Here is a 72,089-nt window from a genome sequence, read left to right as displayed (position 1 = left end):
TTTTAGAACTCCCATGTTGTTACATTTTGACATCTCCCACATTAGATAAGATTTTAAGATGTTTAAGATGTCTTAGCATTACACTGAATTGGCAGTGTTTTTCTTATTGGTACATAATATAATGGAGTACTTAAAATCAATGATGTATCAAATTACAAATGTGAATGAACAAAATGTTAATAATTTGTACCAGAATTATACTAATGATTATTAATTGCACAGTATTTGGAAAAGGTAAGTATAGATTGTGTTCATTATGTGATAAAGAATTTGGGACCCAAATATAAAGATTTATCTTGCAAAACAAATGAATTCAAATGAATTCTTTATTTTACTTCTGCCCAATATTGCCTTCAATTTCTCTGTATTATTACTTATTATACAGAGAAATATAGTAAGTATATACAATGTATTCATGTATATAATATATAACTAATATATAAAATTGGTATATATATTATGTTTATATATTAATGTATACACACAAGATATATAAGTATACATATAACAAATTATTATTTGTATATATTATAGTATTAACATATAGATAGTATATACAGGTGAGGAATAAGCATAGTAATACCCTGGGCTTACACCAATGAGTTAACAAGGCAACAAGAATAGGGAGGTGCAAAAGCACCCAAGAATAGGTATATGAAATAAACAAGATTAGGTATTCAGGGCAGAAGCACCCCCCAATTTAGTACTATAGCAGAAAGCTGCTTTCACAGGAAGGAAAGATCAAATTAGGCAAACAGGTAAATAGGACTATAGACCCCTGTGCTGCTGTTGATGCTGCCCAGAGCAGAGATGATTAACAAAAGAAAGGTGCCTTGTTAACCCTGAGGTTACATGCTCTATCTGTCTTGTCCCCTAGGCTAGCTAAGTAAACCAGACATGGCACCTTCTGTCTGCTGTTAACAGCCAACTGCCCATCTGCCCGGCACCAGGATTTTGTTTTATATTGACCCAACCCCAAACACCGTATATCTTCAAAACTTCCCTTTGCTCATATCCCCAAGTTAATGTTCACCAATTCATTGTCTCTTTGTGCGTGCCCATCATGTTTGTAAGCCTTCTGATCTGGATAAATATGGGGAAGGACCCTTATTTAGGGCTCTTGTCTTTTCCAGGACATTAGCCATCTCTTGCTATTCATCCTGTGTCCCGCTCCCTTGCTAGACAAGAGAGGACTTTAGACTTAGAGTCTATGACACACACACACACACACACACACACACACACACACATATACCAGTATGTATAGTAGCATAAACAAATAGTATATGTTAGTAATAATACAATGACATATATACGAATGTATATATACCATATATACTATACATATATTAATTACAATATATATGCTGCAGATCATTATAATATTACTTATTGTATATATTACTTATGTATTATTTCTCTATGTTATAACTCTTGATTTCCATGGTTTTCCCCATTTTCATATACTTCAGTTACTAGTCAATCTGATTACATACTTTACATTCTTCCCTTCCTTAAAATTCTACTTCTGTTATCCTATATCCTAAATCAGTTATATTAAATTCTAATGTTGCGCTACCTTGGTGATGACATTTTTCAGCCCAGTTTCAGGTCTCCTTATAAGATAATCATATCAAAGCTTCAAATATTTTCTTTAATTTACAGCCTATTTTTAGAAGAGAGGAGGAGGGCATTTATATAGTTAGGAGTGGCATCTAGATTTATCCTGATTTCAGTCCAGTTTCTTTTTCTTTTTCTTTTTTGACTTTGAGTATATATTTGTATTTTCTTAATTTTTGATGTGTTTTTTAAAAGATTTTTTAAAATGTAATTTATTGTCACGTGGCTAACATACAGTGTATATACACTGTGCTGTTGGCTTCAGGAGTAGATTCCCATGATTTATCACTTACATACAACACCCAGTGCTCATCCCAACATGTGCCCTCCTTAATGCCCATCACCCATTTTCCCTTCTCTCCACCCCTCCATCAACCTTCAATTATTCTCGGCATTTAAGAGTCTCTTATGGTTTGGGGCGCCTAGGTGGCTCAGTAGGTTAAGAATCCGACTATGGCTCAAGTCATGATCTCACAGTTTGTGAGTTTGAGCCCCACATCGGGCTCTGTGCTGACAGCTCAGAGCCTGGAGCCTGCTTCAGATTCTGTGACTCCCTCTCTCTCTGTCCCCTCCCTGCTGATGCTGTCTCTGTCTCTCAAATAAATAAATGTTAAAAAGAAAAGAGGCTCTTATGGTTTGTTCCCCTCTCTGTTTGACACTATTTTTTCCCTTCCTTTCCCCCATGGTCTTCTGTTAAGTTTCTCAAATACCACATATGACTGAAAACATGATATCTGTCTTTGAGTGACTTATTTCACTTAGCAGTTCCATTCACATTGTTGTAAAAGGCAAGATTTCTTTCTTTCTCATTGCCAAGTAGTATTCCATTGTATAAATAAACTACATCTTCTTTATCCACTCATCAGTTGATGAACATTCGGGATCTTTCCATAATTTGGCTATTGTTGATACCACTGCTCTAAACTTTGGGGTACATGTGCCCCTGTGAATCAGCACCCCTGTATCTTTTGGATACATTCCTAGTAGTGCTACTGCTGAGTCATAGGGTAATTCTATTTTTAATTTTTTTTAATTTTTTAAATGTCTTTATTTATTTTTGAGACAGAGAGAGACAGAGCATGAGCAGGGGAGCGGCAGAGAGAGAGGGAGACACAGAATCCAAAGCAGGCTCCAGGCTCTGAGCTGTCAGCACAGAGCCTGATGTGGGGCTCGAACTCACGGACTGTGAGATCATGTCCTGAGCTGAAGACGGTTGCTCAACCGACTGAGCCACCCAGGCACCCCTCTATTTTTAATTTTTTGAAGAACCTCCATACTATTCTCCAGAGAAGCTGCACCAGTTTGCATTCCCACAAATAGTGCAAGAAGGATCCCCTTTCTCTGCATCTTCACCAACATCTGTTGTTTCCTGAGTTGTTAGTTTTAGCCATGCTGACCAGTGTGAGGTGGTAACTCAATATGGTTTTGATTTGTATTTCCCTGATGATGAGCTGTGTTGAGCATCTTTTCAGGTGTTTGTTGGCCACCTGTATGTCTTCTCTGGAAAGGTGTCTGTTCATGTCTTCTGCCAATTTCTTCAGTGGAGTATTTAATTTTTAGGTGTGGAGTTTGTTAAGTTCTTTATAAATTTTGGATACTAACCCTTTATCCAATATGTCGTTTGCCATATCTTTTCCCATTCCATCAGTTGCTTTTTAGTTTTGTTGATTGCTTCCTTTGCAGTGCATAAGCTTTTTACTTGATGAAGTCCCAGTAGTTCATTTTTGCTTTTAATTCCTTTGGTTCGGAGACGTGTCAAGCAAGAAATTGCTGCAGCTGAGGTCAAAGAGGTTATTGCCTGTTTTCTCCTCTGGGGTTTTGATGGTTTCCTGCCTCACATTTAGGTCTTTCATCCATTTTTGTGAAAGAAAGTGGTCCAGTTTCATTCTTTTGAATGTTGCTTTCCAGTTCTCCCAGCACTATCTTTTTTTCATTGGATGCTCTTTCCTGCTTTGTCATAGATTAGTTGGCCATACATTTGTGGGTCCAATTCTGGGTTCTTTATTTTATTCTTTTGTTTTTGTGCCAATATCATACTGTCTTGGTAGTAATGTAGGAGAGGCCAAAGTCCGGGATTGTGATGCCTCCTGCTTTGGTTTTCTTTTTCAACTTTACTTTGGCTATTCTGCATCTTTTGTGGTTCCGTACAAATTTTAGGATTGTTTGTTCTAGCTCTGAGAAGAATGTTGGTGCAATTTTGATTGGGATTGTACTGAATGTGTAGCTTGTTTGGGGTAGTGTTAACATTTTAACAATATGTGTTCTTCCGATCCATGAGCATGGAGTATTTTTCAATTTCTTTGTGTCTTCTTCAATTACTTTCATTAGTTTTCTAGAGTATTTAGCATAAAGATCTTTTACATCTTTAGTTAGGTTTTTTTCATAGGCATTTTATGGTTGTTGGTGCAATTGTAAATGGGATCCATTTCTTGGTTTCTCTTTCTGTTGCTTCATTATTGGTGTACAGCAACGTAACTGATTTCTGTGCATTGATTTTGTTTCCTGTGACTTTGCTGAATTCATGTTTTGGTTCTACTAGCTTTTTGGTGGAGTCGTGCAGGTTTTCCAGGTAGAGTATCATGTTGTCTGTGAAAAGTGAAAGTTTGACTTCTTTGCTGCTCTGGATGGTTTTATTTCATTTTCTTATCTAAATGCTGAGGCTAGAACTTCCAACACTGTTAAGCAACAGTTGTGAAAGTGAACATCCTGTCATAGTCCTGATCTCAGGGAGAAAGCTCTCAGTTTTTCCCCATTGAGGATGATATTAGCTGTGGGCTTTTTTATATATGGTTTTTATGATATTAAGGTATGTTCCTTCTACCCCAACTTTCCTGAGGGTAAGAAAGGATGCTGTATTTTGTCAAATGCTTTTTCTCCACCTATTGACAGAATCATATGGTCATTATCCTTTCTTCTATTAATATTATGTATCACATTGATTGATTTGCAAATGTTGAACCAGACTGGCAGCCCAGGAACGAATCACACTTGATCATGGTGAATAATTCTTTTGATATACTGTTGAATTTTATTTGCTAGTATCTTGTTGATAATTTTTGCATCCATGTTCATCAGGGATATTGGTCTATAATTCTCCTTTTTAGTGTGGTCTCTGTCTGCTTTGGGAATCAAGGTAATAATGCTGGTTGAATAGAAAGTGTCTGGAAGCTTTCCTTCCATTTCTATTTTTTGGAATAACTTAAGAATGGTAAGTATTAACTCATCTCTAAATGTCTGGTAGACTCCTCTTGGGAAGCCACATGGCCTAGGACTCTTACTTGTTAGGAGATTTTTGATAACTGATTCAATTTTTTCACTGGTCTAATGGTCTACTTGAATTTTCTGTTACTCCCCATTTGAGTTTTGGTTATGTGTGAGTGTCTAGGAATTTATTCAGTTCTTCCAGATTGTCCAGTTTGTTGACATATAATTTTTTCATGGTATTATCTAATAATTGTTTGTATTTCTGTTGTGTTGGTTGTGATCTCTCCTCTTTCATTCATAATTTTATTTATTTGGGTTCTCTCTCCTTTCTTTTTGAGAAGTCTGGCTAGGGATTTATCAATTTTGTTTATTTTTTTCAAAAAAACCCAGCTTTTACATTCATTTATCTGTTCTATTGTTTTTGTTTTTTGTCTTTTGGATTCTATGTTGTTTATTTCTGCTCTAATCTTTATTATTTCCCTTCTTCTGCTGACTTTAGGTTTTATTTGCTGCTACTTCTCCAGCTCCCTTATGTGCAAGTTTAGTTTGTATGTTTGGAAACTTTCTTGCTTCTTGAGATAGCCCTGATTTGCAATACGCTTTCCTCTTAGGACTTTGCTGCATCCCAAATGGTTTGGACTGTTGTGATTCATTTTCATTTGCTTCCATATATTTTTTAATTTCTTTTTTAATTGGCTGGTTGACCCATTCATTCTTTAGTAGGATGATCTTTAACCTCCATGCATTGGGAAGTTTTCTAAATTTTTTCTTGTGGTTGATTTCAAGTTTCACAGTGTTGTGATCTGAAAATATGCATGTATAATCTCAATTTTTTAAAAATATTTATTGAGGGCTGTTTTGTGACCCACTATGTGATCTATCTTGGAGAATGTTCCATGTGCACTTGAGAAGAATGTGTATTCTGCTGCTTTTGGATGAAAAGTTCTGAATATATCTGTCAAGTTCATCTGGTCTAGTGAATCATTCAAGGTCATTGTTTCTTTATTATTTTTTTGCCTAGATGATCTGTCCATTGTTGTAAGTGGAGTAGTAAAATCCCCTGCAATTACTGCATTTTTTGTCAGTAAGATTGCTTGTGTTTGTGATTGTTTATATATTTGGGTGTTTTCATGTTGGGGCATAAACATTTACAATTGTTATTTCTTCTTGATGGATAAACCCTGTAATTATTATATAATGCCTTCTTCATCTCTTGTTACAGTCTTTAGTTTAAAAGTCTAGTTAGTCTGATAGAAGTATGGCTACTCCAGCTTTCTTTTGACTTCTAGTAGCATGATAGATCGTTCTCCATCCCCTTACTTTCAATCTGAAGGTGTCTTCAGGTCTAAATGAGTATCTTGTAGGCAGCATATAGATGGATCTTTTTTTTTTTTTTAAATCTGTTCTGATACCCTATGTCTTTTGATTGGGGAATTTAGTCCATTTACATTCCGGGTATTATTGAAAGATATTTAGTTAGTGTCATTGTGTTATCTGTAGGTTTCATGCTTGTGGTGATGTCTCTGGTCCTTTGTAGTCTTTGCAGCATTCCACTTACAGAGTCCCCCTTAGGATCTCTTGTAGGGCTGGTTTAATGGTCATAAATTCCTTTAGTTTTTGTTTTTCTGGGAAAGTCTTTATCTCTCCTTATATTCTGAATAACAGGCTTGCTGGATAAAGGATGCTTGGCTGCAAATTTTGCCCTTTCATCACAATTGAATATTTCCTCCTGTTCCCTTCTGGAGCGTTTCAGGTTCCAGGTCTTCTACTACCCTTATGTGTCTACCCTTGTAGGTTAAGGTCTGTTTATCCCTAACTGCTTTCAGAATTATCTCTTTATCTTTGTATTTTGCCAGTTTCACTATGATATTCCATGGAGAAGACCATGGCATATCTTGTTAGCTATGAAGGGAATTCTCTGTACCTCCTGGATTTGAATGTCTGCTCCTTTCTCCAAACTGGGGAAGTTCTCAGTTATAATTTGTTCAAGTAAACGTACTGCCCCTTTCTCTTTATCCTCCTCCTCTGGAACTCCTATGATACAGATATTATTATGTTTCATTGAATCACTTAGTTCACCAATTCTATCCTCATGGTCTAGTATTATCATATCTTTCTTTTTCTCAGTTCCATCATTTCCCATAATTTTATATTCTATTTTACTTAATATTCCCTCTGCTTCCTCCATCTTTGCTGTTACTACATCTAGTTTATTTTGCACTCCATTTATAGCATTTCTTAATTCGTTGTAATTTTATCTTAGTTGATCTCTGCAGGAATAGATTCTCTGTTGTCTTCTATGCTGTTTTCAAGTCCAGCTATTAATCTTATGACTATTACACTAGTCAGATATATTGTTTATATCTGTTTTGAGCAATTCTCTAGCTGTTGTTTCTTCCTGAAATTTATTTTATGGACAATTCCTCTGTTTCATCATTTTGGCCAGTTTTCTGTCCTTTATCTGTTTTAATAGCTTGTCATGTGTCCTGAACTTGTGAGCATTATTATGTTAAAAAAGGGTCTTACATTCTCCAGGGCCTGGCCTATCAGGAGGTGTTTTTGGAGTGTGTTGCATTGTTATTGTGAATCTGGTTGCTTTATCTCCCTACTTGTAGTGGTGGTTTGGAGCTTCCAGCAGGTGTGCTTTGATTGGTTCATTGAAGTAACCCTGGAGAAAATTTAAAAAGGGGCTGGTGGTGGAAGAAGCATTATCCCATACAAAGAGAGAGAAATGACAGGGGCAGGGAAAAAGAAAAGAAGAAAATTTGACTAGGCAGAGAATTAGAGCAACCATATGGCTTAATCCAGAGAAAGAGGAAAATAAAGAATGAGATACAGAAGAGGTCTAAAAAGAATAAATTACAAATGTCTGCCTAAACATACCAACAACCAGAATAGAGAAGGGAAGAAACATATATACATATATATGTATATATAAATATATATAATATACAATATTTTATATTATATGTAATATTAATATTAATTAAATTTAATAAAATTAATAATAATATATAACTAACAATAACATATATGTTAAGCATAATATAATAAATATGATAAATATATCATATCATATTATAAAGAACTAACCAAAATCAAATCAGAAAATGCAAAATTGCTAGACTGATATCTGATGGTGCTTTGGAGTGGTGGCTGTGCTGGTCTGGAGGAGGGGCCCTCTGGTTCATCACTGTCAATCTTGCTCCCATAGATATTCACTTACCAGGCACTGATGGGTGTGGTTTGGTGTAAGCAGGTTCCACCTCCATTGTGGGCCTGCTGTTTTTTCCCTGAAGTCCCACCTTGTTGGTGATGGGGAGAAAAATGGAGATATGCCAGTCTCTCCTCCCTGGACTGGGTGTTCCAAACCAGTCTGTTAAAGCCATCCTTACAGTGCACTCTAGGCATGAGTGGGCCACTCCACAGTCTCCTGTGCCTCCAGTATTAAAACTAGCCCTGTATTTAAAGGATCCTGCTCTGCATGTCCTGGTTCCAGGGTATTGCCACTCAACCCGGTCTGCCAACAAAGGGTTTCTGTTTGGCAGCCATCTGCAGGGTCTTTTGTACTTGGAGGCTATATACCTTCTTCCCACAGCACTCAAGGGAGGGGACTGCTCTCTCTGACTGATCCTCTGAGCTGGCTACCACTTTGGGGCTGGCTTCCCTCCGCCCCACCAGGAGTGTGTACAGAGCAACAGGCCCCATTTGCAAAGAAAGTCCCACAACCCTGCATAGTGTTAGAAATTGGTTCTTTCTCTGTTTTTTCTGTTCCCTGGTCTGTGGTTTTTCTCTTGTCCAAATACAATCCTAAACTTCCCACAGCCTTTCTTTCTCCTCCTTTTGTCTACACGGAAGGGGATCCCTCCCCTCCACCCCATGTCACCCATTTTATCTCTCCCAATTCGCAATCACGTACCTGTTGCCCACTAAGTTGTTTCCCTGGCCCTTCCCTGGAGATGTTCTTGTCACTTTGTACTCAGATTCCTGGAATTCCAAGTCTTCTGGCCTCCACACTGCTGTGTTTGAGGGATGAGGGAACTTCAGGTCCTGCTACTTCTCTGCATTGTTGACTCCTCTCAGTCCAGTTTATTTTTCTAATTAGGACTCACTTTAGTGGACTTAAGGCTGCTAAACACAATTTTATTCATGAAACCTTAATATTTTCTTGCCTCTATGTATTTTTTATAAAACTATAAAATTTATTATGTATAAAAACAAAATAAAAAACTACAGAAAATGATAGGTAACTATCACTACAATTTTAGTTTCAAAAAAGCCTCTTCAGTTTAAACTTAGTGAGTTTATAACAAGAAATGATTGCCACATTTTACTATGATGAAATTTTTTACATTTTAAAAAAGATCATTAGACAATAAGGGTTTTGTTATCTGTTTCTTAAAAACTGAAATCATGAAGTTAGCATTATAATAAAAAGTGTAATTATAAACATGAATAAATTCACATGTCCTGATTTCAGAGGTGATTAATATGCAAATATTTATTGTTTCCAAAGTCTACTGTAGTTCTACACCTCAACCATGAACTATATAAAAATAATATTTTCCTTTACGGTTCTCTATAGCAAGTTTCCTTTCATTGTCCTCCTTTTCTTTCTACTATTATAGTTGCTTAAATACTTGGTATTTCTCATTTCTTTTGCATCTTAAAACTTCACTGAGCTTTTATCATAGAATTTTTTATATCACTATTCTATAAATATATTTTGTAATATTCAAGAAGTCTCTTTATCTTGAAAAAGTAATTTTTTTCACTTAACTACTGAAATGTGGATTTCAAATTAATTACCCAAGAAAGAATCCTTTAAGTACTTATAAATTAAATAGTCTTAGATTCAAAATATTTTTTTATTACTACTCAAAGAATTACACATAAATAATTAATAATTGCCATCTACTTTATCAGGATGTCTTTCATACTAAAAGATGTTGCAGATTATAAATCTAAAGGAAAATCCATAATACAAATGGGGGCTGTTCTATTGTCTATAAAAATGTAGAGGAAGAAGATGAAAAAAGATGAGGAAGAAAAAGAATAAAATGACATGTCTAGGTTATTACATGACTCTCACAGAGAAAATGCTAACTAGCCCTGTCTGATTCTGAGATATTATTCTTTTGAATTTACACACTTACACTGAATTATTATTATTCTGACCTAATTCCAAGTTTTACAAGTTAGTTATAGCTTTTAATAACATTGTGCATATTTTCAAACACATTTAAAAATAAAAACTACCTATGTGTTTTTTTAAAAAAAGAAAAACACGTAATTTGCTATTAATATAACAAATATTTCAAATGCTTTATGAATTTGTCTTAAGTATAAGACAGAGTTAATATGGTATTGCCTATCCTGACAGACACTGATACATTCAAGCCCTCTTCTTGTTCCTGTAGAATACAAAGGAAGGGAAAAGTTGCCATTGTCTAGACCATTTACAAATTAGCTCTGAAGCTTCTTTCCTTGTAAGATGAAATAGGTTTCTATAGCCATTAATTAAGTCATAACATAAAACAGTACTTTATATTTTGAGATTAAAATTTAATTTCTTTGGAAAATGAAGAGCAAACCCAAGTTACGTAAAAATGAATTTAAAACAATGTAATTTTAGATTGTAATACTTATAAGGTAAACTATTTTTGGTACAGAACATGGAAGTATTACTTTTTCTATCTAAATGAAATTTTTATTTAAATGAAATTTTATTTAAAAGCAACCATTTTATTTTTTAAGTTTTTATTTGAATTCTCTTCGTTAAACTACACTATAATATTAGTTTCATTCAGATGTACAATATAGTGATTCACTTCCATACATCACCTGGCGCTCATAAAACAAGTGCACTCCTTAATCTCTATCCCCTATTTAACCCATCACCCACCCACCTCCCCTCTCATAACCATCAGTTTGTTTTCTAGAGGTAGGATTCTGTTTCTTGGCTTGCCTCTCTCTCTCTCTGTCTCTCAATTTCTTTTTCTTCTTTTTTCTCCCCTCTTCATTTTTTTTCTTAAATTACACACTGAAACCAACTATTTTAAAGTGTACAAACCAGTGGCATTTTGTACATTCACAATGTTGTATACATTTATTTCCAAAACACTTTAATACTCTCAAAACAGACCCAGAATCCATTAAGCAATGCTCCTATTTCCTACTTCTCACTCTGTGCAAACATTTATCTGCTTTCCTTTTCAGTAAATTTACATATACTGGAAGCTTCACATATAAGGAATATGTGACATTTTATATCTGACTTCTTTCATTTAATGTTTTTGAGGGTTATTAGAGTTGTATCATGGTTCAGTACTTCATTTCTTTTATAGCTGATAATATTCCATTAAATGTTCAAGGAAAACTGTCCTGTTTCTATCTTTTAGCTATTATGAATTCATATGGGACTTTTTTTGAATATTTTCAATTCTTTTATATAGTTACTGATAACTAGAATTGTTGGGTCATATAGTGCTACTATATGGTTTCTTCTAAGGGTTTTATGTTTACAAGTCTTGCATTTAGCTCTCTAACCCATTATGAGTTAATTTTTGTATATACTGCAAAATATGGTCCTATTTCATTCTTTTGCATGTAGTAATCTAGTTTTCCCAAAAAATCTTTTTCTTGAAGAGACTTTTTTCCCATTCTTGCCTCCTTTGTTATGGACTAATTGGCCATATAATTGTGGGTTTATTTCTAGGATCTGTATTCTTTTCCATTGATATTTGTCTATTTTTGTGCCATTATCATACTGTTTTGATTACTACCTTGCAATATGTCATGATATCTGTGAGAGTGATGCTACAGCTTTGTTTATCTTCCTCAAGACTACTCTGACAATTCAGGATCATTTTTGGTTCCATGCAAGTTTGTAGGTACGTGGTATTTTGATATGCATTGCATTAAATCTATAGATTGCTTTGGATAGTGTCAAGATTTTAACAACATTTATTCTCCCAATCCATGAACATGGGACATCTTTCCATTTCCTTGTGTCATCTTCAATTTCTTTCATCAATGTTTTACAGTTTTCAAAGTATAGGTCTTTCACCTCTTTGGTTAACTTTATTCCAAGGTATTTTATTCTTTTTGATGAAATTGAAAATAGGATTGTTTTCTTAATTTCTCTATCTGCTACATCATTATTAGTGTATAATAAAATTACTTTCTTAAATTTATATTTTCATTGTCTATTCCAATTTTACAAAAGCACAACTGGCATTGGTGCATTGATTTTATATCCTGCAACTTTGCTGAATTTGTTTATAGCTCCAGATGGAAGTGGGTAGAAATTTGTCATGTATAGCTACAGTAGCAGCATTACTTTTTTGTTTTTTTGCTTAGAAGATTATAAGTCCTATAATATTTTTAAATACTATCTTAATTTTGATTTTAACAAAAATCACTGCCTAAAAATAACTTACTTGTGTTTGTAGGTTGATCATAGGAGAGGTATATTACACACAAAAAAATAGTAGACTTTAAGAAATAGGAAACAATAACTGGCCCACAGTCTTACACCATATACAAAATGAAATTCAACATGGATTAAAGACCTAAAAGTGAGACAGACAGACACACACACAATCTTGGAAGAAATCACAGGCATTAAGTTCTCTGACATCAACTGTTGCAGCCAGCAACTCCTGACACATGGGAAACAAAAGCAAAAATGAACTATTGGGACCTTATCAAGATAAAAGGCTTTGGCACAGTGAAGGAAACAATCAACAAAACTAAACAGCAACCTACAGAATAGAAGATATTTGCAAATGACATATCTCATAAAGATTTAGTACCCAAAATATATAAAGAACTCATCAAACTCAAGAGCCAATAACCAATAATCTAATTTAAAATGATCAGAAGACATGAGCAGACATTTTTCCAAAAAAGACATCCAGATGGCTAGTAGACACATCAAAAGATGCTCAACATCACTCATCACCAGGAAAATGCAAATCAAAATTACAATGAGATATCACCTCACACCTATCAGAATGGCTAAAATTAACAACTCAGGAAACAACAGGGAGTTAATGAGGATGCAGAGAAAGAGTGGAGAGAACACTTTTGCACTGCTGGTGGGAATGCAAACTGGTGCAGCTACTCTGAAAAACAGAATGGAGTTTCCTCAAAAATTTAAAGATAGAACTATCCTATGATTCAGCAATCACACTATTGGGTATTTACCCAAAGAATACAAAACTACAAATGTGAAGGAATACATGCTCCCCAAAGTTTATACCAGCACTATCAAAACTAGCCAAACTATGGAGAGAGCCCAAAGATGTGCCATATATACACAATGAAATATTTTTCATCCATAAAAAAAAAATAAAAGCTTGTCATTTGCAGTGATGTGGATGGAGCTAGAGTGTATAATGCTAAGTAAAATAGTCAGTCAGGGAAAGACACATACTATGTGATTGCATTCATAGAAACAAAACAAAAGAGAAAAGGGAAAAAAAGAGACAGACAAATTCAGAAAAAGAGTCTTAATTATAGTGAACCAGAGGGAGGTGGGAGGGAAGGTGGGTGAACTAGATGGTAGGTATTAAAAGTGCACTTGCTGCGGGCACCTGGATGGCTCAGTCAGTTGAAACTTAGGCTCAGGTCATGATCTCATGGCTTGTGAGTTCAAGCCCTGCATCAGGCTCTGTGCTGATAGCTCAGAGCCTGGAGCCTGCTTCAGATTCTGTGTCTCCCTCTCTCTCTGCCCCTCCCTTGCTTGTGCTCTCTCTTTCTCTCTCTCTCTTTCAAAAACAAATAAACATTAAAAAAAATTTTTAAAAGAGTGCACATGTTGTGATGAACACGAGGTGATGGATGTATGGAATTGTTTAATCATTATATTGTACAAGTGAAACTAATGTAACACTGTATGTAAACTACACTGGAATTAAAGAGTTTTTAAAAAAGGAATAGGAAATAATAGAAAGAGTATACAATTCAAATTTTATGGTCAACAAACACATGAAAAGATCATAGTCTTCAGCAATTCAAAAAATGCCAACCAAAGCAAAGTGAGATACTACATCATATACAGTAGGATGGCCATATCAATAAGACAACAATAGTGTTGTAAGGAGGTGGAAATCAGAATGTCTTACACACTTAGTGGGAAACAAGATGATAGAGGTAATTTGAAGACTAGTCTGGCAGTTCCTAAAGAGTTTAAACATAGAGTTATCAAACAGTCCAGGATTCTGTTTGCTTGTGTATATTCAAGAGAAATAAAACATACACATACCAAAACCCTACACACAAATGTTCACAGTAACATTACTGATAATAATTGAAAAGTAGAAACAACTCAATTGAAGAATAAACAAAATGTGTCATATTGATATGGAATAGTATTCTGCCATTAGTTATGAAATGTACACTTACAACTAGTTAAAATGGTAAGCTTGTGGTATTCTGATAACTGTTTACAACATGGGTAAACCTTAAATCATTTTGGTAAAGGAAAGAAGCCAGACACAAAAAAAGATGACAGACATATACTGCATGATTCCATTTTTAGGACTTATTCATATCTATGATAACAGAAAGTTGATTAGTGGTTGTGGAGATGTGAGAAGTGACTATTAATGAGTATGGGGCTTCTTGCTGAGGTGATGAAATGTTGTGAAATTTGGCAGAAGCCTGAATTACACAGCTCTGTAAATACACTAAAAACCATTGAATTTGTATACTTTAAAATGAAGAATATTACGCTGTGTGAATTATATTTCAATAAAGCTGTTTTAGAAAAAGCAATTCTAGAATCATGGGGAGAAGTAGATCTAATTATCTGAAAGATTAATATCAAAACATCAACCTACAGTAAATCTGGTTTTATGAAATATAAAGAAACATGCAGATAAAACTGCTACACAATGAAAACAAAAAATCTAAAGATAGGGGCACCTGTGTGGCTCAGTGGGTTGAGTGTCTGATGTCAGACCAGGACATGATCTTGCACATCATGGGTTTGAGCCCAATGTCCAGCTCTGTGCTGATGATCAGAGCCTGGAGCCTGCTTCAGATTCTGTGTCTCCCTCTCTCTCTGCCCCTCCCTCACTCTGTCTCTCTGTCTCCCAAAAATAAATAAACATTAAAAAAATTTTTTTTAATCCAAACATAAACATTTGAGCAGAAATGATATACTTAATGTAGCATAATAAATTAATGATGCTGATAACCCAGACCAAGTAGATAAACTTCTGGGGGAAAAATGTCAAGAATATTGTTAAATGAAACAGTATACAAATCAGATCAACAAACCTAAAAGCAAAGAATTCTCTTACACCGTCAAAATAACAATTAACCCTTGAGTGTAATTTTTAAAGGAACAAATGGGTACTTCTTTATTTTGCAATTCCTCAAACACATTCCGCTATGTGAATTTTATTAACATAAAATCAAACTCACAAACTGTGAGATCATGATCTGAGGTGAAATAAAGAGGTGTTTAACCCACTGAGCCACCACGCACCTTCTATTTGGCAATAATTTTTATGAAAGATTTTAGCTCCCACCCCCCTTTATATAGGTATGAAGAAACGCAATATCAAGTTTGTACAAATGCAGTAAGAGGGAAATGTGTGCATGGCAAGTCCATTGTTAAGTGAAACAGAGTACATAAATACAAACAATTTGTATTCTACTAATGGTTTTAGTATTCCAAAATTGCTATGCTAAGTACCTTTATTATAAAGCCAGGTGGGTAAAGGAACAGCCAGTAAGTTCTTAGACTTTGCTCATTTAGACGCGACTTAAAATGGTAAACGAAAGGAGGGCAGTTGGGCTTGCGGGTTCTGTAAACGTGTAACCTGATAAAAACAACACAACAGAATACAACAGAACACATCACCACACAACACAACAACGCCCACTTTACATACACTGATCTTTAAGCCATTCCGGTCTACTGCGCAGGCTTGACACGCGCAGCGGTCCCTTAAATAAAAAGATCCGGCACCTCTATTTGTAATTGTGCTCTTCCGTTCCGTTGAAGAACTATTTAGGATTAGTCGAGTGCCTGGTTTGTGGTGCTTGTTTTCTTGTGGTGAACTCCCTTCTGTGCCTTCAGATCTTACCTGCCCATATAGCACATCTTTCAGTTTTTGAGATAGCTCAGCACCTGAAGAATTGATCCGCGGAGTGACACGGAGTGTGAAGCAGCCGGAAAAGCTTGCTGGTCAAGATGGTGGTTGAAAACTGAGTGGTGTGAATAACTGCATGAATTAAACTGTTGAATTTGAAGGAAAATAAAGGCCTGCTGGGACTTAGGTTTTAGCTATCAACAAACTATACGCCACTGAAGAAAGAGGAAATCCTTTTACAGAATAGCATCGGAGCGCGACATGGAGACGGGAACAGACGACTTCCTACCGCCGCCAGAGTGCCCGGTGTTCGAGCCTACCTGGGCGGAATTCCGAGACCCGCTTGGCTACATCGCAAAAATCAGGCCCATTGCAGAGAAGTCCGGTATTTGCAAGATCCGCCCACCCGCGGTAAGCCTCTGAAGCCTCATTTGGGGATGGATTTGCGTTAAGACTGAGCGTTAGGGTGCTGTGCTGGTAAACAAGGCCTTAACCCTTTTGTTAACTGCTGTTAATTAAATTCTGTAACTAAGTGTAATTGCTCATTTTGTAAGTGACTATAATGGGTTGGCATCAAAAAGTTCGTATCTAATCGCCACACGCAGTGCAGTTCTAAAAATCTGTTTTAGGAATGAAAAGCTTTGATTCGAAATTGGTTCTACCCTGTACGACTACTTAGGCGTGTGTAGTAGAGGGATATTTATCTCTTAAACTTACGTTGAAGGAAGTTTTAATGTATTTATCATACTTGATAGCGAAACAAAGGAACGTATAAATTGTCTTACTAGGCGCTGGGCTTGGAATGGCTTAAATTTGTTACATGACCCGTGGTATAAGAAATACAGAGAATAGAATCCTTACCACCAATTAAATTGGAATTACTTCGTGTACAGGTCTCTCCTCTGGGTTTGCTTTACTCAAAACTGCTAACTCAGTTCTTATGTTTGAATTAAGAATGCAAACTAAATTGCTTGTCGGGTATGGGTTTAATTTATATGCGCATCAAAGGGGTGTCCTCTAACTGCAGTGTATTGCTCATTTATGCGATACTCAATCTGACTACATATCTTCTATTTGGGTGGGTATACTTTTTAAAAAAGTATTACTAGTTACATACTACTATTCTTAACAGGATGTGGGTGGGAATAAATAATACTCTAGTTTTCAAAATCAGTTTCTCATCGTATTAGATTTTTCTTCACTTCATTAAGAATCTTCCTCATTTTTGGAGGAGACACACCAAGGATAATTCTTTGTGTTTTGTTTGTTTTTTGGGGGTTTGCCCTTGGTTTTCAGTTATATGATTTTTAAAAGACAACCATTTGAACCTTCAAGAGCAAAATATAGCAACCAAAAGTCTTAAAAAGAAGGACTATTAAACTGGAGACAAATCATTCTACTTCTCAACATCTTCATCCTTTGCTATACCATAATAAATTCATTTACTTTCTTCTAGGACTGGCAGCCTCCCTTTGCAGTAGAAGTTGAAAACTTCAGATTCACGCCCCGAATTCAGAGGCTAAATGAACTAGAGGTAAAATTGGAAGCCACCCTTTTATGCTGGAATTTGAGCTCTGATCTTATTTCACTGGTAGTTTTATAACAATGTAGTTAAGCATATAAGTTTTAAAGCAGATATATTTTGATCCTAATACCAGTTCCATTTTTTTCCCAGAATAATGATTTTGGAGAAAGTCCTCTGCAAAAGGCAAGGACATGAAGGCTTGCTTGCTTGCTTGCTTGCTTGCTTTATTTATTTATTTATTTATTTATTTATTTATTTATTTATGGATTTTTTTTCCCTCTCCATACCTACATAATTTATCATTTTTTATTTTTGCTGATTTCTTTCATAGAAGCAAAGTTCAGAGCATGGTCATACATGGTCAGCTTCTCTATTTTTTTTAGTTGTGTATAGAGTACAAGTGCTGTCTTAAAGGAAGATATTAGATTGAGCCTTGCTTATCATTTGTTAAGTGCAAGAATAGCGCTTTAGATTTAGAGATGAAAGATTCTGACTTTGAGTCATCGCTCTTAAAGCTCCCTTTTAAGACTGAGGAATCTGCTTATTTGAGCTTTTCATAGACACTGGTGGTGAGATAGACAATGAAATCTAGACTGTAGCCTAGGAGAGCACCATAATTAATGGACTAAAGTTGAAAGAGTAAGCCAATTTCATAGGACTGTCTCTTCCCCAGGCTCAGACCAGAGTAAAATTAAACTATTTGGACCAGATTGCAAAATTCTGGGAAATCCAAGGTTCTTCATTAAAAATTCCCAATGTAGAACGGAGGATTTTGGATCTCTACAGCCTTAGTAAGGTAAGAGTACTTCTGCTTTAAGAAGGAAAAATAAATAAAAAGCCTTGGCTTTTTAGGAAACCTTCTGTGGTTGAACTTTGTGTTTCTAGGCAAGAAAGGAGAGAACAGAGATCCTGCCAAGATTTTTTGACACCATCTTTGAGTCCTGGAACAGTTGGCATTGGCGGGAGTGCACCGTCCTCATATTTAACCCTAACTGCTGTTTTTCAGGTTTCTTAGTCTGCTCACAGTTAATCTATATAACTTTCATTATCCTTGCAGATTGTGATGGAGGAAGGTGGCTATGAAGCCATCTGCAAGGACCGTCGTTGGGTCCGAATTGCCCAGCGCCTCAACTACCCACCAGGCAAAAACATTGGTTCGCTGCTACGATCTCACTATGAGCGCATCATTTACCCCTATGAAATGTTTCAGTCTGGGGCCAACCTTGTGGTGAGGTGTCTTAACTGGTTTGGGGCCTGATTTGATTTTGTTCTTTGTGGTCTTTCTTTTTCTGGGTTGAGCTTTCTTAGTATCCTAAGTACATTTCTAGCATTAGAAATTCTAGGAATTGGGTCTGAAAATAATTCTCAGCCTATAAAAAAAGTATACAGTATATTTTTAAAGCAGTTGTACCTAGTAGGCTAGCTAAATGAGAATTAGAATATCTTTTTTTTCTATCTTTCTCTCTGAAGTGTTGGTGTTTACTAGGATCTTTTTATGGATAAGATAATAGAATATAAGTTAGAGAAAAGCAGTTCCTATTTTAGGCCTTCCTCCTTGAACAATATAATTTCTTAAGAAATTACTATATTTCCTGAGGATAGTTTAGATACAGAGAATTACAGGATAAATTTTTGGTAATTGGACTTAATTCAAAAAGGAGTGGGAACTAATTTGACCATTTATCTTAAATAATGTTTTTAGGTTTTATTATTTCCAGAGCATTTTATAAAATTATGTGAATAGCCATAAATGGATATAGGTTTATAATATAGGTTTGATACTTATATTGTTTTTTAGACAATATTTATAATTGTTAGGTTTGATACTTATATTGCCCATTTTTCAGACAAAAATTGGAACAGAGAGCTCAGGCATAGAAAGTAAGGATAAAATCCTAAGTTCACATCTGGCAGTCTAGTTCCAAAGACTGTTCCTCACTATGTTTTACTGGTTATATATAAGCAAAGTTGTAGAAGAATTCTCATCATATTGTTCTATTAGTGCAGAGAATAAAAGTGTCATTTGGAAAGAAATACAGCTTTCATTGTTAGAGATTTAAGATGAAGGAATCACTTGATTATTTGTTAATTTTAAATGTGACTCAGTTTCTCATTTGTTTTCTTATGTTCCCAGCAGTGTAACACTCACCCATTTGACTATGAAGAAAAAGACAAGGAATACAAACCTCATGGCATTCCCCTAAGACAGTCTGTGCAGCCTTCCAAGTTCAGTAGCTATAGTCGGCGGGCAAAAAGACTACAGCCTGATGTGAGTGCCTCTTTTTTTTTTTTTTTTTCCTGTAAACTTCCAGAATTTGTCTAGGACTTGTTCAGTCCATTTCTATAGGACACTACAGCTGGTTCAAATTGAATTAATTGAAAATGAATGAGTTATTTTGTTTTATATGTATCATTTGCAGTGTTTGTGTTTACCTACTTTTGCTTTTACATATTTTGAAAGCAAACATCTATCTTTAATATTTAAGAATATAAAATATAGGGGTGAGTTTTTTAAATCTTGGGATAGTTTTTAGAAAGCTTTCAGTTGTTTGGTTTTTTAATTGTGAGTTTTTGTTCTGTGTTCTTTTATCACATGGAGAGTCAGCCACAAGAGAAGCTCAGGAAAATAGAGCTATACTCAGAAAGCTCAGCTTGTCACACAGAAGCATGGGTGAGGTTGTAGAAATGTCAGGAGCAGGGAAGATCCTAGGTCATGGCCTTATTTGGGTTTTCCAGTAAGGGCAAGGCAAGGTAGGGTAATTGTTTAGGATTGGCTAGTCTGAACAGTTTTCATGGGCTCTAAAAAACAAAGAGTGTTTCTCATTTGCCTGGCATCTGGCCCTGGGATGATTAAGGCAAGGAATGAAGAAGACTAATGGGAGGTATGGCCCTTTTGTTTTGCATATCAAAGGCATGCGCTTTGCTGGGTACTTTGCTATCTCAGATATTGGATAGCCTCAGAGGAGCAGTCTCTCCCCAGTCCGTAGGATTTTCAACATGTCGAACAATATAATGTTTGAAAATTAAAAATATAAACAATACAGACTTGTAATTTCTCTTCTTGCTAATAAACCTGTATTGTGTGTCTATGTATGTTCTCATAGAATTTTGGATGTTTCTGTTTCTGAAATACATTCAACCAGGAAAACATTCTATATCCTTAGATGTATAGTGAATAATCCTAACAGACTTTATTTTAGTATTTGGATGTAGAGGGAAGAAATGAGAAATGGTGACCTAGTTTAAATTATTGAAATTCAGATGGATTCTGCATTGATGATTTAGTTCTTCAGGTAGTATCTGAGAATTATCTGAATAAGAATTTTTCTGAATAAGAAAAATGAGCCATCTAATGATTTGGAAATCAGTAAAATTTGTTTGAAAGTGGTAAGTAGCAGCTAAGGTTACAACGGTTTTTCAAATCAAATCTTTAGACACTTTATTCCTGAGAATGAGATTCTTCACTTTCCTGGGAAGGTTTTAAAGATTCTTGAAAACTGTGAGGTTACCCAAACCAGAAAGATGTTGTGTTTCCAGAACCTTAGGAGGAAAAAAGTTGCATGTTCTACATGAAGCAGAAAAGAAGTAAATGAAGTAGCAGAGAAATTAGGACTAACATCATTTTTTTTCTAATTTGGACATTGGTGTTTGTAACATAAGAATGAATAGTGAGATGTCTGAAAGGTTAAGAATAATACTGTCTTATTTCATATTTAAAAGCAAGCATTAGCTCTTTTAGAAGGTGTTTGCTTTGTTAGAAACTATCTATATTCCAAAGTAAAATGTTAAGTATAATGTATGCAGCGTGACTAATACACAGTGTAAAATTGTAAATACGGTGTATGTGGCAACTAGGAGCCCCATGCCTGCAAAGTTGTGGAATCTTTCACAGCCCATTTTCAATCTGTGTCTTCTATTAAACTCTCCTGAATGATAAGTCAGAAGTGCTTAATCTCAGTTATAAGTTGAAATTGTAGAATAATTATGTATTTCTTTATATGTAACCAGTTGGCAAATCTAAATGTATAAAAGATGCGCAACCAAGCCTCTTTTAAGCTATTAAAATTTCAAAGGTGCATACCCTCCTGATTTGACTTCTGTTAATTAATGTTTTAGAATAGTATGCAGCAAATATATGGGTGTTTGTTCAGGTCTTAATTTGTAAAAGTGACTGGCTATGTGGAGAGTTCAGGGCCACCACAAGAAAAGTTTTAAAGTTACATTTCCATTAGAAACAAGAGACATAGCATATCACACAGGGCCACAAGATGAAGCATCAAAGTTACTAAGGATCAGAAAGCAAGGGGAACTCTTAGGCCACAGCCTTTATTAGAGACTCCTTGGGAAAACTGAGGTAGTATAGGATAAACATTTTAGGATTAAATAGTTTGAATTATACCAACAAACATTGAAGCATAGGAATTTTTCTTTCCTTTCCTTTCCTTTTCTCTTTTCTCTTCTTTCTTCTCCCTCCCTCCCTCCCTTCCTTCCCTTTCTTCCTTCCTTCTTTTCTTGTCTTCCTTCCTCCCTCCCTCCCTCCCGCCCTCCTCCCTCCCTCCCTCCCTCCCTCCCTCCCTCCCTCCCTTCCTTCCTAATCCTTCCTAGTCCTTCCTTCCTTCCTTTCTGCCTCCCTCTTCCTCTCTCTCTCCCCTCTCCCCCCTCCCCCCTCCCCCTCTTCCTCTCTCTCTCCCTTCCTTTTCTCTTCTCTTTCTCTTTCTCTTTCTCTTTCTCTTTCTCTTTCTCTTTCTCTTTCTCCTTCTCTTTCTCTTCTCTTCTTTTTTCTCTTTTCTTTTCTTTTTTTTTTCTTTTCTTTTCTCTTTTCTTCTTTGTTTCTTTCTTCCTTTTTTAAATTCAAGTTAGTTACCATATAGCATAGCATACTGTTAGTTTCAGGAATAGAACCGAGTGATTATCTGTTGCATGTGACACCTAGTGTTCATCCCAACAAGTGCCCTCCTTAATGCACATCATTAAGGATGTGCATTTAGCCCATCTGCCCACCTACCTCACCTCAAGCAATCCTCAAGTTTGCTTCTCTGTATTTAAGAGTCTTATGGTTTGTCTCCCTCCCTTTTTTATGTTATTTTTCCTTCCCTTCCCTTATATTCATTCTTTTTGAATTTAAATTCCACATGTGAGTGAAGTTGTAGGATATTCATCTTTCTATGACCGACTTATTTTGCTTAGTATAATACATCTAGTTCCACCCATCTTGTTACAGACCGCAAGATTTTATTCGTTTTCATTGTTGAGTGATATTCCATTCCATATATATATATACCACATCTTTTTTATACATTCATCAGTTGGTGAACATTTGGTCTCTTTCCAAAATTTGGCTATTGTTGATGGCACGGAGCATAGTGACTTTCTGAATTTGTTTCAGACCTGGCCAAGTGTTGATTTAAGGAAGGGAAAATAATGTCTTAGTGTATGAGGGTTAGATAAGGAGGTGGTTGCTAGTATAGAGTTGGGATTGCTTGGGTTGCACATGAAAGGTGAGCTCACCTACAAGTGAGTCTTTAGGAATTAGCTGACCCCGAGAGGAGCAAGTCTTCTCAGCCAGCAGTATTCTCCAAAGGATGTCAAAATATAAACTATAAAACATTAAAAATGTGATTAATACAACTAATTACATCATTATTTATAATACCAAAAAATGAGAAACAGCACCAAGGATATAATAAGAGTGGCTTAAGTTATTTCTGTAGTAGTTATAATCAAATAATAAGCTATAGAAGAGATGTATGTGTTCATAGTCCCAGAAATTTAATTCTTGGATAGACCTCCATTTTGAACTCCAGAGTCCTGTTTCTCTCAGTCTTATTCATCTGATCTTTGAGAAATTATTTTTCCTACCGCCATTGTCTCTTCAGTTGATCCTTTGTTTATCATGTATTGTCATACAGTATGTATTGCATACTTAAGTTATTTGGGGAATAGAACAAGCCAGAAAATATGTTATTACATGTATTTGTATATAGATCTAGAATAAAACATACAGAAACAATCCTCAGGCTTTAAATAGAAAGGGGAAGTACAATAATACTTTAAAATTATAATGAAAATGGACAGAAACACAGATAAAATATATCTCATGGTGTCCACTAAAAAGAGATACGTGCTAGAAAATGGCATATAATATGTGTATTTATGACACATAATGGATTTACAGTTTCCCAAGATACCTGAATATAGTGTGGGAAGAAAGTTAAAAGTCTGAGTTCAGACTGAAATGATGTTCTTCTGTCTTCCCATTTGCAGCTTAAATTGTGCTGTCAAAAGAAATTTATTTACATTTATTGAATTCTTTAGTATAAATTATACGTTTTAGATACTTAAGCTTAACTGTCCTTGAAAACACAGGAGTATTTTGTCATTTCATTTGTTGCATGAAACAAATTGAGAAAATGAATTACCACTCAAATTTGTCTATTCACTTACTCCTGCCTGGCTATATGCTACCCACAAGTAAAAATACATCAGTAAGAAAGAGTTAAAAATAAGTGGAAGCAGTTGAATGGATTCAATCTATGTGGCCTTTTTTGGAATGTTTTGGAGCCTAAAATATGTATTTGTATATGTATACCTCACTTCCTTCTTTGAACTTTCTGTTAATAGCCAGAACCCACAGAGGAAGATATTGAGAAGAATCCAGAGCTAAAGAAGCTGCAGATCTATGGGGCTGGTCCCAAGATGATGGGGTTGGGACTCATGGCCAAAGATAAAACTTTACGGAAGAAAGGTAAAGCCTAATAGGCTAAGAGACAATGTGAGGGAGAGATAGTTTGTTGATTTTGATAGGAGAATAGATTTGTTTGTTTTCAGATTTGTTTCTGACTGCCCTAGATAAAGAAGGGGTCATATGCCCCCCAACTGTTTTGATGAAGGAGGAACCAAGAGAGGATGGGAAAGTGATGTCAACATTGCCCAAAGAGGACTTGAATCACAGCCTAGAGCCCTGCACCAAGCTGACCATGCGACTGAGGAGGAGTCACAATAGTGCCCAGTTTGTAAGGACTTAATCTATGATATTCTAACATGTTTTTAAACTATGAGGACGATATGGAACCTGAGGTTATGTTGTCCCACATTACCTTCTCCTCCCTTCCTTTTACTTCTGGGCCCTTCATATATGAAGAGACTGATGGTTAGGAAGGAGAAGAAATATGCAAAATATTGTAGTCAGGAGGAAAATTTGTATCTCCTATATTTTAATTCAGGACTTTTCAGCAAACTGTTGTATCTTTTCAACCCCAATAATAAGCATTTTTTGAACTTTATACTTTCATATGGTACGAAATGTGAAAGCTATTTGTTTCTGGCAAATGCTTCACAAGTATCATATTTCATAATAGTATTTCTCTTGTGTGATCTTTCTTTACAGGTCTCTCATGTATATAAGTCTTCTCTTGTTTCATACAGCTTACCAGAAATATCATTTGAATATTCTGTAGTCTAATGTTTCCAAAATGGTAAATTCCCTTTTTTGGTTGTCCTTTATTTCTAGCAAACTTCATTTTATCTTTTATAATTTTTTCTACACCTCCTACTCTGTCGTTGTTAATGTTCCTAGAAATTTTGTCTTTGGACAGACTTCTGTTTTGAGCTCCAGGCTCCTGTGTTTTCTGTTAATTGTCTGCACCTAATCACTGAAAGATTATGTATAGTATCATCATGTTCCCAGTTTACGACTGTTTGTCATCTTATGGACTATTGCAAGGTCTTATCTTCCATGCTTGAAGTTTGGAAATCGCTTAAGACTCTTCTGTCACTCCTACATCTAGTTGGTCACCCACTAGCCTTTTTTTTTTTTTTCTTTTTTTTTTTTTTGTATAGTATAGTGTGTATACACAAAAATATGGTCTTTATTTCAAAATTCTTTTTTTTAATACATGAAAATAAAGCTTTGCGTATTTTTGTACTTTTAATTAACTGCTGTTATTTTATATACTCTCATGTTGGCTTCCTTGTTCATTGTTATATTTGAGAGATTCATTCATATTGTATAAGTTTTCACTGTATTCTGTTGTATTAATTACAATTCTTAATAATACAACCTCAGTATGATTTCTTAATGTCTTATTATTTATGGAATTTTTGGTGGTTTGCAAATTTAGGAATACATTCAATAATACTACTGTTAAATACATGCTATTAGATATGTAGCTATTTCTATTATATACATAAAAGGACTGAAATTGCTGTGACTGAAGGTCACTGCTATACACACAGTATGTAAGTATGCTAATGTACATATATGTGTGTCAATATGTGTATGTTTTGTATATTAATGTATGTGTATGTCCCATAAACTAATAAGACAATATACAAGTGTGTATTTCTGTAGCTGCACACACACAGCATATATTTTCTCCCACTCTGTAAGTCACCTCTTTCCTGTCTTTACTCATCATTTTACTTCTGGATCCTCCCAATATAGTACTACTGCAAGTAGTTTTTCTAATATCCTGGTAAAAATGTATTGGTGTGTTTTTTTAACTACTAATACTAGATTATTTCAATATTACATAAGTATCCAAGTTGTTTAGCCTTGACCTAGTGTTTTGGTCTGGTGGTCTACTACTTTGGTGACCAAGCTAAATTATCTAAATTAAAGACACAGTTTAGAATGAAAATGGACACCTATTGAAGTTTACACCAGAATAACATACCACTGGACATTTGGTCAATTGGGCTTATTATGTTCACCTGCATTGATGTATTTTATTATTAACCATATGTAATTTTCTGAATGATCCATGCCAGTTTATATCTTCATGATTTGGATTTGTCCCATTGAAATCTTACATAAAAAGGGTACTTTACTCTCTAAGCACCTTAATCATTGTTCATTTCTTGACATGTTGTATTATTTAATAATTGTTTGTGTCATGTCATATTTTCACTAAATAGTGAACTCATGAGTAGAATATGACATAGTTGTTGATTGGTGGTACATGCTTAAAATAAATGGTGTGGAAACCTGGGACAGGATGTCATGGAGCAAGCAGCTTATAATTTTATTTTATTTTTCCTCATAGGTTGAGACCTATGTTTGCCGAATATGCTCCCGTGGGGATGAAGTTGACAAACTTCTTCTTTGTGATGGCTGTGGTGACAATTACCACATCTTCTGCCTAATGCCACCCCTTCCTGAAATCCCTAGAGGGGTCTGGAGATGCCCAAAGTGTATCATGGCGGTATGCCTGTTGACTATTAATATTTTAAATTTCATTCTTTGTAATTTTTTAAAATCTAGCCTCCTGGTTTTAAGTGAGTATAGAATAGGTGTGAGTTGCTGCCCTTTTATAAATTAATACTTTAGGGGCATCTAGCCAACTTAGTCATTTGAGCATGCAGCTTCGGCTCAGGTAATGATCTCATGGTTGGTGAGTTTGTGCCCTGCATTGGGCTCTGTCTGACAGCTCAGAGCCTGGAGCTTTCTTCACATTTTGTGTCTCTCTGTCTCTCTTCCTCTCCTGCTCATGCTCTTTCTCTCTCTCCCTCTCTCTCTCTTTCTCTCTCTCTCTGTCTCTCGCTCTCAGAAATAAATAAAACATGAAAAAAATAAGTTAATTCTTCTGTCAGGTTTTGATTAGCTATCAGTTAATAAGCAACAGTGGCTGGACAGACTATCTGTAGGATTGTAGAGATTTAAGAGGGAAGGGTTATAATACAAATGATGTGAACCATGGGAACAAAGGAAAAGGTTTAGTAGATACTAAAGAAACCACCAGCCTTGAAACATAATAAAAAGTAGCCATAGAGCATAAGATGTATCTCCTGCTGTTCTTTTCATGTTCTTTGACTATTTGCCTTTTCTTGCTGAAATACTTTCCTATTTCAGGAGTGTAAGAGGCCCCCTGAAGCCTTTGGCTTTGAGCAGGCTACCCAGGAGTACACTTTGCAGAGCTTTGGTGAAATGGCAGATTCCTTCAAGGCTGACTACTTCAACATGCCTGTGCATGTATGTGATTGTGGAATGGGGATACGGGGATTAGTGTCTCATAGTTTTAGTGCTCATAGAGACATGGGGCCAAAATACAACATGCTATGATCATTTTTTACATCTTTTGTCACAGATGGTACCTACAGAACATGTAGAGAAGGAATTCTGGAGGCTGGTTAGCAGCATTGAAGAAGATGTAACGGTTGAGTATGGAGCAGACATTCATTCCAAAGAATTTGGCAGTGGTTTCCCTGTCAGCAGTAGCAAAAAGAACCTGTCTCCTGAGGAGGAGGTAATGTGATTTGTAACTCATTAACAGCACAGATAGGGAAAGTCATTTTAGCATGTGAAACCATTTGTTCTTGTGAGTCCTTCTGTATAGAGCTTTTTTTTACAAAATAGAAATGTAGATAAGGTTTACTGTCAGTGGATGATCTGTGAGTAACCCGGAATTTGCATAACTTCCATTCTGCATTGGTGGTGGCAGAAAACACAAGGAATAGTATGGTATCTCAGCATTATCAGTTAGGAGCCACAAGGGTCCCTCCTATTTCCCTGAAAGTAAATACTTAGAGTTTACCGAAGATACTGTATGATCAAGAAAAACATGTGCTATGACCACTTTATTCATATTCATATTTATAGTTTGGAATAAAAAGCATTGGGAAGTACCCTCATTGAGTTTTTATTTGTGTTCATCATGTGGAACAGATGGAGTAATACAGAAACTACTAATTTTATCCTTTGGTACAAGACAATAGCATGTATATAGTTGGATCCATTTACATGTCCTAAAATTTCATTAATTGGGGTAACTGGGTGGCTCAGTCAGTTAAGCGTCTGACTCTTGATTTTGGCTCAAGTCCTGATCTCATGGTTTGTGGGTTCAAGCCCCACATTCGGCTCTGCAATGACAGTGTGGAGCCTGCTTGGGATTCTCTCTCTCTCCCTCTGTCTGTTCTTTCCTTGCTCTTTCTCTTGTTTTCTCTCTCAAACTAAATAAATAAATTTAAAAAAATTTTAAATATGAATAATCATATTAGAAATTTCTGATGGAGAATCAAACAATACGAGTGAAGAAGACACTGAAAAATTGTGCATCTTGTGTATTATGGGTAATTATTCCTGTTTATTCCTTTTCTGATAGTCATCCTACAATGTTGGCCAGTAATGCATTATGAGACAGTTGATGCAGATAACAAAAGTAGCAAATTAAGAAGGTAGAAATTTTCAGAAAGACTTAGCACTAGTCTGTATGTATTACCTAACTGCATATGTGGGTGAGGGTATAATATCTTTGTATACATATATGGGAGCACTTGAACAGTCTGTTTTTACAAAAAATAGTTCAGTTTCCTAAATAAAAGTATTATATAGCTGCAGAAAATTAAAAATATAAAATAAGAAAAGGAGGAAATACCTGTAGTTTCCCTTACTAACATCTTGGTATTCTTGGAATTAGTATTTGGCAGTTGGATACAACTGATCAGGATGTCATGAAACTATAAGAGAATATATATAGTTTCTTTGTCAGTTATAAAACATAACATTAAATAATCCACATTTGAATCTGAGAACTAATTTTTTAATACTTCATTTCTGAGACAGGGAGAGTGCACAAAAAGTGTGCTGAAGCAGGGAAGGGCAGTGAGAGAGGGACACTCCAGGCTCCACACTGTCAGCATAGAATCCAATGTGGGGCTCGAACTCACAAACCATGAGATCATGACCTGAGCCAAAGTCGGATGGTTAACTGACTGAGCCACCCAGGCACCCCTTCCTAATATTTTAAAAAAAATTATTTATTTATTTATTTATTTATTTATTTATTTATTTATTTATTTATTTATTTATTTAGAGTGAGCACAATTAGGGGAGGGGCAGAGAAAGGGATGGAGAGAATCCCAAGCAGGCTCCACACTGTCAGCACAGAAGCTGATGTGGATCTTGAACTCACAAATTGTGAGGTCATGACCTGAGCTGAATTTGGTTGCTTAACTGACTGAGCCACCCAGGCACCCCAGAACTGATGTTTTCTAATACAATTACATCTATTTCTGTTTTTCTCCACAAGTCACAAGTCTTGTGAGTCTCTCAGTCTCAAAAGGAGACAAAAATTTGTCATAATTTTCTTTCAGTGTATAACTGTATATGAATATATGATATCCTTATTTTGAGCATTACAAATATTATGCTATATATATTTCTGATTGCTTTTTATAATCAGTGTTAGGCTTTGAAAAATCATCCATATTTTTGTTTATGGCTTGAATTTAGTTATTCACTATTGTATAATATCCCATTGAGATTATCCATTTATCCATTTTTCTGGTGGATTACTTCCAGTATTTGGCTTTTACATACATCATTTCACATGTCTCCTAAAGCAGCAGTTTCTAGGTTACATATTTGGACATGCATTGGAGTTATATCAGGTTAGACTAGTGAGAGAATCAAAATTTCTGTCTTCACCAACTTCATCACTTTTCATTAGGTTATTCCAAGTGTAGACTTTTAGAAGTATACAACTTATGGGGTGCCTGTAAAAGTATACAACTTACCGGGCACCTGGTGGGTGGCTCAGTTGGTTGGGTATTCGACTTCGGCTCAGGTTATAATCTCACGGCTTGTGAGTTTGATCCCTACGTTGGGCAATGTGCTGACAGCTCAGAGCCTGGAGCCTGCTTTGGATTCTGTGTGTGTGTCTCTCTCTCTCTCTCTCTCTCTCTCTCTCTCTCTGCCCCTCCCCACTCATGCTTTGTCTCTCTCTCTCTCTCTCTCTCTCTCAAAAATAAATAAACATTAAAAAAATTTTGTTTAAGTATACAACTTATATTATGTACGAACTCTTAGAAGCCCCAGGTACTTACAATGCACGTGTAGTGCTTGGATGTACGAGTGTGTGTATATATGGGTAAGTAAGTACTTGAGGTATTTTCATATGTAGTATTTCTCTCCCGGATGGGTTTGTTGTGCTGTTACTGATTTTATAATTTTCATAAACCAGATAAATGCAGTGGTCTCTTTTCCTGAGTTTCTACTTCTATATATCTTTCATATGGCGTATTTTACTGAGGCTTTAGGTATGTTTCTTATACGTAACTAACACAGAAATCATTTTTTAATCCATGTAAGGAGTTTTTTTAAATCCACATAAAATCAGTGATTTTTGATTATTTGCAGAAATTTTTCTGTCTTAGTTAGAATTTAATTTCCTTACCTTTTTAGGTTTCTTTTTCTTTTGTCTGATTTTCTCATTCCATTTTTGTCTTACCAATTCAATATATAGGAATATATGTGTGTGTATACGTATATGTGTATATGTTATTTTTCCTATTTTTTTGTTTAAGTTTAATGTTTAAGTTTATTTGAAATTTCTCACCATCCAAAGCAACATTAGATTGCTACAATTGTGTTTACCTCCCTTCTAATGTTTTTAAAAATTTTTATTTATGCCTCTTCTTTTTTTTCAATAAAATAGATATAATTTTAATTATTTTACATTTTCAGATTTAATATGGATTTATTCACTTTTATATATTTTTTCTTTTTGGCTTATTGTTATTCTTTTTTTTTTTTTTTTCAACGTTTTTTTATTTATTTTTGGGACAGAGAGAGACAGAGCATGAACGGGGGAGGGGCAGAGAGAGGGAGACACAGAATCAGAAACAGGCTCCAGGCTCTGAGCCATCAGCCCAGAGCCCGACGCGGGGCTCGAACTCACGGACTGCGAGATCGTGACCTGGCTGAAGTCGGACGCTTAACCGACTGCGCCACCCAGGCGCCCCGAGGCTTATTGTTATTCTTGAAACACAGATCTTTTTTCCAAAGGCTGTGTTCCTTTTTTTCTGAAATAAATAAATCCTTCACCGATTTCTTAAGTAGAGGTATTCATTAATTTTTATTTGTCAAAAAGAAATATTTCTTTGCTTTTATTCTTAAAAAGTTATATCTCTGGACATGTATAAATGTGGTATGGGAGTTATTTTCTTTGTGATACATTAAAAATATTGTTGAATTACTGACTTTGAGACATCCAATATGAATCTTACATTGATTTATAAGTAATTTAATCTGTTTTTCTTTTCTGCTTGCTGTAAGATGTTGGTTTTGGCTTACTGCAATTTTTGTGACATAGAAGATGTGACTTTTTAATTTAAAATACCAGGAGTTTACTGTATTAATCTGGGAATACAGTATTCATCAGTTGTAGCTGTCAACCGTTCCATCATAACTCTACCTCTAATGTTTCTGTCATAAAATCCTAGAGGTTGAATTTTTTTAGCTTCATGACTCTTTACTCCCTTTTATGCTACTTTTTAATTTCTTTGTTGTTGCCTACTGGTAATTTATTTTATTTATTTCTCTTTTTAAATTTTTATTTAAATTCCAGTTATTTAACATGCACTACAGTTAGTGGCTTCAGGAGTAAAAGTCAGTGGTTCATCACTTACATATAACACCCAGTACTCATTACAAGTGCCCTCCTTAGTGCCCATCCCCTATTTAACTCATTCCTCCACCAACCCTCAGTTTCTTCTCTGTCTTTAAGGTCTCTTGTGATTTGTTTCCCTCTCTTTTCTTTTTCCTTCTCCCGTATTTCATTTGTTATTGTTGAATGAAATTATGATTTAATATATATATATGAATGAAATCATATTTACTGTTATCTGATTGACTTATTTTGTATTGTACACTGTAGTTGTAGCAGTTTTGTTGTAAATGTCAAGATTTCATTCTTTTTTTAATTTTTTTTTTTCAACGTTTATTTATTTTTGGGACAGAGAGAGACAGAGCATGAACGGGGGAGGGGCAGAGAGAGAGGGAGACACAGAATCGGAAGCAGGCTCCAGGCTCTGAGCCATCAGCCCAGAGCCTGACGCGGGGCTCGAACTCCCGGACTGCGAGATCGTGACCTGGCTGAAGTCGGACGCTTAACCGACTGCGCCACCCAGGCGCCCCTAGATTTCATTCTTTTTGATGGCTAACAAAGATGCTATTGAATGTATATACTGTGTCTTCTTTATCCATTCATCAGTTGGTGGACATTTGGGCTCTTTCCATAGGTTGACTTGTCCACAGTGCCAAAACCATGGGAGTTCATGTATCCCTTTGAATTTGTATTTTTGTATTCTTTGGGTAAATGCCTAGTAGTGCAATTGCTGCATTGTAGGATAGTTCTATTTTTAACTCTTTGAGGAACCTGTATATTGTTTTCAAGAGTTGCTGCACCAGTTTGCATTCCCACCAATAGTGTAAGATGGTTTCCCTTTCTCCACATCCTCACCAATATCTGTTGTTTCTTGTTAACTTCAGCCATTCTGACATGTGTGTGGTGGTATTGCATCATGGTTTTGAGTTTTCCCTTATGATGAAAGGGATGTTGATCATCTCTTCATGTGTCTGTTAGCTGTCTAGCCTTCTTGAACAAATGTCTATTCATGTCTTCTTGCCCATTTCTTAACTGGATAATTTGTTTTTTAGATGTTGAGCTTGAGAAATTATAGATTTTGGATACTAACAGATTATTTGATACATCATTTGCAAATATTTTCTCCCGTTCTCTAAGCCTTTTAGTTTTGTTGATTATTCCTTCACTGGGCAGAAGCTTTTTATCTTAATGAGGTCCCAGTAGTTCATACTTGCTTTTGTTTTCCTTGCTTCTGGAAATGTATCTAGTAATAAGTGTCTCCAGCTGTGATCAGAATGGCTGCTGCCTGCTTTCTCCTCCAGGATTTTGATGATTTCCTGTCTCACATTTAGGTCTTTAATCCATTTTGAATTTATTTTTGTGTATGGTGTAAGAAAGTGTCAAGTTTTATTCTTCTGCATGTTGCTGTCCAGTTTTCCCAACACCATTTGTAGAATATCCTGTCTTTTTTCCATTGGGTACTCTTCTTTGTTGACGATTGGTTGATGTATGGTTGTGAATCTGTATCTAGGTTTTCTATTCTGTTCCATTCATTTCTGTGTCTGTTTTTGTGCCAATAACATACTGTCTTGATGATTGCATCTTAGTATTGCTTGAAGTCTGGAATGATGATACCTCTAGATCTGCTTTTCTTTTCCATGATTGCTTTGCCTATTCCAGGTCTTTTGTGGTTCCATATAATTTACAGTTGTTCTAGCTCTGTGAAAAATGCTGGTGATATTTTGATAAGGATTGCATTAAATGTATAGATTGCTTTGGGTAGCATAGACATTTTAACATTGTTCCTCCATTTGATGAGCATGGAATGTTTTTCCATTTTTTTGTGTCTTCTTCAATTTCTTTCATAAGTTTTCTGTAATCTGCAGAGTATAGATCTTTTGCCTGTGTTTATTCCTAGGTATCTTATTGTTTTACTAGGTGCAGTTGTAAATGGGATCAGTTCCTTGATTTCTTTTGCTGCTGCTTCATTGTTGGTGTATAGAAATGAAACAGATTTCTGCACATTGATTTTATATCCTGCAGCTTTGCTGAATTCATGTATTAGTTCTAGCAATTCGGTTTTCTACAAAGTAACATGTCATCTCATAATAGTGAATGTTTGACTTCTTCCTTGTACATTGGGATGCCTTTTATTTCTTTTTGTTGTCTGATCACTGAGGTTAAGACTTCCAGTACTGTGTTAACTGGTAGTAATAGTGAGAATAGACATCCATGATATAGAAGATTAGCTATCAGTTTTTCCCCACTGAATATGATGTTAGCTATGGGTCTTTATATATGGCCTTTATGATGTTGAGGTATCTTCTGCCTATCCTTACTTTGTGAAAGGATTTTTATCAAGAATGGATGTTGTATTTTGTCAGATGCTTTTCCTACGTCTGTGAGAGGTTTATATGGTTCTTATCCTTTTATTACTATGGTATGTATCACACTGATTGATTTGTGAATATTGAACCAGCCCTACAGCCCTCTTGATCATAGTGAATACTTCTTTTTTTTTTAATGTTTTTTAATGTTTTATTTATTTTTGAGACAGAGAGAGACAGAGCATGAGCAGGGGAAGAACAGAGAGAGAGGGAGACACACAATCTGAAGCAGGCTCCAAGGTTCTGAGCTGTCAGCACAGAGCCTGATGCGGGGTTCAAACTCACAAATGGTGAGATCATGACCTGAGCTGAACTCGGACGCTTAACTGACTGAGCCACCCAGGCGCCCCCATAGTGAATACTTCTAATGTACTGTTGAATTTGATTTGCTAGAATCTTGATGAGACTTTTTGCATCCGTCTTCATCAGGTATTTTTGGCCTATAATTCTCGTTTTTTGTGGGATCTCTGGTTTTGTTGTCACAGTAATGCTGCCCTCATAGAATGAGTTGGAAAATTTTGCTTCCATTTCTATTTTTTTGGAACAGTTTGAGAGGAATAGATATAACTCTTCTTTAAATGTCTGGTAAAATTCCCCTGAGAAGCCATCTGGCTCTGGAGTGTTGTTCGTTGGGAGATTTTTGATAATTTTTTTTTTTTAATTTTTTTTTCAACGTTTATTTATTTTTGGGACAGAGAGAGACAGAGCATGAACGGGGGAGGGGCAGAGAGAGAGGGAGACACAGAATCGGAAGCAGGCTCCAGGCTCTGAGCCATCAGCCCAGAGCCTGACGCGGGGCTCGAACTCACAGACCGCGAGATTGTGACCTGGCTGAAGTCGGACGCTTAACCGACTGCGCCACCCAGGCGCCCCATGGGAGATTTTTGATAATTGATGCCATTTCTTTGCTGGTTGTGGGACTGTTCAAATTTTCTGTTTCTTCCTGTTTTAGTTTTGGTAGTTTATGAGTTTCTAGGAATTTGTTTTTTCCAGATAGCCTACTTTGTTGGCATATGATTTTTCATGGTACTGTCTTAAAATTTTTATTATTTCTGTGGTATTAGTTTTGATCTCTTCTCTTTTATTCATGATATTGAGTTCTTACTCTTTTCTTTTTGATAAGTCTGGCTAGTGATTTATCAATTTTATTAATTATTTCAGAGAAGCAGCTCTTAGTTTCATTGATGTCCTACCAGGCTTTTTGTTTGTGTATTGTTTTTTCTGTGGTAATCTTTATTCCCTTCTGCTGGCTTTAGATTTTATTTGCTGTTTGTGTCGTGTTTGTGGCATTTCCAAAATTTTTCTTACGATTGACTTCAAGATTCGTGAAGTTGTGAACTGAAAACGTGGAAGGTATGATCTTGATCTCTTAGTAGCTACTGAAGTCTGCTTTGTGACTCGGTATGTGATCTTTTCTGGGAAATACTCCATGTGCACCTGAAAGAATATGTATTCTGCTGTTTTAGGATGAAATGTTCTGAGTATACATGTTAAGTCCATCTGGTCCTGTGTGTCATTTAAAGCCATTGTTTCCTTGTTGATTTTCTGCTTACCTGATCTGTCCATTGATGTAAGTGGGATGTTAAAGACCTTTCTGCTTATTGTGTTATCAGTGAGGTCCTTTATGTTTATTATTAATTGATTTATATATTTGAGTGCCTCCCAGTTGGGGGCATAAGTATTTACTATTGTTAGCTCTTCTTGATGAATATATCCCTTTATTATGATATAATGTCCTTTTGTCTTGTTACAGTTTTTGTTTTAAAATCTAGTTTGTCTGATACAAGTATGGCTATTTGGGCTTTCTTTTTTTGACATCCAGTAGCATGATAGATGGTTCTACATCTCCTTACTTCCAGTTTGTAGGTGTCCTCAGGTCTAAAATGGGTATATTGTAGACAGCATATAGATGGATCTTGTTTTTTTATCCATTTTTCACCATGTGTTTTTTGACACATTTGGAACAAGTTAGTCCATTTACATTCAGAGTGACTATTGAAACACCTGAATTTAGTGCCATTGTGTTACCTATAGAGTTGGTGTTTCCAGAGATGTTATCTGATCCTTTGTAGTCTTTGTTGCTTTGGTCTTGGTGGATTTTTTTTTTTTTTTTTTTTTTTTTTTTTTCTTTTTGTTTGTTTTCCTTCCACTCAGAGAGTCCCCCTTAAAATTTCTTGCCTAGCTGGTTTAGTGGTCATAACTCCTTTACTTTTTGTTTGCCTGGGAAACCCCTTTATCTCTCTTTCTATTCTCTATTACAGCCTTTCTGGATAAAGGATTCTTGGCTGCATATTTTTTTGCTATTTAGCACATTGAATATTTCCTGCCAATCCTTTCTGGCCTGTCAAGTTCTTATTGACAGGTCTGCTACTACTCATATATGTCTTCCTTTGTAAGTTAAGGCCCATTTGTCCCTCGCTGTTTTCAGAATTCTCACTTTATCTGTATATTTTGCCAGTTTCACTATGATATGTTGTGGTGTTGACTTGTTTTGTTGATTTTGAAGGGAGTTCTCTGTGCCTTTTGGACTTACTTGGATGCCTGCTTCCTTCCCTACATCACAGAAGTTCTCAGCTATACTATTTTCGTATATACTTTCTGCCCCATTTTCTTGCATTTCTTCTGTGTTTCCTGTGATATGGATACTGTTTCATTTCATGGACTCACTTAGTTCTCTGATTCTCCTCTCATGATCTGATTTTTCCCTTTCCCTCTTCTCAGCCTCATTATTTTCATGATTTTATTTTCCGTTTCACATACTTTCTCCTCTGCTTCTTCAACCCTCATTGTGACTATCCAGTTGGTTTTGCATTTCAGTTATAGTGTTATTTCAGTCTGACTAGTTTTTAGGTCTCTCATCTCTGCAGCAAGGGTTTCTTTTGTGTCCTCCATGCTTTTTTTTCAAGCCCAGAGAGTAGTCTTATTGTTCCAAATTCTTGTTCAGATAAATGGCTTATATTTGTTTTGAGCAGGTTCTTGACTGTGATTTCTTCTTGATCTCCTTTTGGGGAGAATTTCTCTGTCTTGTCATTTTGGCTAAGCATCTAACTTCTGCTTGTTATGTTTCCTTCACATGAGAATACTGCTATGTTAGAGGGGAAATAATAAAATAAAATAATAAAATATCCAATTATTGTAGAACTGTTTGTTCCTTTAGTTCCATCATTTTTGCCTCATTTATCTCAGTAGTAATTTTTAGGTGCATATATAATACTTATGTCCTTGATAGAGTATTTTTATCAGTGTATAATGTTTTCTCTGTTTTAAATAATTCTTAAAGTCTGTTTTGTCTGAGAGTAACAGAACTACCTCCATCTCCTTTCATTACTGTTTGCCTGAAATACAATTCTTAATTTTTCAATCCTTTCCTCTTTAGCTTGTTTGTCTTTAGTTTTAAAGCAAATCTCTTTAACTGACTTTTTATAATGGATCATGTCTTTGTGCATGCTTTGGAATTTTTGTTGGCATTTTGCAAATTTACATTTTTAATACAGTAACGCTGTATTTAATATGGAAACGCTGTATTTAATACGGTAAGGCTCATGTTTTTTTCTTGCTGCTTCTTAGGGTTGTATTACTTGTTTTAAGTGACTTTTTTTTTTTTAAGTTTGTTTTATTAGAGACAGTGAGAGGGTGTGTGTGCAAGCAGGAGAGGGGCAGAGAGACAGAGAGAGGGAAAATCTAAAGCAGGCTCTGCATCTGTTAGTGCAGTCTGATGTGGGGCTAAAACGCATAAACTGTGAGATCATGACCTGAACTGAAGTTGGAGGCTGAACTGATTGAACCACACAGGTGCCCCTGTTTTGTTTTGTTTTGTTTTGTTTTCCCCCTGCAAGTGGATCTTGATTTGTTAAAAAAACAAAAAAACAAAAAACAAAAAAACTTTTAGAGGTTAATATATTTCAACAAATGTAAACTTCAACTTTATTCTCTTTCAGTTATCTCTCAGGAGATTTTTGTCTATAGAGTAAATCCTGGCTTACACAAATATTTCAGAATGATAATTTTCTTCATAGGCTTTTTCTAGTTTCTAAATTGTACAATGCAAATAATACAGAGTAATCTCAAGCCACTGAGCTGGACACATCTATGCTTTTCAACAAAATAGCATTTGTCTTTTGATTTTTTTTTAAGTAATATCTATGCACAGCATGGGGCTCAGACTCAGGAGCCCGAGATCAAGGGTCACATGCTGTACTGACTGAGCCAACCAGGCATTCCAAGTTATTTGTCACCATGCCACTGCTGTTCATAACAGCAGTCTGAGGACAGCTTCCATAGACTGTGGGTATAAAGTTCTCTCTTGTCTAGCCAGACAGCGGGACACAGGATGAAAAGCAGAGATGACTGATGTCCAGGAAAAGACAAGAGCCCCCAAATAAGGGTCCTTCCTCATATTTATTAAGATAAGAAGGCTTACAAATGTGATGGGCATGCACAAAGAGACAGTCAGTCGATGAACATGAACTTGGGGATGTGAGGAAACGGGATTTTGAAGACATACGGTGTTTGGGGTTTGGGTTAATATAAAAAAATCCTGGTGCCAGGCAGATGGGCAGATGGTTGTTAATGGCAGTCAGGAGGCACCCTGTCTGTTTAACTTAGCTAAACACAGAGAATGAGACAGATGGGGAATAATCTCGGGCTTCACAAGACACCTTTTCTCCTGTTAGTCATCTCCGCTCTGGGCCTGCAACACAGTGGTCCATAGTCCACTTCACCAATTTACCTAACTTGGCCCTTTTCTTCTGTGAAAGCAGATTTTCTGCTATAGTACTAAATTGGGGGTGCTTCCACCCTGAATATCTAATCTTGTTTATTTCATATACCTATGTATTGGGCACCTTTACACCCATACCTATTTTGGGTCTTTGCCCCTCCCACTCTGTTCTGGGGTTCTGCACCCCCTCTATTCTGGGGTGCCTTTGCATCCCCTGTCTATTTTGGAGTGCCTTACATTCCCTCTCAATTCTGGGTTGTCTTTGTACCCCCCTGTTCTTGGGGTGCCAGTCTGGTTTACCCAAACTCTGGTGTGAGCATTCTATGCCTTTGTACTTCTTTATGCCTTGTTAACACATTGGTGTAAGCCCAGGGGATTCCTAAGCCTATGCCCCACAGACAACTATTTGTTATGCCCATGAAAAGGAAATACAATTACAGGCAATATTCTCTACCACAAACCTATTCAGGGAGCATAACAATGAAACTTCATACTTTGAATGGGAAATCTGTTCCTACAGTTGGCAGGAAGCATCAGAGAGCCCCAGGTCAAATTGGAGCCTGAATTTTCTTGATCATTAAATATAAGATGTATATTCACTGTCAACACCAATATAGTTGTCATTTGGCTAACTGGTAAGCTTAGGAGGAAGCCCACAAATCTGAATGGAGGCAACGTGGTTCAGCATCTTCAGCAAGGGCCAAAACAATCCTTACAGTCTTGGACCATGAGAGCATATTACCAAACTAAATTGCTGAACTTTTTACTTCCAAACCAAGGATACTGTACTTCCATTAAAAAAATTTTTAAGTTTAGGGTGGTGATCAATGAAGTGACTAAACAACATGAGTATCGATCACATAGTTAGACCAGAAAAAGGTTAAGTTTCAGTCTGATAGTCAAAACCAAGAAGATAACAAGATTGATGGCATAAACTTATTACAGGATAATAAAAATCTGGGTATATTTGACTGAGGGTGTTGGGGAAAAACATTTTAGATTAGGAACAAGGGTTCAAGATAAGTTTTGGTTTTATTCTACAAGAAGTAATATATTAAAGTAACTAAGAACAAGGGCTTTAGAATCAGCAAGGTCTGGATTCAAATTCTGGCTTGAACCTATACTTGCTGCTGTGACTTTAGGTAAGAGGCTTATTCCCTCTAAGCCTTCAAAATCTTCCCACCAAAAAAATGGAGATAATATTCACAACCTCAAAATGTTGTAATGATTAAATGAAATAATGTATGTAAGGAAATTAGCAGAGTTTGGTGCATAATTAGCATTCAATAACTGTAGCAATTAATATTTTTATCACCATGATATCACTTCGCAGGAAGCTAAAAGCCTTAATTGATTTTTCTGTTCTTAGGAGGTATTAACTAAGTTCAATTACTGTTTCTTACTGTCGTTTTCATAATTACTTTTGGTCAGTTTTTGATTGCAAAATATTATTTTCACATTTGGAAAGCAGAAAAAATAAATGCGATTAGTTTTATTTATTATTCAATACATTAGAATGATTTCAAGATTAGACTACTTACAGGTGGTGCACCTGTTTTAAGTGACTTTTTAAAATTATTTTTGCACAGACATTTTTTGTCACATTGTCTCTGAGTATTCTTCCATTCTTTACAGATTGGCTATATGACTTTATGACTGTCTATGACTTTTAGTGCTTATATAGGCTATTTGCATATAGGCCTTTATATAGGCTTACAACTCTTTATTTCTTATTTGCACAGAGCTTGAAGTTCAGGCAGAAGTAAAAATTTAGGTACCTTTTCTTAGCTTGTTCCCTACCCTGGATACCTTTCTCCTTGTAGGTTCCTTGGAATGAATATATGGAAGCTTTCAAAACCCTTAATCCAGAAAGCGTCTCACTCTCAACTTTTCCACTGTCTGTTGTTTGTTGCAGCTGCTATGCTTTGTTGTAGGAAGGATTCATTGGTTCATTTGCCTATCCATGTTTTCAAGAAATGTTCTCCATTGCTGATTTTGAATTCAGATCTGAGTTATGCACAGTAAAGATAAGCCTTTTGCATTAATTTTCTTTGGGGGTGCTCCTCCTGACAAGTCAAACAAAATTTTTGAGAACAAGATAAATGTTGTTCTTTCTGGAATAAGGAACCCATGTGACCCATGTAGGCTGCTGTCTTCAAGATTATCACATTGTGGAGTGGGTGGGGGTGGACAATTAAGTTACAATTTCATGGAGCTTTACTATTTTTATTCATTTGAGTTCTCCTGTGGTTTCAGTAGACCTTTGACTATTCAGAATTTTCAAGATGAGTCTAATTTTTGCCAGTTTTTTTGTTTTTTGTGTAGAGATAGGCCTTTAGTCCTGCTTTGACATTTCATTGATGTGCTTTTTCAGCCAAAAATTTCTTATACTTCCCCTAAATGCATTCATAACTTGTGTTTCAAAACACAACATACACAAATGGATGAGATGGTATAAATAGATAAATAATAAATAAGTTTGGTAGTTTGAGAGTGATGGAATGTCTGAAATATTCTGTGGAAAAAACTCAGTATAGCTAAGATTTGGATAAGATTTTGAACACAGTTTTTGTTTCATTATTTGGTCTTGTAATACAGAGGCATGTAAGGGAAAAATACTTTGGTATTTAGGAGATGTAAATACTTAAGGATTAATTAAAGACCTAATTATACCTAGTAATTGCCTGATAATGGGATAATGTGACTTTAGAGAACATCTCTGAAGAGTGCTTATTAGTTTCAGGGCAAATGAATCTTTTTGTTTGTTTCTCTTGGACTTAATTATTTATTTTTAAAAATGTTTTAATGTTTATTTTTAAGAGAGACAGCCTGTGAGTAGGGGAAGGGCAGAGAGAGAGGGAGACACAGAATCCGTAGCAGACTCCAGGCTCCAAGCTGTCAGCGCAGAGCCTGATCCAGGGGTTGAACTAGGGAATTGTGAGGTCATGACCTGAGCTGGAGTCGGATGCTTAACTGACTAGGCATGCAGGTGCCCCATCAGGGCAGATGAGTTTTAATCTGGATTATGAATAATTAATATTTTGAGTTACACTGTTCTCTCTACCCAAAAGAAGATTTGCATTCAGAAATAACATACTTCCTGAGGTACCATGAATACTAAGTCTTTACTCCTAAAGCAAAGCAGATAGCATGTCCTGACAATACAGTTGTCTTCCTGTATGTGCCTGGCTTAGTTTGTCTTCATTCACCCCATCATGCTTCATTCTTAGTCTGGCAAATCTCTTACCTAACAGGAATATGCGACCAGTGGTTGGAATCTGAATGTAATGCCAGTGCTTGATCAGTCTGTTCTGTGCCACATCAATGCAGACATCTCAGGCATGAAGGTTCCCTGGCTCTATGTAGGCATGGTATTCTCAGCATTTTGTTGGCATATTGAGGATCACTGGAGTTACTCTATTAACTATCTGCACTGGTGAGTTGGGCCCAAATGGCTGGGATGGATATTAAGACTTCTGCCATGTGCAAGGATATGCCCAGACTCTATGTCTCCTCTTTACCTGAGCAGGGGTGAGCCGAAAACCTGGTATGGGGTACCTTCACTGGCAGCAGAGCAGTTGGAGGAGGTGATGAAGAGGCTGACACCCGAGCTATTTGATAGCCAGCCTGACCTGCTACATCAGCTTGTCACACTCATGAATCCCAACACCCTCATGTCTCATGGTATCCCAGTGAGTACCTGGAAATAAGGTGCAAAACAGATTTAATGCCTGTCCTAGTGTGGGAAGGGAATAAGGAAGAACTTCCCTTTGGAGTAAATAAAGTTACATGCATTTTGATATGGAGATCAGGTTTAGTCTCATATGTCTCTTTTCTTGTCTGTATTGCGGTCAAGCTGCAATCCTATTTGGAGAACTAGTATATCATTAAAAGGAAGAGAAAGGATAGTTATTAATTAACATAAAAGTTAAAAGCTGGACTGTGATACTCCTAGGCTAGGATTGGTTTTCTATTAACGTCAATGGGTATAAATTGTAATTTTATGAAGCTTAAATCGGAGTCAAGAAGTGGTTTCAGATTTGAGAATATCAAGGATTGATTTATATTAGCCAATTTTGCAAAAGCCAGCAGTCCTGTAGAAGGTAAAGCAGTGCACTATCTCTGCAGCATGCTGTAATTTTCTGATATGTACTTCTGTAAGGTCTAGGTCAATTTCTGTACAATATCTTTAATAACTCCTGTCCGTTTTTGTTTTCCATCTTCATAAAATGATCTTGGCATCTTCAGGGCTTCCCTCCATTACAGACATTCTATAAATTCTTACTTGCATGTGATTTTCCTTCTTTAACATCACTATTGTCTCATAAAAAACAGGTAAGTCTGAAAATTGATGTATAATGAAATCAGACAGCTGTTTAGTTGCACCATTTGTCCTCTCTCCTGCTTCTTGCTAATGTTTTTTTCTCCCACATATATTCAGCACATAGTTTTTTATGGTATTCTCTTACCTCTTTTTTATTTCTGTTAACTTGGCAGTAGTATACCACTTTCATTTCTCATTTGAATAATTTGAGTCTTTGGGGTACCTGGGTGGCTCAGTCAGTTGAGCGTCCAACTTCAGCTCAGTTCATGATCTCACAGTTAGTGAGTTCGAGCCCCATGTCAGGCTCTGTGCTGACAACTCAGAGCCTGGAACCTGCTTCTGATTCTGTATGTTGCTCTCTCTCTCTGCCCCTCTCCCACTCATGCTCTGTCTCTCTCTTCTCCAAAAATAACTAAACATAAAAGAAAATAATTTGAATCTTCCTCAAATTATAATAATTATATAAAAGATATATCTTTGCCTTAATGTAGCTAAAGGTACATCAGTTTTGTTACTCATTTCAAGGAATTAGCTTTTGGTTTTGTTCATTCTGTGTTATTTTTCTCTTCTGTATTTCATTTATCTTCTTGATAAATTTAGCTTTTATCCATATATAATTATCTCAGTTATCAGTATATCCTTCAGTTCAGTTATTTACTTCAAGCCTATATTTTCTGTTAATACGTAGTCACTAGCTCTGTTAGTCACCATTATACGTGGAATAAATTTCTCCACTGTTGCACTTTTAAACTATTTCTATCCACATGAGTTTCTAATTGACAAGAGTTGAACAGTGTTTTCTGTTCATTCTGTAGTTTTTCTGAGTGTGATTTTTAAAAGTACCTGTAATTATCAGTAGGGAAGGATTTATTTCTGCCATTCTGTTGTTTTCTATCATATCTTTTTTTGATCCTCAATTCTATTACTTTCTTCTCTGTTGTTAATTGGTTTATTCTAGTATATTGGTTTAATGCTTTGTTTATTGTTAATGTTTTAGTTATTGCTTAATGGTTTGTTTGGTGATTACAATTACTATTTTAATTTATATCTTTGTAATTTAAATTAATGCCAACTTATCTTCAATAGTAAATTTCAAAAAAAAAAAAAACAACACCTTTATTCCTTGGTAGCTCTGTATTCTTCCTTTCTGTTATTCTAACAAATTACATCTTTATGCATTCTTTGTCCATTAACATAGTTTTATATTTATTGTTTATGCACTTTCCAGTTACAAAGAAAATAGAAGTCATAAATAAAAATACAATACTGGTTTTTACATTTGTCTATAGAAATACCAGGTAAAGTACTGGAATGCTCTTTCATCTCGAGGATTTTCCTATAGCATTTCTTATAGAGCATATCTATGGGAGATAAACTTCCTCAGTTTGTTATTTACCTGGTAGGTCTTAAGGCGTTCGCGGGGGAGGTTTTCTGCTGTGGTGTGTTGAGGGGAGGGCGTTGGGGGAGGGAGTGGGAGGGGGGGAGGGGATGGGAGGGGGCGGGGGGAAGAGGAGGGGAGAGGGTGAGAGGGGAGAGGGAGGGGGAGGGGGAGATGGAGGGGAGGTGAGGGAGGGGGGGGAGGGGGGGGAGGGATAGTGGAGGGGAGGGGAGGAGGGAGGGGAGAAAAGAAGGGAAAGAAAGCAAAAGAACAAAAGGAAGGAGGGGGAAGGGCGGGGAGAGGAGAGGAGAGGAGAGGAGAGGAGAGGAACGAGGCTATTCTCTATCTTCTCTTCTTTCTCTCTCTTCTCTTCTCTTCTCTTCTCGCCCCTCCCCTCCTTTCTTTTTTCTTTTCTTTTCTTTTCTTTTCTTTTCTTTTCTTTTCTTTTCTTTTTTCTTTTTTCTTTTCTATTTAGTTTTCTCTCTCTTTACTTTTTTCTCTCTTTTCTTCCCTCCCCTCCCTTCCTCTCATCTTTCTTTAATTTTATCCTTTAGAAATGTTATCATATGCCCTCTGACATCCCAGATTTGTGATGAGAAATCTGATAATCTTACTGAATATTCATTATTGTAAGATGAATTATTTCTCTTTTGAGTATGTCAAGATTCTTTGTCTTTAGCTTTTGACAGTTGATTATACCTGATTTTGTCTTATTTCCATGTGTAGATTCAGTCTTTTCCAAAACTTGGGACTTGTTCAGCCATTATTTCTTAAAGTAGTCTGTGTCTTCTTTTTTTAAGTGTCTTTTCTTTAACCGTCATGAACAGTGCTGCTATGGATATCCGTGTGCAAATATCTTTTTATCTTTTGACTCCTTGCTTTTCATTCTTTAGGTTATATAACCAGAAGTGGAATTACTGGGTCATATGCTATTTTTATATTTAAAATTTAAAATTTTCCATAGTGGTTGCATCAGTTTATATTCCCCAGTGTTTCCTTCTGTTCTTTCCCTTGCCAACCGTGTCATTTTCCTGTTTACAAAGAATTTTTTTTATTATGGCTGGAATAGTGGTCAGAAGTATATCTTCTGGCTATAATTTGCATTTCCCCAGTGAATAATAATATTGTGCAGCTTTTCAGAACTTGAAGTAATCTTGTCAAATCCACAGTTCTTCCTGTTTGTTACCATGGACTTTTCCTTAAAACCAAAAAACAAAACAAAACTGCCTCCTAGTCTTTCGTGGGTCTGTTTTGAGCCCTTTTTGACTACTTTGTGAAGCTGTTTAATATTGATTTAGCCTTCAGCTTCTACTTGAGTGGAACCTGAAAGTCAACCAGAGATGGAATTTAATACCTTTTCAGGTTTTTCTTAGCATGTATATAGCCTTCTCAATTCCCAGAATACATGTAAATTTTTCAGAGCCCTTGTTTTCCCAAGTGTCTCTTCTGCCTTCCTTTCCTTTCCAGTCATTTTAGAATTTCTCTTGTTTGTCCATTCTCTTTTACCACAGGTGTCTATGGCTAATGCATTTGTGTTTATATATTTTCAGCCAGCAGAGCCTAGGAGTCCACTTTTCTTTTGGGCAGATTCTGAGGCAGTTGAAATAATGGCAGGTCTTTGAGCCAGTTGTTTTTGGGAGCCATCAGTCAGGCCAACACACACAGCCTCAGGTCTTTGAAAACAACAATGCATGTTGTGTTCCATGGCACCAGCAAGTTGCACTAGGATTTTGACACTACTGTTTCCCAGGTAGCTGGTGATACTGGTTGGGGGGATTCTAGGCAGGAAAGATAACACTACTACAGAGTTCCTTTACCAGAATTTAAAAGTTTTTTTTTTTTTCCCTCCATCAAAAATCCTCCTAGTATTGGTAGTTAGTGATTTTATTACAGAATTTTTAAAGTACTTTGATACTTTTTGCTAACTTAATTATTCTTTTATTGGAGGGATGGATTTTGGAGTATCCCTTTCATTATTTGTGTTGATATCATGCCCTGATTTTTTAAAGTTTATTTATTTACTGAAGAAGCTAAGAATCTTTCTGTTGTTGTTGTTGTTGTTGTTTTATTTTTGAGGCAGAGACAGAACATGAGCAGGGGAGGGGCAGAGAGAGGGGAGACACAGAATCCAAAGCAGGCTCCAGGCTCTGAGCTGTCAGCACAGAGCTTAACACAGCTTAACCCACTGAGTCACCCAGGCGCCCCAAGAATCTTTATCATATGTTTGTGGAAGATTCGTATTTCCTTCTTCAACTGCACATAATTTTTCTTTGTACTTTTCTCTGCATATCATCACTTTTAAAGTTCACAGTTTTTTGTGTTTTGTAAGGTATACATACGTGAATATAGAGTCTGTGGCTTTTTCCACTCATTTCCCACATCTATAACAAAATTCAAAGACATTCTTTTTTTTTTTTTTTTTTTTCAACATTTATTTATTTTTGGGACAGAGAGAGACAGAGCATGAACGGGGGAGGGGCAGAGAGAGAGGGAGACACAGAATCGGAAACAGGCTCCAGGCTCTGAGCCATCAGCCCAGAGCCTGACGCGGGGTGCGAACCCACGGACCGCGAGATCGTGACCTGGCTGAAGTTGGACGCTTAACCGACTGCGCCACCCAGGCACCCCTCAAAGACATTCTTAAGTCCACATTCTATTTAGTCCTGGGCCACACTCCCTTCTCTCCTTTTCAGGTTGTCCGCACAAACCAGTGTGCAGGAGAATTTGTCATCACATTTCCTCGCGCTTACCACAGTGGCTTTAACCAAGGCTATAATTTTGCTGAGGCTGTCAATTTTTGCACTGCTGACTGGGTGAGTCCAGAGTGTGGTAAGCTTGTAGATAGAGAGGGATAAAGAATGTGGACAGAGATCATTGTGGAGAAGCTAAATACTGTGGGCTGCAGATGGCCACACACAGTCTTAAACTACTTGCAGCTACCTACTGGACGCCAGTGCATTGAACACTACCGCCGGCTCCGGCGCTACTGTGTCTTCTCCCATGAGGAGCTCATCTGCAAGATGGCTGCTTTCCCAGAGAAGTTGGACCTGAATTTGGCTGTGGCTGTGCACAAGGAGATGTTCATTATGGTGCAGGAGGAGCGACGTTTACGAAAAGCTCTGTTGGAGAAGGTGGGTGGTGGGCAGCACGGCTTAGAGATTCAATAAAGTAGACTGCGGAAGGGAGACATACAAATTGAGTAGTCATTCTGTGCCTCGTGTGTGACTCATACATTTTGAAGTGGAAAGACAGAAACTGTATGTGTTTATATTTTTTTCTTCCACTTTCTCTACAGCTGTCCTTACAAGGTTGAGCCCACAACAGGGGCTCAGTGTTGGCTGAGGTGGGGTGTCCACAACCCTGCTCCTAGTCTTTAAAGTATATATGGATTGAACACCCCCAGGGCATCACGGAGGCTGAACGAGAGGCTTTCGAGCTGCTCCCAGATGATGAGCGCCAGTGCATCAAGTGCAAGACAACATGCTTCCTATCAGCCTTGGCCTGCTATGACTGCCCAGATGGCCTTGTCTGCCTTTCCCACATCAATGACCTCTGCAAATGCTCTAGTAGGCGGCAGTATCTGCGGTGAGCATGGGGCCTACTTGGAGGACATCAAGGAAGTTACAGAGCTGGGCCAGATGTGTTTTTCCCTGCCCCCTTCCTCTAGGTATCGGTACACCTTGGATGAGCTTCCTGCCATGCTGCATAAGCTGAAGGTTCGGGCTGAGTCCTTTGACAACTGGGCCAACAAAGTACGAGTAGCTTTGGAAGTGGAGGATGGCCAGAAGCGCAGTAAGTGATGAGAAATGGAAGGATCCATGGGCATGCTCTGTTTCTTTTCTTCATCACCCCAGATACCCTCTGCCAGCTTTTGCTAATACTGTCTACCTCTTACAACTATTACTCTGTCTTCAGGCTTTGAAGAGTTAAGGGCACTGGAGTCTGAGGCTCGTGAGAGGAGGTTTCCTAACAATGAACTACTTCAGCGATTAAGGAACTGCCTAAATGAAGCAGAGGCTTGTGTCTCCCAAGTCCTGGGTCTGATCAGTGGTCAAGAGGCCAGGTATGTTGGAAAACAGGGCAAAAAAGGATGGTTGTATATGAAAATGGACAACAAAAAAGGGTAGGCCATAAATAATGCATGTAGTAGAAGTTAATAGTTTCTTTGTATGAGCATATTACTATCCAAAACTTACATGGATAACTTAAAGAAGCATACTTATACTGTCAGTGACAATGGGAATGAAAATACAGTACAAAAATTGCAGTTCTGTCCTACTTGTTAGCACATTTCATAAAATTAGGGCATCAGGTTTCCACAAAATTAATTATTGGCTCTGTAGGTACATACAGTTTTAGGGCTTACATTGTCTTTAGTTTTTAGTTGCCAAATGTATATAATTATAAATAAGTTTATTTTTCTAAAAAATGTATGATTATATGCATATGCTTTGTAAATTTCAGGTAAAAGAAAGCTGGAACTATTAATATTTCAAAGTCCTATTTTGTCAAATTCAGAGAATTTTTTAAAAAAAATTAAAGGTCAAAAGTAGTAATGAATTTCCTTTTCATAATCAACCTCTTTTCCTTCTCTACTTCAAAAGAAAGGAAATTTTTCCTACCTTGACCTAGTGATAACTCGTATCATATGGCCATGGTTTTTAGTATTTATGATATTAATCTGTGTCAAGTTCTAATCCATCTAACTTCAGCCCTCTTTAAATCCTCTTTCTTACAGACAATTATACCCAGAAAGTATGTCCAGGAATTTGTTACTTAGATTATTCCATTTTTGATATGATGAACTCTTATTTATGCCTCTTTTTGCCAGATCCTTTAGCTAAAGTTAGGTGTATTTGAAACTTTTCTTTCTTCTTGAGGTAGCCATTATTGTAATATATTCCCTCTTATGACCATCTTTACCATATCCCAAAGGTTTTGCAATATCATGTTTTCATTTTTATTTGATCCCATGTACTTTTTTTGTTTCTCCTCTAATTTCCAAGTTAACCCATTCATTCTTTAATAGGGTGTTCTTTAATCTCCATGTATTTCTGGTTTTCCAAATTTTTCCTTGTGGTTGACTTCAAATTTCATATAGCATTGTGTTCAGAAAACACATATGCATGAGGGGCGCCTGGGTGGCTCAGTCGGTTAAGTGCCCGACTTCGGCCCAGGTCATGCTCTCGCGGTCCGTGGGTTCGCACCCCGCGTCGGGCTCTGTGCTGACAGCTCAGAGCCTGGAGCCTGTTTCCGATTCTGTGTCTCCCTCTCTCTCTGCCCCTCCCCTGTTCATGCTCTGTCTCTCTCTGTCTCAAAAATAAATAAACGTTAAAAGAATTTTTTTTAGAAAAAGAAAAATGCATGATATGATCTGGATCTTTTTGTACTTGTTGTGGGCTGATTTGTGTCCCAGTTCTGGATATGCAGCTTTGTTCTGGAGAATGTTCCATGTGCACTTGAGAATAATGTGTATTCTGCTGTTTTAGGATGAAATGTTCTCAATATATCTGTTAAGACAAGCCAGTCCAGTGTGTCATTCAAAGCCATTGTTCCCTTGTTTTTCTGCTTAGATGAGCTATGAGTGGACTATTAAAATCTTCTGTTATTATTATATTATTAGCAGTAAGTTAATTTATGTTTGTTATTAATTGATTTATATATTTGGGTGCCCCCAACTTGTAATAAATATTTACAATTGTTAGGTCTTCTTGGTGGACCCCTTAATTATGATATACTTCATCTGTTGTTATAGTCTGTGTTTTAAAACCTAGTTTGTCTGTTGTAAGTATGGCTACTCTGGTTTTCTTTGGTTTGTCAGAACCATGATTATTTGTTCTCTATCTCCCCTTGGTCTTTAGGTCTAAAATGAGCCCCTTATAGGCAGCATATAGATGGTCTTGTTTTTTATCCATTCTGATACTTAGTGTCTTTTGATTGGCACATTTAGTCCATTTACATTCAGAGTGATTGTTGAAAGACAGGAATTAATGCTATTAATGCCAACAAAGGTTGGTGTTTCTGCAGATATTTTCTGGTCTTTTGTAGTCTTGTTGCTTTTGGTCTTTTTATCCCCACTCCAAGAGTCCCCTTTAATATTTCTTGTGGGGCTGAATTAGTGGTTCCAATTTCTTTAGTTTTTGTTTGGGAAAGTCTTTATTTTTCCTTCTGTGCTGAATGATAGCCTTGCTGGGTAAGGAATTCTTGGCTGCATATTTTTCCCATTTAGCACATTTAATATATCCTGTGAATTCCTTCTGGCCTGCCAAGTTTCAGTGGACAGAATTGGTGTGATCCTGATCTGTCTTTCCTTATAGGTTAAGGACCTTTTTTTCCCCTTACTGCTCTCAGGATTCTTTGCATTTCTGTGTATTTTGTGAATTTGACTATGGTATATCTTGGTGATGGTCAGTTTTTGTTGAATCCATTAGGAGTTTCTCAGATTTCAATGTCTGTGTCCTTCCCCAGATTGGGGAAGTGTTCAGTTATAATTTTCTCAAATAAACCTTTTGCCCATTTTTCTTTCTCCTCCAAGACTCTTAATGATACAAGTGTTACTGTGTTTTAATAAGTTTTAATAAGTCACTGTTTATTCTCTTTTCTTTTTAGTTCCATATCTTCCATCATTTTATTTTTTATGTAGCTAATTCATTCCTCTGCCTCATCCATACTCATGTTTATGGCCTCTATTTGAGGTTGCTACTTGATTATAGTTTTAATTTTGACCTAACTAGACTTTAGTTTTTGTTTTGTTTTTTTTTTCTCTGCACAAAGGGAATCTCTAGTATCTTCTATGCTTTTGTTCAAGCTTAGCTAGTATCCTTATAATTGTCATTTTAAATTCTAATTCAGGCATCTTGTATCTGTATTGATTAGATTACTAGCTGTAATTTCTACTTCCTGTCCTTTCTTTTGGGGTCAATTCTCCCATCTTGTCATTTTGTTCAGAAAAGAAAAAAAACAAAAACAAAAAACAGATCTAGCTGTGTTTTGGTTGGCTTGTTAAAAGAAGCTAAGTCCAAAACATAGCATTAGAAGAATACATGTATATGAAGTAAACAATAAAAAACAGAAAATTTAGAAATTTTGTATTTTAAAAATACTAAAATAAAAAAGACACTAGATCTTATTTCCCATGTAGCTGAAGCTTTCCAGTGCTACTGATTATAATCAGTAGACTAAGTGCTTCAAAGTGGTTTGTGCTGGTCTTCTGGGGGAGGGGCCTGCAGCTCTGATTCTCAGGTGGACTTGCCCTAGTGGAGATGTGTCTGGAGGTTGGGGCAAGCAGGGCTTGGTGTAGAGGCTTTGGTCTCCACTTGGTGGTGTGGTTTAGCTCACTGAGGTGGATCCCTGCTGGTAAGCAGGGGCTTTGTCCAGCTCTTATCTCTGGAGGGGGAGGTCCTACCACTCTTCAGGAAGCACTCCTGGACAAGGAAACATCACCCTCCTGTGTTTCAGCTTCTGTCAGCTCCCTGTTTGCACTCTGTCTGTGTTCCAGTTGTCTATGCCAGCAGCACAGCCCCCTGTGTTTTCTGTAAGGCACTGCTGTGTTTCAAAACTCCACCAAGGCGTGGCCCCACCCTGATCCTCTGAGGGAGGGTCTTGCCGTGCTGTTGCTGGTCGGCTTATCCCAGAAAATAGTCTTGGTACTGCATAGTGGTTTCCAAGTTTTTTGTAAATCATGGCAGGCAGCCAGTGCCAGGGTTTGCTGCCTCAGCCAACATTTTTGTTTCTGTACGTTGAACAGAGCAGCTCATTGGTGCTCCCACGTTTCTTTGTCCATGTAGAGTCTCCATCATCTCTACCACATCAATGCCAGGCAGGGGAACTATTTCTCCTTTTGAGACCCAGGGGATCCTCGGAATGCACTGCCTGTTCTCAGGTCTCCTTCCTTCTTCCCCAGGGGACCACTGGTAATGTCACCCGGCAGGACCCTGGGATGGTGCTGACCTCTGAAACTTGAGACTCTAGACTCTGCTGTTTATAAAACCCTTGTGGGATTTAAATCCTCCCCTTTTTTTCCCAGTCAGTGGTTTTGGGGAACAGCTTTTCCCACAATATCCCTTGGGAGTGTTTCATTCTTTTTTGCGTTGTCTCTGTCTCCTCTCTCAGCTGTGTGGGCTCCCTGTTCTCCTCAACACCTGTGGCTCCTTTCTCCCTCAGATCAACTGTCTGCAGTTCCTACCTTCCATCAGGTGGTCATTCTTTCCGCTTGTAGACATCAGCTTTGTTTTCCCAGACTTCAGATCACTTTTTTGGGTGTTCAGAATGATTTTATACTTAGCTGTGTTAAAGGTAGGAGGCAAGCTTACTCCTCCACCAGCTTAACCAACTCCTTATTTCTGTCTTCTGCTATTTTCATTTTTTTGCATCATCACAGAAGTCTTTGTTTCTTAATTCCTTTTGTGTTTTTTTTAAAACCTCTGATATTTATGTTAATTGTAATTACCAGATGTTTTATTTTTACCTTTACTGTGAAAACTACTACTCTTAGATCCTATTGAATTTTTAGTTTTATGTTTTCTTATTCTTCATTTTCATTTCTTCATAACTCTTACCTCAAAAAATGTAGAAAACAAAAGCTTTGTAAAGGCCATCTTACATTTTTGTTCTCTCAAAAAGAAATGTTTGCCTTTATTTTAATTTTTCTATCTAGTGATACCTCAGACAGCATACATTTCTTCAGAAATTTGTATTGCCTCACTTTGGTATGTTCAGTCTGCTCTAACAATTTCAAATACAGAATGTCCGCAAGCTTTTTTCATCTTAACTTACTGACTCATAGTGCCTAAACTATAAAGATGATCTTCAAAGATACTACTTAAATGGAAAAAAAAAAATAAGTTGGGTTACTCATAAAGCATGCATTATGGCCTTCGCAGGTTCAATGAATGAGTCTTTTTTTTCTCTGACTCCTACAGGATAGAAACTCCACAACTGACCCTGACTGAGCTACGAGTCCTTCTTGAGCAGATGGGCAGCCTTCCCTGTGCCATGCATCATATTGGGGATGTCAAGGTGAAGAGGGGATACGAAAAGATATTAGCAAATCTGAGATAGTAGGGAAACTTGGGAAACTAATTGTTCTAATTAGCTCTTTATAATACATTTTTCTTAGAAGCTGTAAAGAAGGGTGGTTCAGTGCTATCTCTTTTGTAATTGCTGTATAGCTACATCACAGTATACTCCATAGCTGTATAGTTCAAGAAGATAATGTCCCAAACAGAAGTAATTCAAAATACTAAACAGAGGGCTATACAACGATCTGGCTCACGGGATTGGAGAATGTGGAAGAAATGAGGTATTGTTTTTAGAATTTAGGGTCTCAGGAAGCTTTCTAGAAAGATAACATGGTGTGAAAGTGGGCCTGGAACAGTAAATTTGAGATAAACTACAGGAGAAGCAGGGGGAATTACCAAAGAACTTTGTTGATATTAAGTAGATCTTGTCTCATTACATGGTTGATGATAAGTGTAAAGGCCTAAGAGAGAACATGGGGAACACATGGAAGTGGTTGCATATCTGGATGGCTAAAGAGTCTCTTCTTTATCCTATATGTCTGCAGGATGTCCTGGAACAAGTGGAGGCCTACCAAATTGAGGCCCGGGAGGCCCTGACCTTACTGCCCCCCAGTGTAGGGCTATTGCGGTCCTTGTTGGAGAGGGGGCAGCAGCTGGGTGTACGGGTGCCTGAAGCCCATCAGCTCCAGCAGCAGGTGGAGCAGGCGCAATGGCTAGATGAGGTGAAACAAGCACTGGCCCCTTCAGGCCAAAGAGGCTCTCTGGTCATCATGCAAGGGCTCTTGGTTACAGGTGCCAAAGTAGCCTCCAGCCCTTCTGTGGACAAGGCCCGGGCTGAGCTTCAGGAGCTGCTGACCATTGCAAAGCGCTGGGAAGAAAAGGCTCATTTCTGCCTGGAGGCCAGGTGGGGCCCAGCCTGTCCCCATACATACTCTGACTCCAGTTCTGAGAGTTTGGGCTTGATCCTAAGATCTGATCCCTAAAATCAGACTCCCAGTTCAACATCTGCTAAACTGTAAAGGATTGGTATGACATGTCATTCAGCCTTTCATTTACTATTCTGCTGTAAGGTAATAATTGATAAAATATTTATCATGCTGGTGATAGATAGTAGACCAGACTTACAAGAGAATCACATGCTGTCAGTGTTAAACATTCCTAAGACTGGAGGGATTATTGCTCAGTTACTATTTTAAACTTTTTGTTGCTTATGCTTTTGATAGTGAAACCTGGGACCACAAAAACAAAACAAACAAAACTGCCTATGTATATAACATTTAAGGGTGGATTCCTCTTTTTCCAAACATTTGTAGACAGAAGCATCCACCAGCTACATTGGAAGCCATAATCCGAGAGGCAGAAAACATCCCAGTTCACCTGCCTAACATCCAGGCACTCAAAGATGCTCTGGCGAAGGCACAGGCTTGGATTGCTGATGTGGATGAGATCCAAGTAAGGACTTTGTGTCATAATTCTCTACTATTCTGCCTTAGGCGTTTTAAATTCCGTTTTCTTGTTCTAATAAGTAGAGGTAGGAGGTTAGAGGTGAGAATATCAGGATTAAGAATAGCAGAAGGAGAACCAAAAACATAGCCCTAGACCTCAGCAGAGACTATCCCAAAGGAAGAGAGCCAGAGAAGGCAAACCAGACAAAATAGTTGATGTGGAATGGGCTATTTTTTTTTTTCCCGTGACAGTGAAGTAGGAGTTCTGGGAGAAAGTGTTTGCTATTCCTTGTTTTCTTTAGAATAGGTCCTGGATATTCCTTACAACTATGCAGGGTGATGCTCACTGTTGATCAGTAGAAATCTAAACATAATAGTCTGTGACATAATTTAATTGAGCTATCTCCTGCCCCTGCTCTAGAACGGTGACCACTATCCCTGCTTGGATGACTTGGAGGGCCTGGTGGCTATAGGCCGTGACCTACCTGTAGGTTTGGAGGAGCTGAGACAGCTAGAGCTTCAGGTACTGACAGCACACTCCTGGAGGGAGAAAGCCTCCAAGACCTTCCTCAAAAAGAATTCATGCTACACCCTGCTGGAGGTAAGGCCTAAAACCATAATGCACAGCCTCTTGTGCCCCTAGCGTGGCTATTGTGAGAATGTGGGGAATTGGGGCACCCAGAGAGGGTTGGGGAGGGGCATCTTGGACATACTCCCCCTGTCTACTGCTTCAGGTGCTCTGCCCGTGTGTAAATGCTGGCTCAGACAGCAGCAAGCGTAGCCGGTGGATAGGGAAGGAGTTGGGCTTGTACAGATCTGACACAGAGCTGCTAGGACTGACTGCACAGGACCTCAGAGACCCAGGCTCTCTGGTAAGGACCTTGGGCATATGTGGGGAGAAGAGTCTGATTATGATAAGAATATCTGAATTGGGTAACCATAGGGAGACACTTGCCTCTGTAAGCCTCAGTTTTCCTGGTTTGTGAGTTAGATGGTAAAGGCACTGGAAAAGGGAATGGAATAGCCTGCTGACCTCCTCTTCCTCTGTCCTGGGCTTGCCAGATTGTAGCCTTCAAGGAAGGGGAACAGAAGGAGAAGGAGGGTATCCTACACCTGCGTCGCACCAACTCTGCCAAGTCCCGTCCACTAGCATCATCGACCACTTCTGCAACCTCCATCTGTGTGTGTGGGCAGGTGCCAGCTGGGGTGGGAACTCTTCAGTGTGACCTGTGTCAGGATTGGTTCCATGGGCAATGTGTGTCAGTACCCCGCCTCCTCAGCTCTTCAAGGCCCAGTCCTACGTCATCACCACTGCTGGCCTGGTGGGAGTGGGACACCAAATTCTTATGTCCACTGTGCATGCGTTCACGGCGCCCACGTCTGGAGACCATCCTGGCATTGCTGGTAGCCTTGCAGAGACTGCCAGTACGGCTGCCTGAGGGTGAGGCCCTGCAGTGTCTCACAGAGAGGGCCATTGTCTGGCAAGGTCGTGCCAGGCAGGCTCTGGCCTCTGAGGATGTGACTGCTCTGTTGGGACAGCTGGGTGAACTTCGCCAGCAGCTACAGAGTGAACCCAGGGGCAAGGAGGCATCTGCCTACCCTTCAGCCCCTGCCTCTCACCTACTCAGAGAAGGCAGTGGCAAGGATATGCATAAGGTTAGCTGCTCTGCCCAGCTCTTACTCTTAAATTTCTGTGTCCTAGCCCTACCCCTATTTAGGCTCTAGCCTGTGTTTATTCTTTAATTTTTAGTCTCTCTTGGTCTAGTCTACCTGTCCCATTTTCTGTCCTGTCCAGATACCTCACTGCTCCGTGCTATCAGTGTATATCTCACTCCTTCAGGAGGGAGAGGGTCACAATTTGAAGTTGGGGCAAGAAAAATACTATCTGGTTTTTCTGTTACCTATTACCCTACCCATTTTTACTTTCCTTAGCAGGTCCCAGGGTTGCTGCCAAATGTGGATGGTGTGACTAGTCATGAGAAGGTAGCCCCTCTGCAGAGATCAGGTAAGATACATAGGTCTAGATTTATGTATGCTGTTGAGTGGATGCCACCAAGATGACCCATTTGGTCCTTGGTTCTGTCAAAATGTTGGGGATAAGACTAGGCTTCTAACTCAGCCTGTCCCTAAAACTTCACAGACCTGGAGGTACTGTCCTCACTGTTACCACACTTGACTGGCCCTGTATTGGATCTGCCTGAGGCAACCCGGGCCCCCCTCGAGGAGCTCATGTTGGAGGGGGATCTGCTCGAGGTGACTCTAGATGAGAACCATAGCATCTGGCAGTTGCTACAGGCTGGACAGCCTCCAGACCTGGAGCGGATCCATACACTTATGGAGGTGAGGAAAAGTGTCATGGGCGGGGCCAGATGGTCAGGCCAGGCAGTCAGGGAGCCCACGCCTGACCACTGGCCTACAAGTGGTTTGTGCTTGCCTGTGTGTCATTGTAGCTGGAGAAGCATGAACATAAAGGAAATCGGACTAGAAGCCGGACATTGGAGAAACGACGGCGACAGCAGCAGCAGCAAACAGATCTGGATAGGCAAAGTAAGGATCTTGTTCAAGAAGAGCTGCAGTCAAAAAAGGCTCGGAGCTCAGGGATTAAGCTTGAGGAGGGCCAAGAAGAACAGTTTGAGGAAGAAACAGATAGTGAAAATATATTCCTGACATCTCCTACAGACCATAGCCCCAACTTGAAAGGGAACCAAAATAGCTTGCAACAGAAAGATTCTGGTCCTACAGCCCCTTTACCTTCTTTAACCCCTTTTCTATACCAGTCCTACCCTCAGCAGGAAGAGTTGTGACAACAAACAGAAAAAGGCTTTTTTAATTTGCTGCCTTTTGAACCTTCCTAGTTCCTGGACTTTGTTTCCTATATAGAATTTGTCAATTCAGAGTTTTGATATCTTGTCTTAAAGACAATGTTTTATTAAGCTCAGTTCCTAAGGCCCTGTGTGCCCCTTCCCAGAAGTTTCTTGCCTGCAGCATGACTGGGACTAGAAAAGAGTGCGTGATTTCCCAACCCAGTTTAATTCTAGACTTGGGCAAATAAAATTTGAGAAAGGCATATATACCTCTTTCTTTTTTTTTTCCTCCATATTTTTCTTGTATTGCTCTTTTTTCTTCTTCTATTTTTAAAATACTTTGGTGCTTCAGGGCTTTTTCTGCCTTTATTCTACCTCCTTTTCTTTTCTCACCTTGTTTCACATTGTAAGAAAAGACATTGTATTGTGTAATTACTTGTTAGTGTCAAAAAGAATACAGCAAAAGAAGTAGTTCTTGGTTCAAGCTGTTATTATGTATTTTAATTTGATTCCCTTTGTTAAAAATAAAACAGCAACTGGTATGTTCTAAACCTGTGGATCTGTATTCTTTGAGTATAACAATTAAGGACTGTAAGTGGTACACTTAAAAACCTAGTTTTAAATTTCTATAATTCTTTATTGGTGGACATGTGAAGAGTTGATTTTTTTTTTCTTTGTTTATTTTTTTTTTTTTTATGAAATTTATTGACAAATTGGTTTCCATACAACACCCAGTGCTCATCCCAAAAGGTGCCCTCCTCAATACCCATCACCCACCCTCCCCTCCCTCCACCCCCCATCAACCCTCAGTTTGTTCTCAGTTTTTAACAGTCTCTTATGCTTTGGCTCTCTCCCACTCTAACCTCTTTTTTTTTTTTTTTCCTTCCCCTCCCCCATGGGTTCCTGTTAAGTTTCTCAGGATCCACATAAGAGTGAAACCATATGGTATCTGTCTTTCTCTGTATGGCTTATTTCACTTAGCATCACACTCTCCAGTTCCATCCACGTTGCTACAAAAGGCCATATTTCATTTTTTCTCATTGCCACGTAGTACTCCATTGTGTATATATACCACAATTTCTTTATCCATTCATCAGTTGATGGACATTTAGGCTCTTTCCATAATTTGGCTATTGTTGAGAGTGCTGCTATGAACATTGGGGTACAAGTGCCCCTATGCATCAGTACTCCTGTATCCCTTGGATAAATTCCTAGCAGTGCTATTGCTGGGTCATAGGGTAGGTCTATTTTTAATTTTCTGAGGAACCTCCACACTGCTTTCCAGAGCGGCTGCACCAATTTGCATTCCCACCAACAGTGCAAGAGGGTTCCCGTTTCTCCACATCCTCTCCAGCATCTATAGTCTCCTGATTTGATCATTTTGGCCACTCTGACTGGCGTGAGGTGATACCTGAGTGTGGTTTTGATTTGTATTTCCCTGATAAGGAGCGACGCTGAACATCTTTTCATGTGCCTGTTGGCCATCTGGATGTCTTCTTTAGAGAAGTGTCTATTCATGTTTTCTGCCCATTTGTGAAGAGTTGATTTATAGAACATATGAGACTTAGGTCAAGGGTCATGTACCCTTTATGGATTCCAATGTTCCAGCAGTGTTGGACAGTTACTCTTCCTCCATTGAATCATTTGGTACTCCTTTGTTGAAAATCTGTTGCCTGTACTTCTGTGCACCTGTAATATTCCGTTCATTATTGATTTATCAGTCTGCGTCTTTGGCAAGACTCCATTGTCTTGATTAATATAACTTTCAGTTAGTCTTTCAGTAAGGTAGAGTTGATTCCTCCTACTGTACACTGTTTCATAAAGTTTAGCTGATCTGCTACCAAACCTATATGCAGTTGGCTTTGCCTCATGAATTTAATGCAGCTGAACTTTAGAAGTATATTATGCCTCTTAGTTTTCCTTTTTTTCAGATGATAAATATGACATCTAAAACATTTATTCTTAAAAGTTTAGTACAATATGTAAATACGTAAAGCATGAGCAGCACAACACTTTGTTCACATTTATATTCTTGTGTGTGTAAGTGATCCAATCCATACACTCTATTTTTCTTAATCTCTATCAGTAATCAGATTCTGTGGTTATGGTTTGAATGTCTTAATCAATGCTTCTACTTCGGTTCCTGCTTCCCCAGCCAGTGTAGACCTATATCTCTTTATAAAATTCCATACATATGATTGTTGCCACCCTCCTTATTATCTTCCGTTTTATTTCCTGTTGGTCTTTTCCACTCTGTCAGTTATCCTCAGACATAACTTTGTTACTTGCAAATCTACCAGTATTCTGCTACCGCAGTTTCAGTTTCATTACCGGTTACAAAAAACAGTGATATCTTAATGTAACATCAGGATCAGATTAAATAAATGTGATGTCTTGATATTTCATATATATCTAATAAACATTTTCTGAACTTTAGTGGGTATTGGTGTCCCACACAGATGTGTTAGGTTTATGATTCTCAGTGTGCACTGTGAAATTCTGCACTAATTCTCAAAGGGAATGTCTTGCCTGTATATTTTTTTTTGTCAGAGCTTATATTTGCACTTCACCATTTGGAAATCACTGTGTAATGGAAAATACTGCTACCCTAGTGAAAGAATTGAGATCGTCTGCATACAATAATCTTACTAAGTGCTCAGCCACAAATTACTTTCCTCCTTTCCAGTAAGGGGGCAACACGAAGTCACATTTACCCTGTGATTATAGTTGAATTAAGAAACATCAAATCTGTACCAGAAAGTTAATTTCCAAAGCCATTTAGTATGCTGCAATAGTAATTAAGGGTAATTCTTCCCTTTCTGGAAAATTTTAATCTTGATTTGGACTAAAAAAAAATTGCAGTATAACTTTACCTTTACTAAGCCTTCAAAGTGCTGTGTGATATGGCTACTAGGCTATTCAGTTTCTATTTCTGATGACAAAAATTCATGGAAGTGATGATGTTTATGTTTGTGTTCATCAGAGTGAGTAAAGTTCATTGACACCAATACCAATAGCAATACAGGATAGACACAGAAATACACCTTATATTTTCAAGAGGATTGTTTATTTGGCTTATGTGTTCCACACATTTTTACCACCACCACTTGTAATACTCTTGGCAAATTCTGTGTTCGGAATCAGTGAATTTTCTCAACTTCTGAGAAAATACTTGTATCAGCAGTTGTCCCATATAGGCTATTAATAAAGGTCCATCCTTTACTTGCTTCCAACTTGACACTGTTTTCAGAAAGAAAAAAAACAAAGGCAGTAGCAGTACTGTCTGCCACCTTAGCAGTCAGAGAAGTAGACTTTAAATAATTATGTGTGTGCATAACTCTTTATTCTCTCCAACAGGCTAATTAAGTTTACTTTCTCTGGATACAGTTCTTCAAGCTGCTCTTGTCATATATGATTTAATTAACCCAGTGTGTATAAGTGGCTTTCCTTATTTGGATGTCATTGACTCATCCATTGGAGACCTACTTTGATTGCATACCGACACTTATTTTTTGAAGAAATGCTGCTAAAATGAGTCTCTCAGTTTTGAATTTTCTACTTTTTCTGGCTGTTGTTTTCCTATGGGGTTGGATATAATAATGAGTGCTTAATCTAGTAACACCAATACGTACTGTGTTCTTTAACAGCTGTCATGTTATCACATAATAAACATAACTTTTTGCCATGTAATTCAGTAACACATGCAGATCTGTAAACCATGCCTGACATTCATCATCCACTCTTCTGTTTGTGATGGCTTCCCAGTAGTGATAAATAAAAAATGAAGTCCTGTAGCAATACACATGAAACAGTATCTTATTTATAAGTGACCTACTGTGGTTTGTAGTGTGCCAATCAACATAGCAAAGGAATAGCTGCAAGCTGTCTGTTTTTAGCTCTCCACGTGTGAATGAATGGGTTTGCCCTGGACAGTTGTGTGTTTTGTTTTGTTTTTTTTTTAAGTGCTAATTTTTTATTTTGAGAGCGGGAGAGTGAGCAGGTAGGGACAGAGTTCGAGAAACAGAATCTTAAACAGGTTCCATGCTTAGCACAGAGCCCGAAGTGGGGCTCCATCCGACAGCCCTGAGATCATGACATGAGCCGAAATCAAGAGTCAACTGACTGAGCTAACCAGGTGTCACAACAGTTGCTTCTTGAACATCCGTGGGTTTTTTTGTTTGTTTCCCTTTCTGCCTTAAATATTGCCTCTTTCTCCTTCTCATTATATACACATAATAAAATCCCAGCTCTGCCTCTCCATTCTCTGGCCCTTATCACACAAGCTTCTTTTTTGTCCATCACAACCCTGACAACTCTTGTTTGCTTATCTTCACAAGCAGCTGCTTCATAAGGAAACCCCTCTGTCTGGGGTTTCCACCCCAGCTCTTAACCATTCTGGATTGCCTCCGTCACTTCTAAGATCACACTGTTACATAAATGAGCCAAAGATGACTGGCTCACTCAGTTAAGCATCCAACTCTTAATTTTGGTTCAGATCATGATCTGACGGCTTGTGAGTTTCAGCCCCACATTGGGCTCTGGGGCTGATAGCACTGAACCTGCTTGGGATTCTCTCTCTCCTTCCCTCTCTCTCTCTCGGTCTCTCTCTCTCTCTCTTTCTCTCCCCTTCTCCTGCTTGTATGCACATGCTTGCCCTCTCTCTCTCTCTCTCTCTCTCTCTGAAAATAAACTTAAAAACTTAAAAGTTCTCTCTCTCTCTCTCGAAGTAAATTTAAAAACATAAAATTTGTTTTAAAAAAATACCCCAGGGGCGCCTGGGTGGCGCAGTCGGTTAAGCGTCCGACTTCAGCCAGGTCACGATCTCACGGTCCGTGAGTTCGAGCCCCGCATCAGGCTCTGGGCTGATGGCTCAGAGCCTGGAGCCTGTTTCCGATTCTGTGTCTCCCTCTCTCTCTGCCCCTTCCCCGTTCATGCTCTGTCTCTCTCTGTCCCAAAAATAAATAAACGTTGAAAAAAAAATTTAAAAAAATAAAAATAAAAAAATACCCCAAACAAGCAGAATTTAGTCATTTAGATTTTCCTAGTTTGCAAGTACTGAAAATCTTCCCTCAGCATGTGCTGGGTGATGAAATAGAAACTACTACCGTTTGGAGCTCTCTGACTCAGAATTTCTAGAGTTGCTGAACAACATTTCTAAGTGTGCTTCCTATGGAGTTTCCTTACCCAACTCAGCATCTGCCTTAATTTTCATGCACGAGGGCGTTCCTCTCTCAAAAAACCCCTCCAAGCATCACCCAGTAAAGTGTGTTGTATGTTACTGCTTCTTAATAGTCTTATTTATTACTTTGACTAACCTCTAAATCCCACTGCAACACAACCACCAGTCAGTGTTAACCTCCATAAAGGCTTTGACTATTCCCATGTTTCCCTGATTCCACTCTGACAGATGAAACTGTGTCTCCTCCACTGCCATGATAACCGTTCCACAAACATGGCAATATTGGTTTTCCTTATTTGTCTCTGTTCATTTTTCAGTGAAGACTGAGATCAGAGCTCAAATGTGGGTTCATGCCAAACTCAAGTTTTTAGGCATTCAACGTGTTTCGTTTGGTGCTTTGTGTTGTTTTGCTTTTCCCGGTGCAAGCTGTTGCTTTTTAGCCATTTAGATTTTTGACTTTTCTCATATAGTCCCATCTCTGCCTCTGCATCCTCTAACACATACCTTAAACCTCACCAGCCGTTTGTTGGCTATTGATAAGGTAGAGCCGCTTTATAAGTCCTGACACTGCTCTTTCCTCTCCAGACTTGGCTGCTGAGTGAGTTCACTGAAATAGCTGTCTCCCGTCTCCTTAGATGCTGGTCCTCCCCCTTGCCCTTGCCCACCACCCCTTCCAGATTGTGGCCCTTTTGCTGCAAAGACTAGAAAGCAATGAGCAGGTTAAGGAAGCTTTTTGACCAAGCAACATACTCTTCACCAGAGGGTGTAACAACTCCATTTTTCCCACTATCAGAGACCTTCAAGTAAAGTCATGATGGTTTGGTTATCACTGGCAATTCTGAAGAAGGGCAGCAGACAAGGGTTGGTGCCCTGCTGGTGCACCACCTGCCTCATGTAGGTGGGTCAAATTAGAGTAGAAAAGGAAAGGTGGGGTAGTGGGTGGACCTTCACCTGTCAGAGTACTCTTGTCCCTGGCACAGGCAGCTAGCCACTATTCTAAGGCTGGCTTGCTGCCCGCCTTCCCATAGCCAAAGATAGTAGACGCAGTGGTAATGGCGTAGAAGGAGCAGGGCAAGAGTCTGTTTCACAGGGAGTACCATGCTCTGGTTCCTGCCCTCCAACCCTGCCCACCAAGATCCCAACAAGTCAAAATCCTTGCCTCCCTAAAATACTTGCAGGAGGCAGCATTGTAAGTCTTTATGTCTGAATGCAGTCCAAGCACAAACTTTCTTCAATGGGGAGCTGTTTTCTTCGTCATAGTCTCTACCAGCAGTTCACTTCTTTTCCACCTGCCTGGAAGAGTCTAACTCTTGGTTTGGTGAGGTTAGGTGGTCTGGGTGGTGCCAGGAACAGCATCAGGACTGGTAAGCTGTCCTTTGGGCACAGTGATGGCTCCCGGAATGCATTAAGCAGAGGTCTGGAAGGAGATGTGAGCCTGGGTCTTGAGTTGGGAAAGGCTCCAATGGCTCTGTGCCTGAAGCCCTAACACCTAGGGCAGTAGGCTTTGAGGATTTCTGAAACCATGGTATTTCCATAGCCAAGCCCAGCCATACCTGTTGAGTATAGGGAGAGGAGACCAGTTGCTGGAATAAAGGATGGCAGATACCTCTTGTCACTGGAATGGGTAGCAGGGTGCTAGGTCTGACTCACTGCATACTTGCATGCCTAGCACCCAGTGCTAGGTCTGACTCACTGCATACTTGCATGCCACCTGCATACCTCTGGTGAGAAGGAAGCAAGGCAAGACAAAGAGGAGAGCCTGCCAGACTCTCCAGGACATTAGGGGAAGGGGATTGAGTCAGTGTGATGTTCTGGCCTGGTCAGTTGGGTGGGATCCAGAGGTGGTGACTAAAGGGTCAGGCTAGAAAGGTTCTCGCACATCCTGCAGTTTGTGTTGGTGTAAAGTACACTGGTGGGGTACAGTGGCCTGGGAAACCTCAGGACAAAGTTGCCTTCAGCTGGGTGTGGCATGCCTCGGCATCATGGGTCCTTGAGGCACTAAAGGGAACTGTGGATGCTTGTGGCCTTAAAACCTTGAATGTATCCTAGCACTTGTGTCTTCTGATCTCCTAAACCAAATAGGATTGGAACACCTAGAACTTCTGGGTGCTTAAGATTTTGCTTCCTCCCTGCCAGCAGAATGTGGCTCCTCTCAAACTTTCTTGTTCCATTTCCCACTTCCACCATCCTCCTGAGGTGTTCAAGACTCCTAGTGTACAAGCAGGGGCTCCTTAGTCCTTGCCATTTGCCTGCACACCAGTTCCTCTCAACTCACAAAAGTGATCATGCTGTTAAAGTCACACTAAACAGCTGTTATCTGAAACTTCCCCAGTGTAGTCTTATCTCCACAAACTTGGAATGCCTTCCCAATAAATGACTTCCATCCCCATCACAGGATAGAGTCCCCAGGAATAACTGTCCTCTTGCTTCTGGATCCCCATCATACAAACTGTGGGTGCACTCAAGTTCCCAGGAAATTAAATGGACCCCGTGCCCATGGCATCTTTATCATGAGGGCTCTCAGGAAAGAACAGGTACTTTCACTAAGTACAAGCTTCCCCATGCAGAGAAAGAAAACAAAACAAAGCAAAACATACACACATCCCAGGAGATATTTATTCTTCCCATACCAGGTCAGCAAGAACTGTATTTGAAAAGGCTTCAAGAGAGCTCTGTTGCCATCATGTTCTGTCTGAGCCCAAATGACAACTACTTCTGACTTGGGAGCCAGACTGCCTTGCAATCTACATCAGAAGCTATCTTCATTTTGCGGTAGGGAATAGAGCCATGTCTTGGTCTAGGTGGATGGTAGGGATGGGGGTACAGGAGGGACGTTTTGAGAATGAGCAGCAGGTGCTAGGTTAATGCCTCATGTCTCTCAGTGAAGGTCCAGATTGCAGTCAGGCAGGAAGGGAGAGAGAATGAGACTGAATGTGCTGGTAAGTAAAAGAGGTTCCCATAAATGCCTCTAGATACACATTCTTGAGCTTGCCAGATCTCATGGAATCTTGGAAGCCAAGTTGGAGAGGTCTTGGAGAGTTTTGGGCTGGTAGAGGGACTGCAACTAGGATCCTCTATTCTTTACTGTAGGACAAAGAGCAGGGCACAGCTTTGACTGCTCCTCATTCTGCTTGCATTCCTGCCCCACTGACAACAGAGGGCAGTAGGACCAAGTTTGGAGGAAATAATGCTTAGCTCTGCCACCACAGAGGCTGCTGGCTTGATGGATGATCAGTGCTGTGGTCTGAGCGCTGTACAACTGGAATTGGAGGCAGAGAGCCTGCAGCATAGTTCCTGGAGTCACATTTACTTGAGGCACCTAGCCAGAGAAGCCAACCACTACTAATTTTTTTTTTTTCTGATCTCAGAAGCTAAGCTACGTCTATTTAGTACTTGAGAGACAGTTTGACCATTAAGGTGACTACTGTATAGTATTGCCATTCACCAGCCACCAGCCAACCATCTTTTATTGTTTATTTATTGTGGAGGGCACACTCAACATCTCTTGTCCCTTTCCTTAGGCACCACAGTTGTTATCTCTGCCCAACTGCAGTATACGTAGGCAGCATGGTTCTAGCCTTCCTTTGCAACCCCAACATCCTCCACAACCCCAACTATGTATGAGTACAAACACTCCTACAAATATTCCCAGGCATATTCTTGCATCCTAACTTGTGCCAGTTCACATGCATACCTCAACTATCAAAACCACAGACTGCCCATCCCAGCCTCCACAATGTAGTCTTTTTCTCCCACATGGTTTTTTTTTTTCCTGCAAGAATGACTTTCCTTTCACCCCACAGAGAAGCTGCCATGCCAACAATTGCCACTTCATGCCTGTGCACCATAATACACACTGCATGCATACTCTACTCTCAAGGAAAACAGGCAGACAGGCCTGATCGGTTCCTCAGGAAATGAAAATGTACTTTCATGAAGTTGGGCACTTCGCACAGAAAGGAAAAACAAGGGTGCCTGGGTGGTTCAGTCAGCTTAGTGTCCAACTTGGGCTCAGGTCACAATTTCACTGTTGGTGGGTTCCAGCCCTTCGACAGGCTCTGTGCTGACAGCTCAGAGCCTGGAGCCTGCTTCAGATTCTCTGTCTCCCTCTCTCTCTGCCCTTCCCCCATTCGCACACATGCACTCTCTCTCAAAATGAAGTAAATAAAAAAATTAAATAAATAGCATTTTAAAAATCTTGAGAGAGAGACAGAGACAGAGACAGAGAGAGAAAACCAAACAAATGAACACTTCCCAGGAGGCAATAGGTCCTGCACAGGACTCAGGTCAGATGGAAGGAGAGAACACTTGACCATACCACCTTTTGTTTTCCTGTGATTCCTTGGATGACTGTCAGCCCAAGGAAGTGATCTCTTGTGGTGCAATACAAGTACATCCATCCTCAGATGTGGCAGTGGGATTTGAACTTCAGCCGAAACTATTTATCTAAAATCCTCTTTTCTACCTATGGACAACCACAAAGCAGGGTTTTAATACAGTGCCTGTGTGGAAGTGGTTTCCAGCAAAGCCTACTGATGTCGTTTGGAAGATGTCAGCTCACAGTTGTAGGGAATGTTAGGGAAGAACAAGAGAAGCTCTCAGTGGTTGGTCTGGGCTGTGCAGGGTGTCTAGAGAAGGTGTCTGGGCTGCATGTGTCCTGAGCTCAGGTATTTGGATTCTTGGCCAGATCTCACAGAATCTACCTAAAGGTGGATTCTACCTAAAGGTGGAAACCTGAGCTGGGCAAGCCAGGTTAGAGACCTGGGTTAAGAGACCTCCAGGATTCTAGGGAGGAGGGTGATGGAAGTCTATGGTCCTCCATGTGCATCACTACCCAGGTGGCTGCCTGGCTGGCTGGCTGGCTGTCTTTCTGCCGCTGCTACAACCCAGGCTATTGCTGGTGGGAAGCAGACTGAGGAGTTGCAGAATGCCAGGAACAGGCTGCTGGGGTACATAGTGCAGTGCTATAGCAAGGCAGACACATCAGGTCTGAAAGAGGACATTTCTCAGGGAGCATCTGGGCTGGCATGGAGAGCCTGGAGGTGGCAGGCAGAAGTCATAGGTGGGTTTGGGCCCCTGGCTTTAGCAGTGGGATTGCCAGAAGCTATACTCCCAGCTGCACGGTGCAGGCTCTAAAGGTTTCCCACCAGGGTTCCTGGTATCTATGGCTGTAACACTGTGAACGCTTCTGATATCAGAAGCAAAGCAATGGAGATCTTTGTTAGTACTTGCATGGGAGACAAACTAGGAATTTTAGATGCTTAGGGTGTTTTTCTCTCTGCTAGTTAGCTGTCTCTCTCTTCATGGTCACTGCAGGTGCCCTGCTGGAGTCTTTGAAAGTTCCCCATTGTCTATAACTACTGACTCCCAAGCTGAGATCAAAAGAAACATGATGGTGACACCCCTGAAGAATAAATTATCCCAAGATAAACCTGGGATTACTTCTGTAGCACCATTTTTTACTGGAAAACATTTAGGGATTGCATGGCTGTTACATCACAAGACACATGGATGTGTTATGGAACACAAGGATATTTGCATGCAATTTAAGGATGAGGCACTGGCTTTCAGTGAAATTCTCATGTAATTCTGTTGTATCATGTTGGAAAAAAAAATGGAGTAGTTATAAAAAAAAACACAGCAATGGTGACTTTTATATTTACCCATATACTTACTTTTCACAGTACTATTTGACCACCTGGCTTCAAATTTGTCTTGTGTTTTTATTTCAGCATGAAGCCCTACCTTTACCATTTATTATATGGCACGGTACTAACAGTATTTTATTAGCAAATCTCTTGAGCACTGCTCCCATTTTTTTTTTAATTTAAATTCAAGTTAGTTCACATGCAGCGTAGTCTTGGTTTCAAGAGTAGAAACCAGTGATTCATCTCTTACATATGACACACAGTGCTCATCCCAACAAGTGCCCTCCTTCCTTAATACCTGTCACCTATTTAGCACATCCCCCCACCTACCTCCCCTCCAGCAACCCTCAGTTCATTCTCTGTAATTCTACTGGATATAAAAGTCTTTTCTTTTTCAATTTTTAATTTAAATTTTAGTTGGTTAACATACAGAACAATGTTGGTTTCAGTAGTAGAATTCAGTGATTTATCACTTACATCCAACACCCAGTGCTCATCCCAACAAGTGCCCTCCTTAATGGTCATCACCAGTCGAGTTCATCCTCCATCAGCCTTCGGTGGGTTCTCTATCATTAAGAGTCTCTCCTGGGTTGCTTCCCATGCCCCTCTCTTTTTTTTCCTCCCTTCCCCCATGTTCATCTATTTTGTTTCCTAACTTCTGTGTACGAGTGAAATTATATCATATTTGTCTTTCTCTGATTCACTTATTTTTCTTAGCATAATATACTCCAGCCCCAGCCACATCATTGCAAATGACAAGATTTCATTCTTTTTGATGGGTTAATAATATTCCTTCGTATATAGATAAAACATCTTCTTTATCCACTTATCAGTCAATGGATATTTGGGCTCTTGACATAGTTTGGCTATTGTTGATAGTGCTGCTATGAACATTGGGTGCATGTACCCCTTAGAGTCTATATTTCTGTATACTTTGGGTAAATATGTAGTAGTAGTGCAACTGCTAGATCATAAGGTAGTTCTATTTTTAGTTTTTTGAGGAACATCCATACTGTTTTTAGAGTATCTACACCAGTTTGCACTCCCACCAAACAGTGCAGACTGCTCCCCTTTCTCCACATCCTCATCAACATCTTTTGTTTCCTGATATGTTAATTTTAGCCATTCTGACAGGTGTGAGGTAGTATCTCATCTTAGTTTTGATTTTTATTTCCCTGATGATGAGTGATGTAGAGCGTTTTATCATGTGCCTGTTAGCCATCTGGATGTCTTCTTGGGAACAAAATAACTATTCATGTCTTCTGCCCATTTCTGAACTGGGTTATTTGCTTTTTGGGTGTTGAGTTTGAGAAGTTCTTTACAGATTTTGGATACCAACCATTTATCCAATATGTCATTTGCAAATAGCTTCTTCCATTCTGTAGGCTGCCTTTTCCTGTTGTTGATGGTTTCCTTTGCAGTGCAGAAGGCTTTTATCTTGATGAAGTCCCAATAGTTCAGGTTTGTTTTTGTTTACCTTGCCTCAGGAGATGTGACTAGTAAGAAGTTGCTGTGGCTAAGGTCAAAGAGGTTGCTACCTGCTTTCTCCTCCAGGATTTTGATGGTTTCCTGTCTCACAGTTAGGTCTTTCATCCATTTTGAATTTATTTTTGTGTAGGTGTAAGAAAGTGGTGCAGGTTCAATCTTCTGCATGTCACTGTCCAGTTTTCCCAGAATTATTTGTGAAAGATACTGTCCTTTTTTCCATTGGGTACTCTTCCCTGCTTTGTTGAAGATTAGTTGGCCATATTAATGTGAGTCCAATACTGGGTTTTCTGTTCTGTTCCACTGATCTACATAGATCTGTGTTTGTGCCAGTACCATACTGTCTGCATGATTAACAGCTTTGCAACACAGCTTGAAATCTGGAATTGTGATGCCTCCACCTTTGTTTTTATTTTTAAGGATTGCTTTGTCTATTCAGGGTCTTGTGTGGTTCCATGCCAATTTTAGGATTGTTTGTTTTAGCTCTGTGAAGAATGCTGGTGGTTTATTGATAGGGATTCTACACTACATGTGTAGATTACTTTGGGAAGTGTAGATATTTTAACAATATTTATTCTTCTAATTCATGAACATGGAATGCTTTTCCATTTTTTTTTTTTGGTGTCCTCTTCAATTTCTTTTATAGAAGTGTTTGAGAGTTTCTAGAGTACAGATCTTTAACCTCTTTGGTTAGGTTTATTGCTAGGTATCTTATTGTTGGTGGAATTGCAAATGGGATCAATTTCTTCATTTAATTTCATGCTGCTGCTTTATTTGTGTATAGAAATGAAACAGATTTCTTCACACTGATCTTATGACCTACAACTTTGCTGAATTCATGTATCAGCTCTAACAATTTAGTGGTGGAGTCTTTAAGGTTTTCTACATCGTGTATCATGTAGTCTGTGAATAGTGGATGTCTGTCTTCTTTCTTGCCCATCTGGATGTCTTTTATTTATTTTTGTGGTGTGGCTGCTGCAGCTAAGACTTCCAGTACTATGTTAAAGGGTAAGTAATAGTGAGAGTGGACATTCCTGTTTTGTTTCTGACCGTAGACCAAAAGCTCTGTTGTTTGTTTGTTTGTTTGTTTAAGGATGATCTTAGCTGTGGGTCTCTCCTATGTGGCTTTTATCATGTTGGAGTGTGTTCCATCTGTCCCTACTTTGTTGAGGGTTTCTATCAACAAAAGATGCAGCATTTTTTAAATGCTTTTATTACATCTATTGACAGGATCATATGGTTCTCATCCTTTCTTCTTCTTCTTTCTTTTTTATTTTTTTTAAACAACAGAAGTTTATTGTTTCACAGTTCTGAAGGCTAGAAATCCAAGATCAAGGTGCTGTCGGATTTGGTTTCTCCTGTGGCCTCTCTCCTTAGCTTGCAGATGGCCACTTTCTGTGTCCTCACATGGCCTTTTCTCTGCACATCCACCCCTGGTGTCTCTTTGTGGGTCCCAAATTCCTCCTCTTATAAGATCACTAGACAGGTAGGATTAGGGCCCACCTAATGGCCTCATTTTAACTTAATCATCCCTTTAAAGGCTCTGTATTCAAATACAGTCACATCTTGAGGTACTGGGCTTTGAGCTTCAACAGAGGAATCTTGGGAGAGTCACAATACAGCCCATAAGAGGCATCTGAGGAACATCTACTCTGTCTGTCCCAGGCGCCAGAAATATAGAAGGGAAAGACTCAGATCTTGCCCACAAGACTGTCAGTCTTTTGAAAGAGACAGACAATTGTAAAATGCCTTTTCTCCATTTACCTTGGCCTGTGTCTTACACTTAAATTTGCAGTGTTTACAAATTTTTCATCGAATATACATTCAGTATTTTGACCACCTCAGATTCTCATTTCAATCAGCTATGAACTCTCCA

The 72,089-nt window shown here is 38.3% G+C and overlaps 1 protein-coding gene across 10 annotated transcripts; it reads left to right on the top strand.

The window, feature by feature from the left end:
• The first annotated feature begins 15,854 nt into the window (after positions 1-15,854).
• On the top strand, positions 15,855-58,452 carry LOC115508105 (lysine-specific demethylase 5D). Of its 10 annotated transcripts, none has more exons than XM_030306493.1 (26): positions 15,856-16,346; positions 17,392-17,469; positions 18,134-18,256; positions 18,518-18,688; positions 19,598-19,729; positions 24,082-24,205; positions 24,289-24,473; positions 26,505-26,663; positions 27,311-27,430; positions 27,546-27,704; positions 42,185-42,366; positions 42,460-42,622; positions 47,326-47,445; positions 47,569-47,763; positions 48,036-48,217; positions 48,300-48,424; positions 48,548-48,695; positions 53,554-53,650; positions 54,198-54,556; positions 54,966-55,104; positions 55,519-55,698; positions 55,832-55,969; positions 56,160-56,753; positions 57,030-57,102; positions 57,238-57,437; positions 57,548-58,172. In XM_030306493.1, exons 1-26 carry the CDS (start codon positions 16,197-16,199, stop codon positions 57,899-57,901), a joined length of 4,650 nt encoding a protein of 1,549 aa, XP_030162353.1. In that variant the 5' UTR covers positions 15,856-16,196; the 3' UTR covers positions 57,902-58,172. The 10 variants fall into 10 exon arrangements, with proteins under 10 accessions (XP_030162359.1, XP_030162353.1, XP_030162352.1 ...); XM_030306492.1 differs by having other exon boundaries at positions 19,595-19,729; positions 57,033-57,102; XM_030306490.1 differs by having other exon boundaries at positions 15,857-16,346; positions 19,595-19,729; positions 57,548-58,452.
• The last annotated feature ends 13,637 nt before the right edge of the window (positions 58,453-72,089 follow it).

Source organism: Lynx canadensis, chromosome Y, assembly GCF_007474595.2.
Source record: "Lynx canadensis isolate LIC74 chromosome Y, mLynCan4.pri.v2, whole genome shotgun sequence".
Lineage (NCBI taxonomy): Eukaryota > Metazoa > Chordata > Mammalia > Carnivora > Felidae > Lynx > Lynx canadensis.
The sequence above is the reverse complement of the archived record's forward strand: the minus strand, read 5'-3'. Positions and strand labels throughout refer to the sequence as shown.

Excerpts from the sequence above, each read along its gene's own strand:
- LOC115508105 (XM_030306490.1), top strand. The coding sequence starts at position 16,197 with ATGGAGACGGGAACAGACGACTTCCTACCGCCGCCAGAGTGCCCGGTG. Across the intron at positions 42,367-42,459 it reads TCTATTAACTATCTGCACTG|GGGTGAGCCGAAAACCTGGT; the intron begins GTGAGTTGGGCC and ends TTACCTGAGCAG. Across the intron at positions 55,970-56,159 it reads TCAGAGACCCAGGCTCTCTG|ATTGTAGCCTTCAAGGAAGG; the intron begins GTAAGGACCTTG and ends TGGGCTTGCCAG.